This window comes from Sceloporus occidentalis, unplaced genomic scaffold (assembly GCF_023333645.1).
Source record: "Sceloporus occidentalis isolate IW3139 unplaced genomic scaffold, rSceOcc1.0.p SCAF_29, whole genome shotgun sequence".
NCBI lineage: Eukaryota > Metazoa > Chordata > Lepidosauria > Squamata > Phrynosomatidae > Sceloporus > Sceloporus occidentalis.
In genome coordinates this window covers 10,215,313-10,286,786 of record NW_028317009.1, presented here as the reverse complement: position 1 = coordinate 10,286,786, position 71,474 = coordinate 10,215,313, and the positions used below count along the sequence as shown (strand labels likewise).

Sequence of the window (71,474 nt, the reverse complement as noted above, 5' to 3'; positions counted from 1 at the left end):
CTCTCCATCTTCTCTACTAAAGCTTGGTATCCCCATCTTCTCTACTAGAGCGTGGCCTCCCCATCTTCTCTACTAGAGCGTGGCCTCTCCATCTTCTCTACTAGAGCGTGGCCTCCCTATCTTCTCTACTAGAGCGTGGGCTCTCCATCTTCTCTACTACAGCTTGGGCTCTTCATCTTCTCTACTAGAGCGTGGGCACACCTGTTTGCATCAATACATCCCTCCATTCCCCGGTCAAGTCACGGCCGTCAAAACATGGAGAAGAGTAGAATATACAGGGTACAGTGACATTAATGTCAATATAATGTATTTTTTCCCCCATCATAGATTGCATTCAAGACTAAAACACACACACACATATATAATATTTTGATAATAAATCTTTTGTATGAATACAGAATGTTAAGTATTGTATGTTTGGTGGTGTTTGTTCCTCCTCAGACTGGTATATGTGTCGTATGGCTGCTATAAACAGTTAATGTATATGCATAATGCCCGCTGTACGTAACTCCTTCCGCAGTCTAATTAAAATAGACTTATTGTAAGGCGAGCATCCCTGCTAACACAATAAGCGTATCTTTGCCGATAACTCATAGCAGGCTTTAAAACTCAAAGAATTGCGCGAAAAGCTTATTGTGTTGATAATGTCTCTGTGATCGGATTAAATATGTCACCAAATACTCTGACCTCTAGCTAAGCAGTATCTCAGCACAACATAGGCTTGAGAAATGATATCTCCGCAAGAGAGAAAAATGAATCAGTCGTCCGCCGAGCCTTCCTGTGAGCTAAATTATACACTAGTGCCGAGCAGCACAGACAGCCAGACGGTGCACACGCGTGCAGCGTTTCCCAGCGGTGACCGTCCGCGCTGTCTGGCAGAGGACCGGAGATACCAGAGATTTAAAGACAAGACCCAAAACACCTTGAGTTTCGCATCTGGAGACTGAGTGCATAGATTTTGTTCAGTAATAAAACAGGACTGCGGGAAATCTGTGTGTAGAGATATCTTTAGAGGTCCTAGAGGGGAAAAGTTACGGGCCTGACTGGTAATGGTAGTCAACCCCAGCACCTTGATAACCCCATCGTTATGGGGTTGCTGATTGAACTTCTTACTGAAAACTGAGTGCCCAGCAACCCCTGTAAAGCGTATCAGTCACAGCACTGCCTTGACATTCAATTATTTGTAAAGCAGGATTATTCATTATTGGTAGTAGCGTTATTCGTTAACGCATATTGAGGAGAAACTGCATTTTAACATTGGATTATGTCAGATACATTCCCCTTTATCTGAAAGCCTGGAACGTCACCTCATACCCTGCCCCCGTAGGGGTTATTATCGTAGACTCTGGCCTTTGCCATGTCCGCATCTTGCCCCAGCCAGCATGAATGTGAATGTATCGTTCAGTGGCTACTAGAATAGTAAAACGCAGAGCAAAAATAGCTGCAATGGAAGGCAGTCGCGGCACGCAGATTGAGGAGTCACTGAGCTCACGACTCTGATTATCCGAACCTTTCAAGATCCCAGAACCGATGAGAAATCAAACTCCAGACGGAAAACTTAAGTAGCTTAAAACTTATTTAATTAACATAGACACAATCAATTTGGTCTTAGCAATGTACACAACAAAATGAGTTGATTAAGTGCATGTTAATTAGATCATAAATCGCTGTCAGGCACAGGAGCTCTCCGAGGAGATGTTGGACAGAGAAGTCTTACAAGGCTGGGGATTCTAGCAGGTTGTACCGAGGCTTTATCTTATAGTCAAACATATAAGCGCAAAGTTACAGGCTCCTCAGCCAATCAGAATCCACGCAGCAGCTCCCTGCGACGCTCTCCATGGTCCTGAAGCTGGGCCTGCATTAAATGCTTTGGTCCTTCGCACTCGTAATACCGATTCCTTTATAAGACTGAACAAGACACTCCCAGCTCTTTAAACCAATAATACAATTTATTTTATAGAAAATATACATTTTCCATTTTTAACAGAAGAGCTATTGCTATCTGGTTACAGAACACACAAGGAGTAAGGAAAAGGGCCATAAAGTCATATGAGGCGGCAGCAAGAACGATAATTACATATAAAGTGACACCCGCCGTTATTTATTCATGACAGGCAAATAATCAATTTATTGGGTTACATATTTGTCTAATTAGATGCAGATGCAGCTTGGTACATACCGAGTGCAGCGAGGCTTAGAGATTTTTTGCACCGGCATGAACAAGTCAGTATTATCACTACAGATAATAGGTAATTAAGTCTTTATTTCTGGTATGCATAATCATGTTCGTCATGTCCTACACCTACGTTCACACGCTATGGCATTAGTATCACACGGTTACTTTTACATTAGGACACGTCTACTATACCCTCAGCCTTACTGTATAGACAGTTCTCAGTGCGACAGCTCCATCAGGTGCGTTTGCCTCCCTTAAACTCAATCAATAATACTTTTTACAGTCTCTTAAATGACATTGCCGTGGCCAACCCTCTCCCTGACTAAATATCTTTAACTCCTGGTGTCTATGATATTTATTTTTTCTTCTTTTTTTTGTCAGTCGTATCTTGCGGGAAGTTAAAAAATTGGTACACGGGTTTTTTTTATTCGATTTTTTTCTCGGTAAAGTCTAAATCTTACTAACTTTATCACGCTGGTATTAATATCTAAATTAAAAATCATAAACCCGGCGAAACACGTTTGTGCCCTTAACCTGAATCACATTAAAAACTGGTTTACATAGCGGAGTATGAGAATGTTATTAGGTGGGATTCACTCTGCGGCAGCTGATCCAGGGTCTCTACGCTCACGATACAGATATAATCTCTCTCTCGCTGAGTTGCCTGTCACTCCAGAGATGGCTGTTTTTCACTCCATCTCAGGCGACGCTTAAAAATCAGTATATCTCAATGGACCACCTATCACATATCTAATCAATCCTGATGCGACAACACGCATCGATAACGCGCAGCTCCGGTTGGATTCGCTAATGGCCTGGCATTGTTACTCCGAGTGGCATTGTGTTGATTTCATCTGAAATGCGGTTGTCTCCCGCATAATGCTCAGCAGCGCTGATATATCTGTTGATAAAGCACTTTGATGATAGAATGACTGGTTATACCTTTCACTGAATTGTGTTTTAGATCTTTCAAGTGATCACGCTGCATTCTTCTATCTTTTTGCAGCTGAATACAGTTAACAAGCGTTTCTCTGTATCAGGGTTTCCAAGGGCCGCTCTCTTAGTACGCACAAGGGCCCGAGTTCCTATCACAGACGGATCGAGCCCTGTTTCGTCCTGCCGGTCCAGTACCTTGTCTATTTTCTTGTTATTCTAATCGGTGTTAATCTGCTCAGAGCCTAATGTGCTGCGTACCCTCGAGGGAGAGAAAGGGGGTTAAACTGTGCTCATCAGCTTGAGCAGAACATCAAAATGAAAACGCTTTGCTGATTTTTGTTTTAAAACCTATGCTGCTCAGCTGAATCACATTCCAAACTATGTCCCCTGCTGGAATACTTTACATAGAGCTTCGACGTCTTGCAAAAAGACCGCAGAGTGCAAAAACACACTGAAAATGTAGACGTGATTTCCTTCCCACTGTTAAAAGTGTATCTAGCTACTGTACAAAATTACAGACCCCCATGACTAATCTGATGTAAGTTGGATTCCCGCGCAATTTGTTTATGATCCCATCTGGCAGTTGACGTGGCGTGTGCCGTTACTGGAAAGCTCCAGCTATTTGCAACCACTTTCAGTGACTACACTTAGGTGCAAACTGCTCCGTCCGACACTATCAAGCATCATTTATATGATTATTTCCTCTCCCGGTCCCAGAGACGTAATACAACAGCCGCTGTTCCCAAGCATCCTCGTGTGTTTCTTCTAAGTGACCTTAGTGGTAGTTTTCTCCACTTAGTGCAGCAGTGATGGCCGTCGGTAACAGACATGTAGGCTGGAATAAGAATACACTCAGACTCCCATGTCATAAAGCGTGAGAGATTCCAGAAGGATTTAGGACCCCAGTGAGTTTCACTCTATTTCATTCAGGTGTCCCAAGTTGTTTCGCTTGGTTCAACACAGTTCTCTGTGTGTAGTCTTTTATATTCTGAGGTTTCACCACCTTGGTGAAATCCTTGTCCAGAAACTCCTGGCGTGCAATGATTTTTTTCTTATGCTGAATTAACGAAACTGGCTTCTGGATTTGCTTTACTCGGGATCAAAACCTCTGTTTACCATATTTTAAGCTAGAAGGCTCATCTTCTTCACTCCATCATCCACCCTGCGCAGAAACCTCCATTGGATTAAACTTCTTTCAAGAATCAACTTCAAATACTGACTAGAGCCACAGGCACTTATCACGAAGTATTACAATACACAGTGCTGTACTTTCCCTATAACTCTAACCTTACACTGTTTCTGTCTCCCTCTCTCCTTGGGCGATGCTCAATAAAATATTCTTTCAAACTTTCTTGTATGCAACTATGAAAGCTACCTCGCTTATGTGATGTTTGGGGTTTTTTTTTTTCTAGTAACGTGTTCTAAACATTACATCACCAAAAAAATCTAGTTCTACAAAAACCAGTTTGTCACATTTACTTTGTGGATCAAATGTCTCCCAAATAATTGGTGCAGAATTGCATTCCGCGTCTAGATTTAATATAAGCAGGTGTAATGTGATGGTTACTCTGATAAAAGAATAATAAAATTGCATGTTTTGAAAGGGCAAGCATCTACATTTTGTTTGAAGGATATATATTTTTTTATTTTCAGGTGAAAGTTTGACTTCCAGGTTGTCTAATGGACCCTTTGTCTATGCGTTACTATGTTACGTGTTCACTGGGAGGGTGTGAGGTGTAAGGCTAATAAGTCATTGTTCATGTTCCACCGCGTATGAAGTGACAGTCCAAAAAAAATAAATGAAAAAGTAACTCCTAAATTAAAAAAATCATTTATCACACAAAGGCAGAGCATGCGTGCCCCGCACTGTTCCATTCCTCACCGTAATTATCATTTATACTAACAGGTCTAAACGGCTACAGTCTTTCTGATTACAATGAGCTGACACAGACGGCTATTATTTCAGCTACATCAGTAACTTAATTAGAAATGGCTTCCATAATCTTCACTTTAGCGCTTCGTTCTGACCTTTAATGGTAGAACTTTAGACAGGTATTAAAATTCATAAAATAGAAAAAAATATTGGAGATGTTACTGTTTAAGAAGGTAGAGTCCTTCCAGAGTGCTTAAAGCCACAAAGGCACCAGACCCATATCTGATTGCACTTAGTAGGTGACGTAGCAATTGATCTTTTAGATGTTCCTGTTGGGAGGAATGTAACAATATCCGAGGTAAATCCAATTGACCTTTAGACTTCTTCTTATTGTACATTCTGTCATCTTGAATTCACAGACCCAAAGTCGTTGCATTACTTCCCTTTTTGGCCAACAAACCATTCCTTTACAAACGCAATAGCGATGGCTGAGCCTGCCGCACGTTGGACCTCTGTCATACCTAATAGCTCTTAAACATGTTTTCTGTTTAGTGATGGATAATCGTTGGATCTCCGGACGCTCGCTACATTTTTTATTTTGCTGTGATTGTGGCTGAAGAGGAGAGGTCACAAGCGGAAATTGTATTCATATCACCGCCGTTGTAATAACCGTATGAATAAACCCAGCAAGCCGTGATGACTCCATTCACCAGCACTGCTATTAAGTCCATACTGCGTTAATATTTTCAAGTTCACTGCATTCCATGCAAAATATTTCAGGCTCGATGTCTTCGGTGAAACTGAAATCTAAACGTCCTATTGTTGTAACTCTCCATGGACCTTTGAACTGCATGCTGTTTAAGGTCTCTATCCCTGCAGATTATAGACACAAGCAGTTTATAGAGCATACTAAATGAACAATAGACCCATTTCTACACCTTAAATGAAGCGCGTATAGTAAATGGATGTTATTCTCCGGGTGAATGTATGTATCTGTGTGTGTATATGATATATATATATATATATATAGATAGATATAGATATGGTGTACACATACAAGTAACTGTATTATGCCTTTCTTGTTTTCAAGGAGCTGGAGTTATGTTTATTTTACTTATTTCTGTTTTATAGACCAAAGTGACTGGGGGTTCTTGGAGACAAAGGGCTGGCTTTTGTATGCGTATAACTAAGTAGGTAAATGAAAGGAATGAAGCTCTGGTGAGCCCATGTGTGTGGTTTGTTTTTTTTAGTTTAAGACGGCTTTTTCTCGAAGTCGCAGTACCCATTGAGATGATTTTCAATCTCATTATGCCAAAACCATCACCAATCAACAGCTCCAGGCGGTGTTTACTCCTCTCCTGCCTGAAATTGCTTTGAGACCGTCCTCTCGAAAACAGGAAATAGGAAAGTAATTCTGTATATTGAAAGCAGTGCTGGCCCTTTGAACTCATTGCATTCACGACCTCTGCTTCTTCTGAGAAACAAATATTCTACGGCACTGCCGCCCTGTTTGTTTGATCGGAGAAGGGTTCTCATCACAAGAATAGAAAAATAAGATAAAGCCAGCCGAAGCGATGTTAAATCACTGACATTTTGAATGAAACCAAGCTCTCTGCCGCCTGGCTGATGTTATTTGCTGTATTACGGGGTGATATTTGCTGTATTGAAGATACGCGGTGATACCCTGCGGGAGCCTCTCCTTCCAGTGACTGGCTGGATGTGACCTCTCTGGACTCCGCGGCGGGGGCATCTATTAGCTCCATAATTACCTGCAAGGAGCTGTTAGCGAGAGGTTGTAAACGAGCGATTTAACTTTCATTTACTTCATTTGCAGTCTGACAAAAGCAAACTAGCTATGAATGGGTTTGCACAAACTTTTGCCATATTCATCCCAAGCCGATGCACGCTAAGTGGCAGATGGCAAAATGGATTACTAAAATGTGAAAAGGCTGCCAGCTTGCACCTGTGACCATTAAATAGAAGAGGGCTTGGGGACTGTCGAAAAGGAAACGTGTCACTAAGTCAGTGTATGTAAGGCCTTTTTTTGGTGGAAATGATATTTGCCGCCATTGTTGTCTTTGGATGTTTTGGTGCGCTGGCTGTACCTAGCGTGTCTGGATTCCCAAGACCTGCCCAGGCTAGGGGATCAGTTTTGCAGACGTTCCATTAAAAGGGTTGTCAAGATCAAGAAACAGTATTCACCCCATTGCTATTTTCCTCCACAGAAGATAGACACATCCCAAGACATAGTCATGTCCTTTATTTGGATGAAGATGTTATTTCAGGATTAGAAAACATAGCATTCCATAAAGCCATGGCATTTAAAAAGCATTGTCTTCTTTAAAACAAGATGCATCGATTTACAAGAAGCATGGAAATAAAAACTCAGGCTGACATTTGGATTCCCTGCCTCACATTTTAGAGTATTTTTCCCTAAGCAATCAGCCTCTAGACCCGAGACATAGAACCGCACACAGAAATATAGGTTTCGCATCGTGACAATAACAGACACTGCTCACTTCTGTCAGAGAGGCCTAGCGCACTGGAGACATGACAAAAGAAACAAAATCAGTAATATTAATGCAAAAAGCCAGAAGCAGTGAGGCTGTTCTGAATCAAAACACTGGAAAAGCACCTTTTTTCTCCTTTTAAAGAAGAAATATTAGGCTTTCTGAAGACAGCGTCACGTCAAGTCCAAAAGTAGGCAAGTCCATGACCTCAAACTTGTACTAGATCATTATTATATGTCTTAGGAGATATGGCTATGCGTTCCAACATGCCAAGTACCCGAAATAAGCAGAATATTAGCTTTATTGGGTGAACTAACAATACACACATACATGTGAAGACGAAAAGACACCCAGGCACGTAACCGGACGCCAGTCCCCCCAAGAACCATGTTATTCAGCCTTTATTATATTGTTCCAGGCAAGTCAGTGTCTAGAAAACAGGGTGAACAGATTCTTAGGAGATATAATATTTCCGACGGAGTTGTCCACGAGTTTCCGCAGTGTAATTTAAAGAGTCCATCTCCACGCTTCACATGAAGATTGATATTGGAATTATTATGCATCAAATATTCAATGAAATCCAGAAATAGCCGCTGTCGTTTCCCATAGACTGCAAGTTACCCATCAGTATACCTCCTTCTCCACCTAACGGGGAGAAACGGAGGCAATAAGGAGCAGGGGTAACTCTAGGCATCTGCTTCATAACATCTCTTGCTGTGTGTGTTATATTAATTTGTGTAACTGCTCCCGATCTCTCTGGGGCAGCTATCCGGTTGTCTGCTGTCGATTATTTCATTTTTCTTTTGTACCCCAGGACAGCTTTGTGAATCTCTGGACATCCAATTTGTCTTGCCCCACCTGGAGTCTCTGTTCATTTTGAAGCCCCGAGGCTTCCTCTTTGGCAGGCGGCTTTCCTTTCCGCAGAATCACTCCGCAGGTAATGCGTTTACCAGATAATCACGGCTCCTAGGACGGGGCTTTGCGTTTGCTCCAGAATATGTGTGATGCAGAATCCGCCTGCCTTCTGATAGACATCGAAACGTTTCTATTCCTTGTGTGCCTTTATTGCATTAGTGTTCACCTCAAGGGTTATTAACGTATCACGAATAAAGTAAGGCCATAGTCTTCGGTGGTCTTATGATTTGCTTTGCAAAGAACATGACAGTTATGACTACCTTGTGGTGGTTCCCTGTGCCACCCTCCTCTAAACAGCTCTACAGTTATACTTGAGTTTGCAGTAAAGGTGAAATGTTGACGGTGCCCCAACTGAATTTATAACGCCACGGAAACATTATCAGGTGTGCAAACAGAAGCGGAGTCAGTATGGAACCTGCCGCGCGTGTGCATTCAGCTTGTGAGTTAAATCCATCTTTCTCATTAGACTGACCAGAATCTCCATTAGTATCTGCATCATGCACTCTCGGTGTTTAAGGAATTAGAGTATAACTCTGCTGGAAGTCGTTCTGTGTTGTCTTTCCTCTCTCTAATGTGATTAATTCAATTACACCCTTACCAGTTTTATGAATGTTAGTGCACTTACCTATTGCATTAACCTGCCACCCTCTGGCTCACACTCATCCATCTTAATGTCAGCTCCGTTCCGGAAACAGTTTTCTTTTGGAATTAATAAAATTATTTATCTTCTTGGTAACGTTATTGTGAACATACCTTCTCGCATAAGGAGAATGTTTCCCTCGTTAGCCGGTTTATTTCATGCCCTCTCCTCAAGACGATTCTACACCGTGGATGACATCACTTGGTGACCTCACCATTGTTACTGACAGCTCTTCATTGGTATCACGGATCTAATATGCTTGCCCCTTTTATGGTTGAGCCTTGGTTAGTACTGGTGATTTAAGTCTTGCTTTATATTTGCCCAAGGAAGGATGCATTAACTCATACCAGTTGCATTCTATGTCGTTAATACATAATAGGAAATGAAATCTAGAATGCTTAAGAATCTTTGGATTTACCCTTTCGGAAAAAATGTTAATCACAAATTAACTTTTTGAATGCATTGGATGGAGATCTGGACATTTTTGTTTTAATGTGTTACTGGCTAATGACAATATCTGATTGGTTATTGATTCCATAAGAACGGTGAGCAGATACCATGATTTTCTTATGTTTAATGCATGTGGCGTATAAATCACTGTAACTCCCTATGGAAAATTTTGAAAAGGGCAACAATTATATATAAAGACATCTTCAAGGTTTGGGAACCAAGCCGTGGTGCAGGATGCTGCCCTTAACATGATCTTCTGAAAGAAACAGTTTACAGTAATTGTCCAAAAAAACAAATGTCTTACTCAATTTAGGTGCATAACTGTTCCATTCAGAATGGAGCTTGCATTCTTCTCTCAGTTCATACAGAACTGAGGACAAACTAAAACAAATAATTGAAACTGGAAGCTGGAAAATCTTTTATTCCATTCCAGCAGAAGCCAGGACCATCATCCCATTTCTGAAGCCATAACTGCAGAGATTATCAAGAAACATAACGGTTATCCTGGAATGCAGCGCAGATCTGTGCTCATGTACAGGTTTGCTATTTGTTCTGTGAGTACTGCTTTGATAAACATGGCTTGAAGTAAAATATAATAGGAATAATTTAACATGATGTCTCCTTAATGGAGACTGGTTCTCTTAAGCTGCTGAGCGTCTGAGAGCTGGCTATTGAATTGCAAATCTGTGTTCTCCACCCATCTATAGCTCAGTGCTTCAAACCTGTATATCATTTCATTTGACCCGCAGTTATTGTCTCGTATTGCAGCAATTATGTTAAAAGGGCCAAGTGCAGGCTGCGTTGGGTAAACTATACATTTTGTGTAAGGTCGGCTGCCGTGTTGTTTGCCGGCCCCCCGCTGTAAGGTGCTCACTATGGTCAGGGACTTGTGATTCCCTGGAGCAGGCATGGTTCATCTTCTGTTTTGCGGTGAGAAATGTCACCAGCACATGCCATCCCTGTACCGGGATGAGTCTTGTTTGCTTGAAACATGGCACGTGACTATAAATGTTTATTTTTGGAGTCTGTCCAAGTTCTTAATGTCAGTTGTGCAGGTTTCATGAGCCCATTGCCTCTGTTTTTTTAGGAAACAGATTATGACATAGTACCGTTTCCACAATAATTTTTTTCCCACAATAATTGCATTACTCACAACGCTGTTAAAAATCTCATGCGGTGGAAGGAGATGAAACTATTTCTTCTCATTACAATATTTCATCTCCAGCCATCTTTGAGACAAGAAGCAATCTTCCCTAAAACTTCTTGGGAGTACTGCCTCTCCACCGGTCTGCAAAACAGGAAACTGTCTAACCAACACCTCTCTGGGGGTACTTCCTCTCCAGCTGTCTGCAAACAGGAAACAGTCTAGCCAACACCTCTGTGGGGGTACTTCCTCTCCAGCTGTCTGCAAACGGGAAACTGTCTACCCAACACCTCTCTGGGGGTACTTCCTCTCCAGCTGTCTGCAAAAAGTCTACCCTACACTTCTCCGAGTGTACTTTGTTTTAAGCTGTATCTGAGAGAGAAAACAATCTACACAACACTTCCTGGGAGTACTTCCTCTTCAGCAGTCTTTCAAACAGGAAACAACCTACCCAACACCTCTCTGGGTGTACTTAATTTCCATATATATTCAAGAGACGAAACAGTCTACCCAACACGTTCCACAAGTTCTTCTACTAGAGCAGTCTTTGAAACAGGAAACAATCTAGCCAACACTTCTCTGTGTGTACTTTCCTTTCGGCTGTCTCTGAAACAGGAAACAATCTACCCAACACCTCTCTCTGGGCTAAAACTGTCTACGCAACACCTCTCTGTGTGTACTTTATTTCCAGCTGTATCTGAGAGAGGAAACGGTCTACCCAACACTTCTCCGTTGGTACTTCCTCTCTGTCTGTGCCAGGAAGCAGCCTAATCCATCACTTCTGCTACGGATCCTTCCTCTCCAGCTGTCTTTGGTACTAGAAAAAAACCTCTCTCCAAGTACTTCCCAGTGAATACTTCCTCTCCAGCTGTGTGCAGGATTGGCCGTTGTGTCCCTCTCATCACCCTGTTATGTCCCTGCCAGTACCTCTCATCGTGTCTCATCAGCGTGTCTCCTAACACGGTTTCTTTCAGAAGGGGAAGGCAGCGAGGGTACTGTAAAGTTGGAGGCAGCACGCCCTCTCCCTGCGAGAGGCAGACTGAATTCTCTCGCTCGCAGGTCGCTGCGTGGACGGCAGAGCCCCCATCCCTGACTGCTCTGCGCTGTACTCTTGGCCCCCATGCAAAAACTGAATGTCAGGGGGGGGGGGTCATATGTGATCGAAACTGCCCTGTGTAGTAAAATCCCACATCACTGAGAGAGGGCAACTACGCGAACCAGTTAAAATGTGGCACTCACACTGGTAGCTACAGCAAGCCTGTTCCATCTCACTGGATAGACGGGGGGAATCACTGTTTATAGCCCTGCATATTAACTTTGCAGTAAGGAAAAGATCAATGTGTTAGTAATGTGTTATTCTTAGAAGAGAGGATACATTTGCAGTGTTTGTATCTGCATGCATCGGGGATGATGTTGTTTCCTGCCCCTGCCTTCCCCTGCATCTCTTGGATCCTCTCGCTTTCAGACACCAATGCTCTCCTGCCTTGTTCTCAGTCTGCGCGGCAGGACTGCGAGGTGAGCTCTGTGCTTGCTAGCCAGCAGTTTGGGAAGCCCCAATCGACTCTACGTCTCTAAATCCAAGCCCAAGAGATTCCGCTCCCCGACAGCTCCGAGCAGGATGTCAGCCCGGCTCATCCTCGCTTCACATTTAGCTGCTGAGGGACATGGACCCGAGAACAGTCTGTATTAATCTTACAGGTAGGTTCACATCTGCTTTATCCCAGAAAAATACCTAGAGAGAAACACGAGATGCAGCATAGGGCAGAGGTTTATTGGGTCTCTTACATACGGGTATTTACTGTTCGCAGGAGATTAAACACTGGAAAGAGAAATGATTTATTGTTTGTTTTTGGAGAGACACGTCCATTAAATGTCTTTGCAGTAGTGACATGTCGTGGAAAGATCTGGCTCTGTAAACCGAAAGACCCTCGTCCCTCAAAAAACTGCAGCGTTTATTTCCAACATGCAAAATATATGATACAGCTAAGGAGTCCTCCGTCACCGACGTTTCATTTTCTCTAACATCTAAGACGCAAAATCCCAAAAGTGCCGGAAATGTTTCTATAAAGCAATGCTTTTGCTCACGTCTCCAGTGCTGAAAGTGTTAAAGCCGGGATTTCTAAAGGTTGTCTTAAGGAATTGTAAATAGTTAAATGCACGGTCTCCGGTGGGGAAAGCTGCTAATTTTAATTGCGTCTTATTTCTTAAGGTACAATAACCTGTTTGAAAGATGCCGTTGATTTGAGCTGATTAGCAGACGGGATCTTGTAATGCTCTTTGTTTTCCCCATACAAACCCATTAGCAGGGTTCACTTAGCTTCAATAAGGCATTTTAATGCCCCTTTTGTTGAGACAAGTGCATTCTCCCCTTACATTGATTTATTACCCCCTGAAGCCTTCCCCTTCCTGCAAACACTACATTCTTTCCACTTCCCCCCCAAAAAAGGGGAGACGAGGGCTGTTCACCTAGCCCCTAACCCCTGCAGCCCCGGGGGTGGGAGATAATAGAGCGCTGCTGAGCTGTGCGTGCCAGCAGGACTATGCCTCTCCCAGCATCATAGGGGTTAAACCAACGTGTCCTGTTACCAGCCCCCTCTGCTTTTAGTGGAGAGAGCAGGGGACATGAATGCTGCATTGATGAGATTTTTGGCTAAAGCGGTTGCTGCTTTGAACTTCCTCTGTGTTTGGTGATGGTACGCCGTCCGAGCGGTTCCAGGTTTTGGATTTTTTGTTGTTGTTGAGGGGGCTACCTTTAGCACATCGTTCTAACGTGCTATTTTTTATTTTTTTTAATCGAATCATTGAGCAGGGGCAGCAGATGGGGGCATTTTCTCTTCTAGGCTGGTCACTGTTGTGGATTTAGGATCGGAAAAAAAAATCCTTGGTTTATTTCCAGATCTGATCTGCTCAGAGAGATTCCTGACAGGAGAAGGGAGAAAAGGGGTGATTTGGATAAGATTAAAAAAAAATCCACTCCTAGACTAGACACGAAGGAAAAAAACAGGTCACAAACTGCAAGCAATCGATTGCTTCAGTGATCTGGAGTGACAGGAAGACTCCTCTTGACTCAGTAGATCTTCTGTATCATCAGGCTTAATATTGGGATGGGTCTTGGAAGGAACACCTCAGCCTCCTTGCTTCTGGACACCAACAAATCCTACCCTGCCAGAGGAAGTTGAATACCGCTGTTATCTTATCTGGAGACAGATTTGGGTCAAATAAGATCAGATTCAGTATCGGGTCATATCCGATCCAAGAGGAAACCCGATCAGCCTCCATGTGGATGTTATAACTGGTCTGAAAGTGGGTTCAATTGTGTGGTGTGATTTTAACATTTGAGGGAGGGTGATAATACCTTTTAACTTTGGACCTTTTATTGAAGAAACTTCTATCTGTTCTACAGATCTGCCATGGGATTGGAAATCTCTTAGTTCCGTGCTGGAGATCTAGAGATTTTGTTTTATTGAGTTTGATCTTTTCCCAAAATCTGACATGCATGAGATGGAAAAACAAGGATTATTTAGCGCTCTCTGTTACCTGATGTTGAATTCTCCTCTGTTATTTACCGTAAATGGTGAGTAAAGACGGTTCTTTGTGTCCTAACACTGCATGCACAATAACGCAGCCCCTCGGTATATTTAGATATCTAAATTATGTCCCTCAGCCGGTGGGTTTCCTGACGCACATCTGCACCATTTGTGGGTCACTAACGCTGTGCAGGTGCAGAACTAAGCGTATCTTGGATTGAAGGGCAGGCATTTGCATTACAAACTACGCTTTGGAATAATAAGCATCCCTATTAAACAGACAAAACATCAGCCCAGCCCTTTTTATACAAGACCTAATTGATGTTTTTGTTTAGGCATGAAACTGCTATAGCTCGTAAATGAATACTCCAGGAAAGCTATGAGCGAGAGGAAGTATATTGTGTGCTTATCCGTTCCCTTTCTTAACTATATCTATTTAAATATGTCTATATTCAGCATGGCACACACATCATTAGTGGTGTGTGTGTGTGCCTATACTGGTGCGGTGCACGAATGTTCTTTCATCTCGCTGATCGCCTGCCCCAGTCTTTGCGAAGGGTACAGGGCTTGTAGGGGATGCTGTCATCATCTGTTAACATAGGCAGCAATTGCTTTCTGTGGCGAGATGGAGACAGGGATGCTGAGATATAGTTTATTGCTTCACTTTCTGAACCACTGGAGTCTAATTTAACAAACTGCTGTAAACCCACGAGTAAAAAGAAGATCAGATTACACCCGTCTGATCCTGTCTATTAATCTCTCCTCCTAACCATCCCCTGTAATTCTGTCTTTTTTGCTCCCAGCCACTTTCACTGAAGTCCCCAAGGATGTGACAATAAGGGAGGGAGATGACATAGAAATGCCTTGTGCTTTTCGGGCCAGCGGATTCACCTCTTTCTCATTGGAGATCCAGTGGTGGTACCTAAAAGAGGCAACTAGGGAGATGGCACATGAATTAGCTATCAGTGCCCCTGGGGGCAGGAGCAAGGTAATGACTACACTACGTTTACCCAACCTATGTTGTGTGCAGTAAAAGATTATTGAAACGGCCTCCGCATTCTCAAAAGCGCGTGCTGGCGGTAATAATACACAAAGACTTATCATTAGGACAATAGGGGTAATTCTTTCTGAAAGAGGGGGGGACTCGTTCTGCAGAGTCTAAAATTACCCCGGCAAGCTATCAAGAGTTATGTGCTCATCCCTCTGTCCTAGGAACAATATGTACGAATGATATATATGTTTAGACTGCCTCCCAACTCTGCAAATAGTTATGTAAGTAAGTGAAAGCACATATTGACAGGAAGAATTAGCAAGATGAATGCGCGCATCGGAGAGGCACGGCCAAGAAACGCTGCACCGAATGCAAAGCTCAGCTCATCTCCTCGGCTGCAAATGGATTATTTGCTATTTTGCAAATAGAAGTCCGTTGACCCCTTGTTAATGCGTAGGCTTTACTTCCAACAATTTTAGTCCATATAATTTGATCCGTGATCTGATTAGCATCATCCCTCCAAATAAATTTGGAAATCAGGTTACAGATTCCTACATCTCTGTATTTTAAAGGATGGCAACCTCAGATTAGGAAAGCAGTCCTCAGGATCCGCCAGCTCCCGATAAACACAGACAAAAAAAAAAACATTCAACACACAACACTTTCCCTTCTTAACATAACAAATACAATGTATCAATCAAAATGACAGAAACCACACCTCGTCATTGTTATTACCGATATATACTTTGGGTTAAGTGTCATCCAATACAATGCGAGAATATTTGCAAATATTATATTTAATTATGTGCAACGTGGTACTGGCGATTTAAATCTGATATTGTTTTGGTCTTTTTGCACACATACACCCCAGCCTATACTATGTGGTTGGTATGCTGGAGCGACGCAATGTGCCATATGTTCCAAATTTATGCTTATATCACAGACTACCACCGTTCCAGCACGCAATGTACAGATTCCACCACGCAGCGATGAGGGTTTATACACACGGCCGAGGCTTTTCCGGAATGTTTACATTAAAAGCTGACTTTTAAGTAATTACTAGTAATTAGTACGGTGATAATTGTCTTGTGTTGCTTTTCAGGTCACATCGAATAAGGATGGAACCAAAATCAGTGTAAGTTTACTGCAAAAATAGTGCTTTGTACCAAATAATAAGATTTCACGGAATTATTAAAGCCTTCAGCGGCTTGGAAACAGAATGTGGTTATTGTCACCTCCTGGCTGTATCTGTGGAATCTGACAGCGGGGATATTGTGTTTAATTATGCAATCATCTGCAGATTTCTTATCTCCCTTACAATTTACAGGCTGAAAATCAATCACTTCATTTAATCAAAGCGTACCACTGTGCTTAACCTCTTCACTGCCACAGTCCGGCCACTCAATGACTCCGGCCCCTATTGGTACCGCACAAAAAGAGGGTTATTTGTCTTATAACAGAATTGCTTTTTTTTTGTATTATTTTGTATTCGCCAAAGATAATATTTGAGGAGTTATATCCTTTTTGGATAATTGTAACCAAACCAGTTGATTTTAATGTACAATTTGGCAATCTGAATTGATGCTAGTCCTGGACTGCAGAAATAAGGAGTAATTATTTTTATAAAAGACCATTTTCTTATTCGTGAAATAAGAATACCCTGTATGTGTGTTGGAGTTTAACTCATCGTCTCCCTGGCAGATCAGTATGTAGCCTCCCTACACATACAGAAGCCTAATGGCACTCGCTGTACGGTGATCACAAAGCTTTGGGAAGCAGATTTAAAGTTTGACAGTAATGAAGCTATGGAAGCAGGTTAACAAAAAGTAATAAGGACACGCAGAGATCCTGCCCGGTGTCCTTTGAGACTTGCATCTGTGGTGAATGATCGGTCAGGGGCTATTTGTAGAAAAGGGGTTTCTGTGAATAAGACTTAACGAAACCCAGAGTCCATTAGCCCGTGAGAATTTTGGGGAAGCTGACCCTGAAAGAGCCATGGCTGGCACACCAGTCCTTTGCATGCCCCTCCATCATGTTGTGGTTGAAGTCATTGATATTCAGCATGCATAGTCTGTGTTTTTCTCGGTATCTCTCTGGAATTCTCCCCATTTCGGCCTTTCCGTCATAACCAGACAGGCTGTGGGATCAGATCTAGGAAGCCTTCCAAACACTCACTGAGAGCAGGAAAGCTACAGCAATAATAGATATATGTGTAATATACCAGGGCTCCGCCACGCCGGTCTACAGGGGCTGCAAAGAGGTCAGGAATTGAGTAGCCCTGTCTGATAACAAGCAGTTTAATGAATTTTTAATTGCCATGCCCATGCTCAAGCTGGGATATCCAAGAATTGTGACCTGTTTGTGGCCCTCATGGACTGGATTTGCGACACCCAGTGATATGCCAACCATTTGACCATTTTAAAAAAATGTACACAGCCCTATAAGAAGTAATGTACCGAACGCCATGCTGAAGGAGGAGGAAATAAACAAAGCAATTTAGCATTCATTTCACCACAAGGCCCCCAGCAAGTCCATCCATCCATATAATCAACATACCAATCATCCCAGTAGTATATAAATTATAAAAGCCCCTTGCCTTTATTAACCAAGAGAGCATGAAAGACAGACAGCAATTCAACAGAAGGTCATGATTAGAATACAGCGCAGACTCAAACTGCACTTCAAAAGCATCTCGGAGAAAGGAGAGACCCTCGCTGCCTGTAACCCCCCCCATTCCTGCGTTAGCCGACATGCGATCACTATCATTAGCACATTGTCCAAGGGCTGCTAATAAGCCCGCCGAGAGGCCAGATCTTATCACAGGCCGTGTTCCTGTCGCTAAAATGACGTATTGATGCAATCCATCTGGAATTAGGATCTTTATACTAGCCCCTGAGACAGATAACTGGGGTTATTATCTGTTGACAAAAGGGAATGGTTTGTAGGAGTGCCCTGTGACGATATTGGCAATACCCCATCCTGCCGTGACGTGTAGGTATCCTTATTGACATATAGGTTTATTAATGTCTAAGTACTAACAAATATGTATCAGGCTTTCCTTAGACCAACGCCAAGGATAGGTGTTTCATTCCAAGCCTTATGTGTTTAAGAAGCTTGGACAGGGTTTGGTCGAAACGCTAATCATTTGTGTAAGGGAACTATAACCCGATGGGAACATAGCTAAAAATGTTTTATATAGAGCTAGATTGAGATTTCATATACAATGTGTTGTTGTCAGTGTGTGTGTGTGTGTGTGTTTATATCAAGCCCTTGGGTGCCAATGGTAATCCCACCTTTACCAAGTAAATTGTACAATAACAGTTCATACAATACGTCTGACAAAGGGATGGTGGTCTTTTTATTAGACTTATTTCTTTTCAAAGTGCCAGTTTTGACATAAACTATCATATTATTATATTTATTTTACTGGATATTATTTTCATACTTATCATTATCATTATTTTGTCTTTTGTTAAAAAAAAAAGTTAGTAACTAAAAGTTTGAAACTCAAACTTAAGGTCGAAAAAGCATGAAAACTTTAATTAAGGGTTTTTGTATTTGGCTTCTTACATAGCTGTGTTGCCGTTTCAGACTGTTCGAGTCCAAGGTAATGACATTTCCCACCGGCTGAGGCTCTCCAACGTCAGAAAGCAGGATGAGGGCATATATGAGTGCCGTGTGTCAGATTATGGAGACGACGAGACTCAGGAACACAAAGCCCAAGCCATGCTCCGGGTCACTTCTCGCTTCAATCCACCTGACATGCAGGCGGCGGAGGCTGTGTCCCATATCCAGAGCAGCGGGCCCCGTAGGAACAGCCCCAGCAACAGGGCCACCCCAGAACCTGGGAACAAGCGCCCCGTCCCCGCAGGAGACAGCCTGGCTCCATCACCAGCCACTGCAGCATCCTCCTCCGCTTCCCCCGCTCCTGGAAAAGCAGCCATTCTGCGGCAGCAGCATGGATCGGGTCAGTAACATGTTGTTTCACAGTGCCATCTGGTGCATCCACAACGGTATTGTATAATGCAAGAAAAAGCATACAAAACATGGGGAAACATGGGCTTAGAATTACCGGTATAAAAGAAAATCATTCAAAACAATAAGAATTTTAGAACACTTAAAAAAGAAAATGTTCTAAAATGATGCACTTTATGTGCCGTTAGAAATGTGGACAGGGCCAATATTGTCATTATTATTTTTTATATGTTGAATATTGTAATTCACCACTGTTGATATGCAAAGGATTTTTCTGCACGAAACACAAGAATATCTCAAGAAACAGCTGCTTCTGGAACAGTACAGTTGATAAGTCTTGAGACGAGAGGCAATGGCAGTAGCAGGGATGACCACGAACAAGCCTCCTGGATGGAGGAAAGTTTCCCCCCCCAAGTCGGTCCCAGCTGTGGTCCCTTTTTGTCTGATTTCAGTACGTTTGCAGCTGCAATGGGTCAGCTCCAAAATGCAGTATATACAGACATCAGATAAGCAGGACCCATGAAAAACAGCAGCTCGCCAATGCCATAAACTAGAGGTGGGACAGACACACTCCTATCTGCTATCCTCATGGAAGGAATCCTTCCCGCTTGCAGTAAGATTAAGTAAGAATAGATTATTTCGTTGGGATCTGCTGCTTCAGCATGAATGATTTCTAAAAGCATATGAAATGGAATAAGTAGAGAAACTGCATATTGCCTTTTATTTGCATACGCTTAGTAGGAGGGTTCACGGGGGACACATAACACATCTCCGCATTCATAGTAAGAACGGTGTATAAACACACATGAAGGAAGAGGTTCAGTCCAGAGGGAGGGGAGCTCCATGGATGCAAAGTTACAGTTCTGACAGGAGTCACGTGCGGAAAGCCACTGCTTTGTTGGTTATTATTGAAATCCTGAGCCCCCTGGGCCATCCTCTTAGTACAAAGTGCGACCAGATGCTACTTAAAATGAAAAATTAATGACACAGAGCAGTCTGCCTCTCATCTCTCAGTGGGAGTCACAGCAGCTAGATCCTCTGCCGTGTGTCACGTATCATCCACGCTAGCATCCAATACTACCCCTTTGGAGTGGAGGGAGCAAAATCTCCACTGCCTGGGAAGAACGATACAGTGTCAGATATGCCTAGGTGTAAGAACTTACACTATGTGGTTAATAGCCAAAGTATATGTCCCCACATGGCAGACGGTACGCTGCTAGCAGGAACAGGATAGGCGCATCCCTACCCGTCAGACTCATTTACAACTTTATACAGACAGCATAGATTCCTGAACAGCGGGATGGGTCTTTCAGGTTACAGAACCACAACTAATGTCTGCATAAATAAGCCAGAAATGAAATGAATTTAGAGCATTAGTTACATTGGAGAGACGGAGAGATGCTTGTGGTCGATTCCAGGTCTGTGTAAAGAGTCCTAATGCATTGTGTAGTGGTGGCCAAGAAGGTTGTGCCTTTCACTTACTGCAACAGTCTTACGAGCAGTTTTAAAAGAGTCAATGAAAAGTTTTTCTGTGATTTCTGTCTGTCTGTACTTTTTTTTTCTCGATGCTGCATAATTTGAGCCGGACAATCATATAATTCATTTATACCATCTCCAACAAAGAATGATTGAGGTTCTTTGGTATCCTAATAGACCCGTGTCCATACCAAGGGAGCTGGAGACCTCTCTCTCCCTGGGGGTCTTGGTTTTAAAAAAAAAAAAATCCATATTTTTACTAAATGTAACTTTTTATCGCTGACCAAGAGCTACACATTTGTCAGAAAAATCCATGAAACCTATTAATATGTTTAGCATTTTCTTTAACAAGTCATGGGGTAAAGATTGAATTTTACTGCATTTTTAACATTGATTAATGTAATGGATATATTCTCATCTCCTTCTTTCTAAAAAGACCTGATAATGGAATATTCCAAATATGGAATCTTTTGCCTTTCTATATGTCTTATTTTATTGCAGAAATATTATTGTTGATGTGTTTTGAAAGATGATCCACTATGGAAAAGTTTTTAGTTTTTTTTTTATATAATCAACACAAAACATAAACAATTTACACCCCAAATAATGTCCCCATCATTATCTATATTAAGCTATGGTTGGATTTATATATTCATAATATAGTGAACATAATATGTACGGCACCAGAGCTTGATGACTTTTAATGTTTGTTTTAGTAAAATACTATCACAAGGCAAATAGTAGATGTGAAAGTGGCCACCTCTGCCTTGTGATAAAGTTCCCTCTTTTCTGTACATTAAAGAGAAGTCTTTTGGAAGCTTTTACCGCCAAAATGAAAATTTCTTAATAGGAGAAAACATTCCATTATTTTTTTAGCGCCAGCAGATGCTGTAGCGCTGTTACAATAGGGGACAGTGAAAATTAATTAACACTAATGCTGACAAGATACATTAAGATTAAAACATATTTAATACCAACTGGCATAGAAGGAGAAGGGGCCCCTGCTTTTACCAGCTTACAACAAGCTAATAATTTAATTTAAAATATTCAGTATTGGTCGCTATCTTGTATATAATATAAAATTATCTGTGTCTCAGTCATGTCAGAATATCTCATGGTTGATCTACCAACATGTAGCAGATAAGCCTGTTTTCTTACATTTAAACCTTGTGTTACATGAAGAGGGCTTGTTCCATCATATGTGTTACTATAATTGGCTATAAACGGGTTCTTCGGGGCTCTTCAGAATGGGAAATGTTAGGAAATTACTCATTTCTGGTACTTCATTCACTTTTCTTGGGTTGGATGTAGGATTTCATGCCTTTAGATGTATAATGTGCCTGTGTGGACATTATAAGACTTTATTTTAGAGCAGGGATTGGAAACCTGGACAGGTCTGATGTATCATTTGGGAAAAGGGTTGACCGAAACAGTGGATGCAGGATGGATGGACCATGTATAATACAGAGACCACCTTCGATATATGTGTCACGCAAGGCTGGCCTTCAGTCTCTCCTTGCAAGAAGAAGATCTTTCTATAAGCGATCCAAACTAGCGATTCAGCATTTGGTTGAGCCGACCTCGCAAGCATTGTAATCATACCCCTCCTTTTTGGGGAATCCTAACAATTCCTTAATGCCTTCAGCCACTTGAAACCGCGTAGTAATAGGACTTTATAACGGCAACCAGCCCTGCTCGCTTGGCCACTAATGACCGGTAAGAGAGCGGGTTTGAAATAGTGGTTTATAAACATGTGGCTCTAATATATCACAGGAGCTTTATGAAAAACCAATAAGCAGACGTGGCGTTCGGGATACTTTGTGCCCCGTAGCGATATTAATGCACTAACCATTAGTTCAAATGGTATTAATAAACACCGGGAAGAGTGTGGGATTTCTGCGACTCTGGATGATGGATTTGGTGCCATTTCAGCCTTTCCAGGAGCTAAAAACAATGTGATGACGCATTTAATATATTATATGGCGCCTATACATAAATTATAACCAAGACAGCTCACAGCGCCAGAGACTATCAAGGAGATTCTGTATAACTGATGCCCGGTGTACAGAGTTCATGGACATTCTAATTGATCATTGTGTCCAAAGTCCCGGCATTAGAGGCCGATAGGGTGCAGAATTCCCCCTGGCTTTTTGGGGGGGGGGGGGGTGGTTATACCCAAAAACATATTTTCTGAATTTCTTCTGTGTCATAAATGTGGATCATCAAAGAAATGTTCAATACACAGTTTAATTAACTACTCCACTTGATTAATAGTGACTGGCAAGTCAGCACTATGAGACTCTAGACAAATGTAATATCTGGACATTAAATGCATAGTAAGAAGAGATGCCAAGATGACTGACCCCTGAGACTACACACTGGCTGAAACCACAGCTCCCCTGATACGTGTGTACCTGATAGAGCCGGATCCCAAAAGATCTACAGTGGATAGGCGATCGGCGATGAATAAATACATCTAGAAAGCTACTTAGTAAAATAAGAAAGCCGGTATATGTCCAAAACACGTTACGGAGCCTCCATTGCAAAGCAGAAGCGATGGCTCTGGGTCAGCGCTGAATGAATTGGCGATGGTGAGTGTACGTAGCATTTTTTCTCTCATAAATAATTTATAATAAGAAGTAATATTTGTGCAGCCTTCTGAATTGAGGTGTGAGGTCTGGTTTAAAGACACGGCACCAGTGTTTGGATAATTCCCTGCATATATCTTTGCCATTATTACCGGTATTTCAAGAGGTATTTGTTGACTGTGGAACGTTCACACGAGTCCATCTATATTCCTTGAATAGCAGGAGCTCTGTGGGCGTCAGAAACCTGTTTGTGCATATGAAATAGAGCTGCGGGGCTATGGCTGCATTATCTGCTTCACATACATATATATAATTTGGATAACATGTTTCAACGTGTTCACCGAACCGGGTGGAAAACCATGTATTCGAGGGAAACGACTGCAGACGACGAAACAAAAAGACAGCGTTTACAGAGAGCAATTCCGAGAATCTGCCAGAGATCTCTCAACTCGCATTTTGCTTCTCCTTGTTTTATTTGCAAACACACGGTAGATTTATGTACATATAGAAGTGATGGATATTCTCGTCGGCCTTTCTCCTCTATTGCCATGGAGATGATAATGGAAAGTTGTACCCATTCGTTTCTTTCTTTTCCTTTATTCCGGACAAATCCCCGTGTTATCTGACCCTGCCGCGGTCTCAGACTGCGTGTCACTTTTTATGATCGCTCTCTCATATGGGCCATTACCAGTGAAGCATCTGCTTTTCCCTTTTTTGTATCTCTACTTCATTCGCTGGAACTGCTCATTTTTTTTTTAACCCTTGTCAATAAGACGTCGGCATTGGTTAATAAAAGAATCTTATTGATGGCACGGGGTTCTAGAAGCATTGTAACAGCAGCGATTGTCTTTAATGTTCGTCTTATTGCTGTGAGATTTTGTAGCAGAAAAGGAAAGCCTAATATTTTGGATTCCAGAACATTGATATTGTGCACTTTGAAGCTCAGGCGTTCTTCTTTCAGAATACAGATCAGCCTTTAATAGATTCGCAGGCGACAATAACGTATCGACTGCTCTTGTTATAAACACTTTAGGTGCTTTGGGAGAAATGAATCAAGGCACTGGTGTCAACGGCATTTAAAACTTTAACCAAACATACTGGGCATTATAATGGGGGTTTCCCCCCCGCTCTCACTTTTTTGTGTCACTGAAGGTGGTACCTGAAACATCTTGCGCTAGCCCTTAGGTTGATACAAGGAGCCAACCAGAGAGGCCAAATGCCACAAGGTAATTACAATGTCCTTGGTGTTGAGTGCCTTTTATAAGGCTCCCTGGACACAAAACTTTGGAGGTCTGTTCATCATGGCCCCTGTTGTGTAGCAACTCTTCATCCTCGGGGGATGATAACTTGTCATGCTGGGTGCTTTTAGCTTCTGACTTCTGTACCCTGAGATTATTATGAAGAAATAAAACAGTGAACATGTCTGAGAAAAGCCCATGCTTTTGTACCTTTCACTATAAAGAGGTAAAGCATCTTGTGGGGTTTATTGCTGGTAATAAAACTAAACACTTTCTATGTTCTGGCTCTGTAGTAAGCGGAAAGGTAGCCATCGCCGCGTGGCGCATGTGGCCCTGCAGGAGGGTCTAATTCGCTCATGGTTAGACACCTCGCATCATGACAGATGGGGATAAAAACAGGCGGCCAAGAGATCATGCACTGATTGTTTATCAAAGCTGTTTGTTCAGGCAGGATTCCCTGTTCGCACCATGATCTCTTACCGTCCAGAACACAATTGCCCACAATTTGTATATATTTATAATCCTAGGAGATCTGGAGCCATGGCTTCTAATTGTGTTTCTTTAATGAGGATGTTAAGCTGTGTATTTGCTGTTACAATTGATATGTGTGCGTTCTAAAACCATCCATGGCTTCCCAGCAGGGAACTTAGTCTTATGCATTTGGAAATAGGCAGCAAGCTCCGTATGTTGGTCCATTTGGCTGGTTCATTTCAAGCCATGGTCCGACATGACAGCTGAGGGGTTCAGTAAAGTCGGTGCTCAGCAATTACTAATACAGCTCCACCGATCACACCAACTGAGAATGTCTATCACCTCTGCCCCGGAGCTTTCCTCCTATACTAATGGGTCTTTGACAGCCGCCAAGAGGAAATAAAAGACAGGTAAAGTATAGCGTATTATGTGTACGTACAAACCTGTCACCTACGTTACTGTGTCTGTGGAGGTGCTGATCTATATGGGATTTGGCGAGGAGGCAGCACATTATATGTCTATAAATCAGCGTGCACGGTGTTTACTCTGTATCCGCAAATAATTGTATAATTAGAATAAAGCTGAACATTATGTTAAGACTGGATATTTACCTCGTCTCATTTACCTTATAAATGTCACTTGGTTCTTCTGAGCCGAACAGTAATAAAAACGTAATGGCGTGCGTGGAATCAGGTGGAAGGGAGTATCGCTGCGCGATGATTTGGGAGCACGAAGCGTCCTGGATTCCGTCTGATGTTTGGAAAGTCCTGGTTATTAGGGGAACTAAAGGAAATCACATTGCTTGGATTTAAAAGGATAAACAGCAAGGGGAAATTAAACAATGGAAAGTGGAGAAATGGTCGTGGATGAAATGATAGAGAGGGTGTAATAACTTACGTTTTTATTATCGTTTTTGACCACAAAATGCCTCTTGCCAAAAGGAGCAGCAGAAGTCTAGGGGCATGGACCAGTCAGTCTTCAAACCCAATGACTATGAATATCGAGAGGTTTTCCTGTAGAATACAAGAAAGAATGACGGAGAGCTACGAGGGAATGCCTTCACAGTCACTTGTTTGCACCCTATCTGATGGAAAGGGCCCTTCGGTTATGTTGGTATCACCACCAGGGGAACTGCGCAAATAAGTAGACCCATGTGGTAAACAGTGGAATGCCTTTGTCTTAATCAACAGGGAGATGTATGGACTCATGAAAGTCTATAGATCTTTTTGTATAAGCAGGACTTCATTGGCATCGCCATAAAAAGTCAGCTCAGCGGGGGGCTTGAGATTGGAATGTAACCCAAATAATTCTCCTGCCTACAACGATGAGGACTTCAGGTGAATTGGAACCCATTTCTCTCCATTACTCCATATAACAATGTATTTAAACCTCACAGGAAAAAGAGACTACCCTTTTATCAAAATTCTGCAAGAACAAAAAGAAATATTATTGGAGGGCACTTTCACATGTTATAAGCATCCTGGGGGCTTGCATAGATACAACGCATAACATGTATGACGAAGAAAGTCATGGGTTTGCCGGCCGGCGCTTAGAAAATGCAGATCTGTAGCTGTGATATCATTTTCCAGCTGCACGGTGAATATTCATGCAGCCCGCTCGCTGCCCGTTCTGGAAACAAACGCCTGATTAAAGCCGAGCCATACAGGAACATGTTTCCAGATCCTCTCAATCAGCATTCCACATTAAATTAGTCATTAGTCTGGGGGGAGAATGACAAAATTACGTGTTGCATGTTTCTGAAGCAGCTGCATTGTTTTACATCGGATTTAACCTTGAAATCCCGCTCTGACTCACCATTGGACGTGTGAATGTATTTTTAAAGCACTTAAAATGAGAAGAATGAAACAAATGCAAACGACGATTTTCTGCAAGATTTGTTAACGCAGCGCAATGTCGCCTATCACATTCTGATTGATTTACAATATCCCAAAGCATATTCTTCTTTGATGGCTCCGAGCCCAAACCAAGATGAATAATGTTCCGGGGGACTAAACCATCAATATACATTCAGCATTTGTAATTACTGCTCTTTATCGACCCTGAAATATTGTATTTTTTTTCTCTTCTCTTTAAGGAAGACTTACTTTTTATACATGTATTAAGATCGTCTTTGCAGTGAACACATCTTTGATTCATATTAAATATACAATAGGAGTTTTACATAAGAAGCCCTAGATATTTAGAGATGGGTGCTGTCCAGGTGAGGCCCTCAAGGCGCCATTAAAATTGGAACCCAGTTCATTGATAACCCAAAGTTAAGAGCTTTTGGTCATGTAGGGGGTAATACCCGGCTATTGCTGTTTAGTGGCAATAGTTACTAACGGTTAGGTGTTGAGTTGATGTTAGGTGCCTAATATTTCCTTTAATTTCATATTTAGAAAGAGGAATTAGAGACCCAAGCAAATCACCTCACCTGGGTCAAAGGACAAGTTCTTTGTCATATATACATTGTTAGAAAACCTCTTTCCATGTAGAGGGTGGTAGATAAATGGAACAGCGAGCAGTGGTAGACACTAATACAGCCTAAAGGGATAGAGCTATCCTGAATCTAATACAAGATGAAGGACTGATTAAGACCCGAGTGTCTCATCTGGAAAAATGGGCAGACTAGACCAAAGGGCCAAATGGGTCTGATCTGCCGTCACATTCTGTGTGTCATGCGAATGAATCGGGTCCCTTATATCTGCTATAGTAACATGTTTGAGCTCCCATGGCTTACAGCGATAAACCATTCATTGATGGTGTCTGTAAAGCAATGATTTTACCCCCTTCATGACGGCTGGGCGATTTCTACTCTTCCGACCAATAGAAAAACATTAGATTGTTCTTTAACCGTGAAATTAATTTGTAATGAGCACGCATTTAATGAAAGCATCAATAACATGTAAAATAGACCGGTTACCATAGGCTTGGCTGCTCCCAGTTACCGTTGGAATTATCGGCACATACAGGTGGCACAAGAGGATTTTTTGTTCTCCGTGCCGGAGCTTCGGAGGGCACATGCTTTGTGATTTATTAATTTTGCCCACGGAGTGCACAAAAAGCAGAGATTATGCTGATTTCCAAGGACAAACATTTTCCGTGCTGTCAGAGTTATTTAGGCTTTACTGAGGGCATCTAGAGACATCCAGCCACAAGCTCCGGGCTGATTTAAACAATTCCTCTTGTCTTTCCGCTTTAGCATTAGGAAACAAATGCAAAACCTTGTTTTACTGATTGGCCATTTAAGAGCAAGTGCGGTGAATCATGTTTATTAGGACGCAGCAAATCGCGTGGCCTTAAAGCACAAAAGCAACATGTTGTTTATAGTCAAGAGCTTGGCTGTCCAGATTAAGCAAATTTCACATTGGGAACTCATTTCCCGCCCCATTACAAGGTTTATGTGTTCTGAACAACTGAAGATCAGATTAAGTGCGGTCAGAAGAGGTTTGTTCCATTTTTTTCTCTGTTCTCTGGCTTTTTTTGGAACGTTTTTTTTTTTTTCTTTTTTTATGCAAGAAATGTCAGCAAAATGTTTTTTTTATTACTATTATTTTTAACTGATCATTCTCATCTAATCCTAAAAGCACTTCAGCCAGGAGGACTGATACAGGATGGGAAAGAAAATCGGTAATTTTACATCTCCATTATATCAGACATTAAAGAATGTTGGTAATCAAAGTCCAAATTCAGAGGAGACTTCGGTATTGATTTCAAAGACTGCTAACGGTCTCTGTGGGAAGACGGAATTGATTTGTTGGAGGTATTTATAGAAAACCATAGATATCTATGACCCCCCTATGAGAAGATGGGCGCGGTGTGCATATATATATATATATTTTTTCTTAAGGAAATATACCAAGTTATAAGTGTTTGCGTGCAATTTGCATCAATACACGACTGTCATAGTCGGTAGCGATATAAAGTAAGTCACCATTTGCTATATGAACATACCACCCTGGTGCAGGTGGAGAGGGGCATTGGTGGTTATTTCATAGCGCCAAGTTGAGTTGTGCCTCATGCCAGGGCAGAGTGAATGATTTTACAGGGTTTATCCAAAAATATATATACGTGACGGAATAATAATCCCTAAAACGAGCAAGTGCGTCAAACCATTAAAGCCCCCTTTGCATCGGGCAAACAGCTCGGATCGTTCTTTTGGTGGGACAAATTTCAGTGTTCACATCTGCCACCGGCAGAAATATCAGATGAGTAGGAGTCTGCCTGTGTCATAAGAAGCTACTCGCTGCCTGAATGAGTTTGTTTGTCAGCAAAACTGGGCTATTTGTCACAAGAACAGTCCGCAAGCAAGCGTTTTGTAATGCCAGGTTATCAGCTGGAAGTGGGGGAGCCAGTGAATCGGCTGGTAATTACATCAACTTGGCACAAAACAGACACTAAACAGAGCAGAGGCTGGCACGTCTTCCGCACACACAACAATTGTTCCATTCTTTGCGAAAAAAATGATCTTATCTGAAAAAAACAACTAAAAATACAAATGAGAAACACAATAGAAAGGAGCTTCGCCCCGGAGCGGATTGGTACAGGTTTCATGGAATACGCGCAACAAAATAGATACATCGTAACATCTAATATCCTTTAAATATGTACAGTCTGTGACATCAGACTTTGTAGATTCAACTCTTCCCATAACCCTTGAATGACTCTCATTGCCAATCTGTAATGGAAAACGTTATCTTTCAGGGGCCGAGGGAAGGACTTTCCACGATGAGCGGCCTGGCGCACATTAGCGTTAGCTCTGGCATGGATCGGCGCTCCGTCATTTCCACCCGTCGGACTTTCCGCGTATGACGCCCTTTGATTAGATCTTGCTTTCCTCGGCTGTAATTACCGTCGTCGTTGCAGCTGGCCGGTTTGTATAAATGATTTGGTTTGATTGTGCTGAGGATACCCAACACGGTAATTTGCATCTAGCATGCATTCACACAGCAAGTCCTGATTTTATAAAAATATACATCGTGCGCGCCGCGAATGGAACAGACTAAGGCCAATCAACCAATCACTGATTGGATATTATAAGTGGATTGCGTCTTTTCGGATACAGCAGACCTTTGGTGTTTACACGTCTCATAAAAAAGGAAGAAGTTAGGGGGTTTGGGCGATTTTAAGGCGTCATTGTTTCTCCTGAATACTGATCTGGGAGAAGCTCGAATTCCATCGTCAGAAAGATCTCGGAATTTGGAACACTTCTTCTGCTCACAGAAGTTTGACAGTCACTTCCTGCGAGCATAGTGCTAATAAAGTGTTTGTGCCAGCGGGTGAAGGAAAAAAAACAACACAGGAGCCCCGAAATTAGCAATGTATTCATCATTGTCAAGATTGCCCTTATGCCGTGGAGTCTTGGCTGCTCCTGACGCATTAACGTTTTGGGTTTTGAAGGATTGATGGTATTTATAGTCAAACAATGGATGGTGCGCCCGTGACAGTCACATTCAATCCTGCCACAGCCGATAAGCAATATTTTAGCCGCTCTAATGCAATAAAAGTTACTTTTTTTTTCTTCTCCAGACAGTCATTGTGTCTGCAAATAATAATTGTATAAACGTCTCTTCTGAATGTCATACATTTTAATAACCTCGCTGTGTTCCATAAAATGGAAATCTTACTTTTGGATTAGTAAGAAAGCGAAGAATTTAATTAGTTAAAAAATAAGATTAAAAAAAAACTGCCAGGCTTTAAAAAGCAGAGGATCATTGACTCGGCTTGCAAGCCCACCGGCATCTTCCACCGGCAGTTTATTGCGTTAGATCTCAGCCGTTACCATATTCATGATGGCTGTGCATAGGGTATCCCTACATAAACATATAGGCGGTTCTGATAAGTAATGCTAATAGCACATGGCCGAGTGGCCCCAGTCCTGGGGGAATGAGACGAGGTACTGATTCCATGTGCAAAGCATGCACGTATACATGCAGCATTGCAGAAATAGAGCCGCAGCATATGTGTGTGATGGGTCTACTACATAGTATGATGGGCAATGTCGCTATGTGACAGCATATCATCCCAACATCTCTCCGGGCCGCTCCGAAGACCCCCCCTCTATAAAGCCATGGAATGTACCAAACCATAACATTCTTTAATACTATTTACTGCGTATTCCAAACATAGCACGAAAGTTCTAACAAAACCATGAAGTTAGTTTGTTCTCAGTCTACGTTTACAAGCGGTTGACAAAATATTGTTCTCATACCTGTATGCAGGGCGGTCACGATAATAATCCTTCTTAAAATATTGATCGACAAAACTCAATGTTATTTGATTGATTCTGTTTATCAGCAACTGGGATATAATTCCCAATCAGCCAGTCTTAGAAACGTAGAATTCTGGAAGGACGTCCTCGCTATTTAACGCCACTTTATTTAATGGTTACATTGGGAAACTTAGTATCCTTTTTTATTGCAGTCATTTATTTTATGGGAAACACGGATGTTTTCCGCTTCTGTATCGGTGGTCTTTACTTCACATCCAGGACGTACAGCGTATAAAGTGGACATTTGGCCAACGTCTTACTTCTCTCCTCCCCCCAAAAAGGGTATAAGGTATAAAGTAACCTCTTGACATTGATTAGTACATCCTGATCATCACAAAGCTGGTTAATATTAATGAAATCCTTCTGGTGCCTCGGTTTGTAATATGATGAGATATTACTGCACTAAAATGGGTCGTTCTGCAGCTCGTGGACAAAAGGCTAATTATTATATTATCCCATTAGAAGCTTTACGGCTCCTTACAAATCATGTTCTATTCAAGAGCAAGAAACTCCAAATGGATTTAACTTTTATTAAGGCAGGAGTTGGCATTACTATCTACATCATAAAATTCCATCGTTTATATCTATAGGCATCCTATACATCTAGTCCTATGTATGTGTGTGTATATGGATATGTTTGTGTATATTATATATATATATATATATATATATATATATATATATATAATGAGAGATATCGGGTCCTTTTACATACTTTGACCCAATGCCATGTTCGTGCTTTTGTAGCCGACTACGGCCGACGTCTCTTGAATGCTAATATAGCCAGTTAGAGATGAAAGAGGAATTATTTTTCTTGGTTGCATGACCAGGCATCTGTTTATAGTAATAAGTCACGGAACGAATGCTAATAAGCACATATCTTACCATCCTCAAGCAGGTGATAAATCTTTGCTAATGATCGCCTGGAGGTGTTCACCGCTTCGCACCAGAGGCCGGTACACACCAGCTGCCGCTATAACGCGCCGGCCTCGCCTGCGCACATTTATCACGGAACCCGGGTGAAAGTAATTATTACACATATGTGTTTGTATGTGTAATATACGCACTATTATTGCTGACGTTCTTAGTTCTCTGTTGAATGTGCATCTTGTACGTTGTGTTGTTAAGATATATTTTGACCTACAGGAAAGCTGATATGTTTTTCTTTGACTTTTAAATGCAGTCCTCAGCAATATAGGGGACGTTTTGTATTTAGAAGCCATTCTGCATGCTGTTGTTTATACCAATAGCAAGATGAGCGAGAGGATAGCCGCTTAGGGTCCTCAAGTCCCGTAGAGGTAAGTAAAATGTAAAGCAAAACAGACTTGGGATCCTCCAGACACATTAGGTCCAGCCAACCACCTTCATGTTATTGGGTTAGATGGTTACTAGCATCATGTTTACCAGGACTAGGGTCTGACCGTTAAACGATAGACAGGAGTTTGTCACTTCTTGGACACCCCGGCTATGGCGCCGATGGTAACCCTTCTTGTTACAGTCACATGAGATTATGTTACCGCCGACCAGTACAGACAGACACGTCGGGGACACGGCGCGTGGTCAGAATAGGGATTGTTTCTATTTTCTTTTATTGCAGATGGGAATCTCCGGTGCTTGAATGTCACCGACTGGCAGGAATGTAAAAGGCATCCTATTCTGAGTACAGGCCAGATGGTTCAATTAATAGGCTTGTTACCTTGACTGATCTCTTTGTACTCAATTCAGGAGATCCATGAAGCCCAGCGTGTAAATTTAAGTGAAGCTCCTCTGCAACGCAGAAGGGCGCCGCTGGGTCTTCCATTCATTAATAATGCAAACTCCTACTTTCTAATTATCTCACAAATATTGTCAGACGTTTTCAGGTTAGCCCCACCGTGTAAAGGAAATAAAACACAATCTGCCCTCTTCGTTATATATTAGACTTCACAAGTATTTTTGAACTTTGGATAAATAAATGCATTGGATGTTTTTTGTTTTTTTAAATTATTGACAGAGCGTGGTTGAGATGGACCAGAGCTGCACATTCTGGACCAACACATCACTAAGATATAAGGAGTGCGCTTTAGTACATCCAGGTTTCAGGGTTAATTTTCATACGACAGCTAGGAGCTACTAGACAAGTTTTTTTTCTTTTGTCTGGACCATGAAGGGTGTAAAGTCATTGGATAAATCATTAAGCCCCAGAGGTGAAAAGTGTGAGAGCTTCGTATTTTGTCTTTAAATGATGGAATATTATATATTTTTGTACAAACTGGCACTGGATGAAGGCTGTGTTTACGAAGTCTGTCTGTCCCAACGGCGGGGTGCTTAAGTGACCCTGTGAAATGATGGGGTCTGGTCCTTACAGACAAATCTTTCACATCATAACAACAATTTATTGTTCTTTTGTTTCATTTTGCAGGCACCGGACCCACTCTCGCCAGCGATCCCATGCTATACATGTTCCTGTTGATATTTCATCAGCTCGTATATTTACTACTGAAACACTGATGGACCATTTTCTCAATCATTCCTGAATTCAACCAAACAATCGTAGGATCCTATCCGACACCCCAGCTGCAAAATGTAAAGAAGGACAGGAAAAGACTGAAAGTAGCATGGCAAAACACTACAAAGGAGGGAAAAAATACAAAAAAGAATATTTTTTGGAGAACTTACACAACAATTAAATCACCCCAAATCATGCATCTAGTTTCCAAAAAGTGTCTGGTTGGAGCCTTGCCAATGCGCGCAATGCGTCTGTAATTCCCAATAAGTATAGGTACCGTATCAGGCATTTCTTTCCAAAAGCCCCCTATTATTCTTTTTGCACGAACTGTTGAACAGTTATTTTTATGAGAAAATGTAAATTTATTAAGTTTAAAGACCTTCCCTGGACGGGGAATATTTTTAAGTAGGATGTGTCTAAGTGTTTTTTGGATTTACTTTGTTTTTCCTTTGCACCTTTTTTTTTTGCCCTCCTGTTATTTTTCTATTAAATTATTTCTTTTAAATACCATTTTCTTTTCCTTGAGTCGAAGGCACATGTTACCATGGTTATTAATCACCGTCAATAATATTTATTTTTAAATAAAGATTGGAAACAAGGTAAGACAATTTGTTTATAAAACTGTATTGTATAATGCTAATTAAACAGTTGAAATAAAAGAGTTTTGAAATAAGTCCTCGAAGCTTTTATATTTTTGTTTTGCGCAGGTTTCCCAGAGAGGAGAACTAGGCAAGCTGTAGTCCCTTATTGTGAACCATTGTACCAGGTGTGTTCTTTTGTGTTTTAGTAATTGTTAAGAAGATCTGCGTCCTATATACACTAAGATTACACTATTATTATTATTTATTCTTTTATATGGTGCCACCATATTCACAGTGCAGTACAATGGGACCATCTGTTATAATATTCTGGAAATTGTTTTCTAGTTGATACTAAAAGCAAATTGCAAGGCAGGTGTATTGTCCACCTAGATATATATATATATATATATATATATATATATGTGTTTCCAGTTGTTGCTCACTATATATTTCTAAATAACATACACTTTTTTTAGGGGTGAAATACAAACTATTATGTTGATGGTAAGCCTTACTTTCTATTCTGTAGAATGTAATATTTGATAATTGTGATCATATATACATGAATGGGCGGCGATGGGGAAGATGCCTCTTATATTCAGCGCATATCAACATGGCTTCCCTTACATTTGCAGATTCTAGGTTTGGAGAGCAGGGCTATTGGTATCCGTTGCATAGTTTTGCTTCCGATAGACACAGTGCTCTTAAAATCCTAATACAGTGAACAGGCTCACTTAATGATACGTACGGCTTGGAAGGTTCCCACAAGAGGCTCCAATGCGCTGTTGGGTCTAAAGGTTCAGCCTTTGGTCTGGGCAGATCTTCTAGTCTCACCTCTGTCCTCTCTGATACCTTTGTGTTATAACACATACTGTGCATTCGCTGGAATGCTATGTGGGGTAATTTTACAATCATTTATATAATATATAACCGATCCCCCATGACAATAGGGTATTGACATTTCACCAGTCACCTGTTTATTCAGAAGTTTACAACAACATTTTCTTCTATGCCGACAGAGATAGACGTTCGGCTCATCTCACCTGTCTTTATACCTGAATTCAAGGCTCGCAGCATAGGTAGCATTGCATGTTAGGGTAAGTCACCAGCCTGGACTTATGTGCTGCATCTATTATGGTCACTAAGTGTGTTATATAGCATATTCTGCATCGTTGTATGATGGGTCAACAAGTACTGCATCGCATAACACAATGAACTAAAGTAACAGCTCTGTGCCATTGTTTAGAGGTTATGTCTGACTGGAAAGCCGTGTGTCTGTGTGAATCCAGAGAACTGAATCCTCTTATTAAAAAGGAACGGACATTTTTGGCTCCTCGAACGCCCTTCGTGAAAGCTAAAACCCATAGGCGTATTCTTCATACTGTGATCCAGCAGGAACTCGCGCTCTAAAGGTCCCACTGACTTCGGGGATGAGGCTGGCATCTCTTAGTACGTTCTTTTTTTCCCCTTCTTTTAAATGGCAATTTTTATATATATTTATCTGCTCAATATTCCCTGATCAGTTATTACATTAATGCACACAGACGGTGGCTGTTCTCTCGTTCAGGGTCAGGGCTTGACCCAAAAGGTCCAGAAACCACAGCAGCTCCAGGAGAAAAGGTAATCATGTCAGCCCATAGCCTGTACCCGCTACACTATACCACTCATACCCCGCACACGTCATGGCAAACATGCCTCCCTAGCTTAATGGGATTATCTTTTATTTCTGGCCTCATTGAGCGAAGGCTTTTCTCTTCGAGCCCCCTTAACCTCCGCGTATCCGTCTTTTGTAAATGAACGGTTGAATCCACCGCCATGTCCTGTTTTGCATCGCCTCTAATTGCAAGGAGCTTTTACCGCGCTCCACAGACTAACCATGGATCTCCATCGCTTGTTGCTAAGGTGGCATCTGGCATTTTAACCAAAGAGACGGCGCACGTTGGGAGATAAAATTACAAATGCAATTCTTACTTTACAGAGCATTTAAAATGTGTCTGCTTTCCAAGGCAGATCGCTGAAACAGTCGCAGCTGTCTCAGACACACAACAGCCCCGCTGCCATCAAAACGTAAGGCTTTTCAAACATTTGTTCTTCTTTTTTTTTAATTATGAAAATACTCGGAGATGGGTTTTACCCCCCACCCTGCTGGTCGGGCAATTTGAAATCTCCTTAACTATCGGGGTATGTGAACATTTGCAGATGTAGACAGGTAACTATTTCATTTTTCTTTAATGGTTTGGTTTCACGTTACGTAGCGTCCTTTCTGTAACACAGGTGCCCCTAGGCCCAGGCGCCCACTTTCTAGGGGTTCCCCACCAACGCTAAGAGTTCTTTTTTGGAGAATTTGGGTGATAAAACTCAAATATGCAAGTTATAACATTTATTTGTTGTGAAGCTTTATTGTTCTTTGATTCCCAGGGAGGAGAGAGCTTCGTGCTTTCAGATTGTTTTTTTTTCCCTCTTTATAGCTCTTTGGCCTCGTTGTACAATCTGACGACGTTCGACTTCCTCAAATTCCTGGCTTTTTTATGATAGAGCCGGTTACATTAATGGCTCTTTTATTGGTTAATCTTGCAGTTGTGGCATGATTCTCAAATGTTGCGTTCCATTTAAATTGATAGAGAACATTCCGCACTCGATACCTCCTGGCCCTCCTCTCTTCATCGAAGAGGAATTTCTGTGCGTTGTGATGTACGGCCTTTCTCTTCGCTGCTACGAAACCAGTTATTCTATCAAGAACGCCATAATGGCTTGCAGACTGCGCATTAATCTCTACCGCGGGGACTCCCGGCTAACCGCAGGTTCAGCCCGGGGAGCGTTTACCTGGGTAGCAACAAAAAAAAAAGGGACCCAACTGTTGCAGAAAAACCAAACAACAGTATTTAATTTATACAAATGTAAACTCGCCGCCGCATACCGTGATGCCAGACACGGAAAGAAGGACTTTCGCTCTTAATCTCAAAGACTGGAGCGATACCAAATGGAGGTATGCGAAGGAAACAGTTTTCATCCTCGTGATACATACAGAGCAGCAACAAAGATTGCTCCATGAGCGTCGGAACAATCGGCCAAACTGTACGATGAGAGCATATCGAACGCTGGTTCCATATCGGTGGTTACAAGATATACCCCAAAAATGATCTTAGCTGGTGAAATATAGCATCAGGGGTTTTTCTGAACTTTTTTTGTGCCAGGTACCCCTGGGTTAAAGTCGGAATGTTTTGAGGGTTGCTCTATGAAACAGTATGGACACCTTGCAGCGCAGTGAGCGTGTGTTCTTGGCGTGACACAATAACACGCTAAAAACATCCTAAACTCCATCTGCGTGGCAGCAGAGCAGCGAAATCGAAAGGCTCACCGATTAAAGCCAAACCCTTTTTCTTTTTTTTCATTGTGAGCCGCGAGGCCAAGAAGCAGGTGAGCGAAAGTTCAGATAAAGTTGCCAAAACAGCCTGTGATTTGTCGCGAGCAGCGGTAACCTGCTGAGACGGCGCCGAGCGAGAGCTGTGCCTCGTAAGGCTAGGTGTCGAGGGACCCTGCGGAGCAGATCACAGCGGGTAAAACTGGCAGGTATTTTTAGACAAGTTTACCTGTTAACCTCTAAACAAAGAAGGTTCTTTCAACATAAGTGAATTTCAATGAGCTTGCGGAGAAACACAGCAGGACATTAAATTAGAGGAAGCAGAGACGGTAAAAATATGCAGATGCAAATTGCGAGACATTTAAAGGTATTATCAGCGGAGTAATTGGCAGGAGAGACTGTTTCCTTTGATGAGAAGAACAGGAAGGTGCAGAGGTCACAAATTTTACTTTATTTTTTATTTATTTTTTTGTAGACTTGAAAAATCATAATCGTCAAAAACACGGCCGGTAGCAAAGAGGCGGCCAAAATCAACGCTCAAACGGTAGAGTGGGAGCGGAGAAGAGGCAGGAAGGTGATAGAAGTAGCCACAGAAGAACAGGTTATTACCCGGTAGGAACAAGGACTCGCGTCTAACGCCAACTGGATATTTTTAGACGTAGCTTATCCTCTTTGATTGAATGCATATTTATGTCTTCGTTTTTCATTCAAACCAGCAATCCCTTTCATCAAGCACCAGGGGAAACGCTGGGAGGAAGGCAACCTTTCCTGACAAGCACGGTTTATTTGCTTGAGCCGGTGGTAACAGCAAGAGCTGAGGACGCCTGCATTTAAATAATCATTTATTCTTTACATGTTCAGCGGGCATTCAAAAATGCACATGCCAAAATCGAGGCTGTACGGCATGTGAAAGAAATGTGCACCCATCCTGGCTGCGAAGGTACGCAGTGTATTCCACAGCTTCACTGCCCTCACTGTAAACACGTCCCTTGTGCCTGTTAAGCTTAGACATGTTTAGACTTCACAGCCACAGAAATTAGAGTTTTAAACTCAGGCGTTAATGTCCTTAAAGTCCTGAAACAGACCAACTTCTGCTCGACGCTCCATCTTCAATGTTCACGTTCGGTGTCATTTGACAAAGTAAAGTCGATTCCATCTTAAACGCTCTATCAAATTAAGTTTTTACTAAGTGCCGGGGTTAAGTGGAAAACTCCTGACACCCCCTATTAAAGTTAAAGAGGAATGGGCGACACGAGCACAAGAAGAAGCGTTATTTAATTGCACGTAATAGAGCTCAAGGACACATTTGTATTCCGTCTGAAGGCAAAACGAAAACGGAGAGAGCAGATTGCGAAAACAAATTGCTAAACAACCAGCCACCTACGGTTCAAACGCCATTGCTTTTCAGAACCGAGTCTGGTCTTTGGCTCTCGTAGAACTGCGTATTATCTGTTAAATGGGCCATTAGCTAAAACATTTACTTTTATTGCATGGCATCAAGTGACATTCATTTATTTCCTTGGCCTTGAGCTACGCAACCTCCCATTGTGCGGCCAATCCCCCCACTGTAGGACACAGGAATCCGTCGGAAAGACACGCGGGTTGTGAGATAAATTATGTATAATCGGGAAAAAGGGATGCGTATCTTTTTAGTAGCAGTCAAATCTTGCCACGGGGTTTGTAGAAAACTTTCACGCAATGGTGCAATGCAGCAGAATCTCTAACAAATCTGTGGATAGGTCCAGCCGGTGACCTTCAGATGGTCAAACTGTATCGAAGACCCCACATCTAGAAGGATGGTCCTACTGATCAGATTCTACAGATTCTTTTACAGATTCTACTAAGAACTCTTGCTCTGCAGATAAACCTGGAATGAAATACCGTTGAGACGAGTCCTAAATACCTGTGTGTTCTACTCTGAGAATTATCTCCAAAGTCACTTTTAATACATATTTCAGTTGTCAACAATGCCAATTACTCTCTGCAAAGTTATGCCAATGACTGTACATGAAATTGGTCCTTCGTCGCTCGCCGTAGGATAAACAGCATAGGATACTTCCGTACGATGTCGCGCTCTATTTAGACAGCATTCGAACGTCATGCGGCTTGGCTCGCTGGAGACTCGATAGTTTACTGGAACCGAGAAGGACTTGTTTGTAGGGATTACTCTTTTTAGAGTATTTCAGAAGGACTTGGAAAACCCGAGTACATTCATTCATGTCATGGAAATGTATTGTTACATATTCTCTCACAATATTCCTTAGATATTATATGGATTAAATAACAGCTCAACAAATTTCCGTATAAGTTATAAATAATGGGCTTTTTTCTCCAGCCTTATCTTTTATGCCACTGTACCCTCGGTGCACCATGAATAAAAATGTATTCTCATATATCTGCCTTTTTACGGCGTGGATGCATAGAAGTAAAAGCCATGCGCCCGGACTCTCAACTTAAACCGAACAGGGTCTATCGCTTTAAATCAGTCTGAATAGCAAAAAAAATAAAAGCGACTTCCCGGGACACAGGTGGATGGTAATGATTTAAATGAAAATGGAACAAGCAGAGTCACTGGCTGTGCCTAAAACGTAGGATTTCATACGCCTTTCGGAGAAGCTCACTGACTCAATCTATTGTGAAAAATTGCTCATTCTTGACAACATAATTATATTACGTTCAAAGAAGTGGATAATAAGATCTCACAGGGCAACAGTGCTTTCGAAACCCGGGCCTCGCTTATAAGGAATAATTAAAATCCCTCGCTGGTTTACGGCCGCATAGAAGACGCAACGTAGAGCGCAATAACAACGTATCAGGGCGGCTTTTCTTACCCTATACAATAGCTATAAGTTTCTTTACGGCCAGAAGCAGTGTATTTGGGACGTTGTACGTACTATGTATGGGGAGAATGATACATATTGTGCAAACAGTCTCTCATATGTTCCGTTATCAACAGAGATTCCAAATAAAGGACTGAAGTGGGATCTTTTTGAGCGTTTTGGGTGAATATGTGCTGATATTTGCAGGTGCATCAGACAGTGGCTGTCAGGGCTCCAAATATTATGTGAGTTAAAAACATGAGATTTACAAACGCCCTCCCGGCACCCAGCGAGGTTATTTCTCATAAGCATAGAAGAATATAAGCTTCACGCCATGTGTGTCCCCCCCCATTAAATCCATTTCTTTGCCAAGCAGCCGGTGATGGCTCTGGTGGGGAAGAGACATCCAAGGAGTAGCAGTAAGTGTAGTAGCAGTGGAATTTAAGCCGTATAAAGTAGATTTTTGGAAATAAACATGGCACGATTGCTGGAAGTACAGGAACGTCTTACTGTAATGATTGTGCTTCAGCACTAATTGAAAATACCGAGCGTGTGTTTTCATTGGCAAACGATCGTTATGCCCCTTCGAACATGATTTTATTTATTTTTTTAAAGGCAATTAACGGTACTTATCTTTTATAAGCTCGGGGAGCCTATTCCATTGTGGAACTGTCAAATATTTTGGAGAAACTAATATTTGTGGCTGTAATTAAAGATGATTAGCCTAATGTATATATTTCACTCCTGGCAGGAAGAAAGCGTTGCAGGTTGTAATGACGGTGATTAGAAAGTAACGTCTCGGTAACACGGACGAGATTGGAGAGCTTGGACTATCCGCCACCCGACGCTCTGTACTGCTGACCCGGCCTTATTTGATCTGTTTTCCATCTGTGTGGATAAACTGTAAACACAGGAGGTAGAACAAATAATTGCAAGATTTTTTTTATATATAAAACTGAATATAATTGTTGCAGTTTCTACCGGGACGTACGGAGATTTTCTAGGCTTGTCTAGAACAAAATAAGCCAATTAAAACTGAGGCAGCTTTGTAAAAAGTGTCATTGAATCCCGCAATCCCAGTATAAGCCGTGTTCTCTCCTACCATTAGATATGGGTATTTATAGCGGATTGCGGGGAGTGCTCTTCAGTGTCACTCACATTACAATATCAGCGTTCACTGAATAACACCGTTAAATTAGCCCGTCACCAGCAACCATGCAAAGGACCCGGGGATTCGTATTCATCAAGGGAGGGGGCCCTTCGCTCTTGTTTTTTCTATAGGATTTCAAATATTTATTTAAAGTTCCACGATAGTCACAACAATGCCGAGATGCTCATTAATAATGGCAGGGAAACCCGTTGCCGATCGCTTGCATCCCGATGCCGTCTCCTACGCACAGTGATTGCCAGGATTGCTCCGTGTACGGGGTGCTAGTGATCCCCAGTGATTATTCCCAGCGTGTCTCGAGTCTCACGCTCATGGACCACGGGACAGTAAAGCCATCAAACTTCCCATTATCAGACTAGTGGTTAGTTTTCCAATAAACAATAAATGTTTAGCATCGGTTCTTAATCCGAAGCATTAAAGTGCATTGATAGTGGGAATTTAATGGGTACAGATGAAAACGAATGCCTTAACTGGGAAACCTGACGTATTCTGACATCTAAGAAAAAGTGCGGCCAAGAGATTCTCATCAATCTCCACCAGATCCAACATCGGGATCCTGTCTGCCTTGTTGATCCTGTTGAGGTTGAATTGGGGTCCCCGATGTGGCATGTCTGTAGGATTGTCATGAAGGGCACAGTAATGGAAGATCCGTGGAGACTCCTGTCAGCGGAGGGTCAAGTATTTGGTCTATTTACTAAAGGAAGAGTCTGCAGAAGTGCTTTCACCTCATTCACCTCAATATATATAATGAAGGAACAGCCCCAGTGAGCTTCTGCTGCATGGCCGGCCCCGTATAATGCATAGACACATATCGGTGAAAGTGTCACAGTATCTTCAACCATTGCATTATCCATCAGCCCTTCATGTTGGAGTTAAAAGCACAACAGTCCCGCATGTTCCCCCAAATAAATCCCCTCCCCATCCACTTTGAGCAACGGGTCCCCACATCCTCCTACGTCATGCCAGCCGCCAGTCACTGACAGTCTGCTAACAGTAATTCCGTCCCAGCGCTGTGGTTACCATATTCATCCTTACCTCTGGAAACCCGAGGGCCTGATTCCGGCACCGGTCGGACTCGCTCTCCGACGTGTTTGCATGGTTTGTAACGGATGACTATACGTCGACTTTGCTTCCTAAATACCCTTGAAAATTCTCTCTCCCCTGTCTCTGTCTCTGAATATTCAACCAAATGAAAACAAATTCATCAAATTGTCTCCATGCGGGTCCCTGCCTTATTTATTATGGCCTCCTGGTACCATGCGTGAGCTGTAAATAATTCTCTCTCCGCTAGATGCTGCCGGGATGTGAGTCACAGAATACCTATGTACCAAATGTATAAATCAGGGGGAAATTGTTCTGCGTGGGAGTGATACGGAGCCGTGGCTTGGGGTTTTTTTTTGGTTGCATGTCTTAAACGTTGCAGCATTAAACAATGTGTAAGCGCTCTAAATGAACCTTACAGAACGAGGCTTTCTTTAATCAATAGTTAATGAATAGATATGTTTGAGGTGTTAATAAAGATTAATATAGATGTCCCAAAGTTACCAGGAGGTTCTGTAGAACAGTGGACCTTATCAATTCACTCCAGGTGGTGTTTATAATGGGTTAATCTCCAGTATCTTTACCGAAAGGAGAATTCTCTTTGATGATGGATGGGTAGAGAGATCATTGTATTGTTGCAAAGGAAATATTGGCAGAGCTTCCTTGTGGCTCAATATTTACCTCTCGAGACAATAAATCTTGCTGTCCTCTTTTACTGTAACCAATAAGTGAAACCAAGCTATATACAGATCCCTGTTACCCGTTCCTGAAATCGATCCAAAGCAAATAAAGAATAATTGTTAACAAATGTAGCAGTCATTGCAGAGCTGCAGGCAGAGAGGCCGCGACTCCCTTATCGGGGAAATCGCACCAAATCCATTCCATCATAACGCCGAGTCCTCCGCTCTCATTTCTTTTTAATGTCCAGATACTTTCTTACAGTTAGGTAACTTTCCGAGAAGCAAGCAGACTCTGCGGTACGTCGATCCTGGAAGCGCAGACAGTGGCTTTATGGAATCACTAGAGTTCAAGCAGGGATCTTACTTAGCAAGGGGTCGTTGGAGAGATTTCAGAGAATAGGGCTCAGTGCTCTGTGCAAGGAGATCTCTCTTGCCCCTAGGACTAAACCCCTCGGGTTAGTGGCCGTGTGAACCCATTCCAAAGTTAAAGATAGGAACAAAAGAGTCCGGACAGAAGTTCAAGGACCGTCCAAACCAGCAACATGAGGTCAAACAAAAGAGGACATTGTGCAGGTCAGGGCTGGCAGAGGACAGTCTTCACTGAGGTCAGGGATGTAAGAAGAATTGGTCTTCACTAATTTTTTTAAATGGTCCAATTTAAAATAAGCTTTTTACATATCTTCCAAAATATGAATGGGTATTGAGAATTAAAGAAACCGCCAACTGTACAGTCAGCCTTGTAGAAGTGTATAGTATTACAACAAAGCGTTTTCTGCGTCTGAAAATCTGTAGCTTCATGTCCTCCGATGCCAGGGAGACGAGACCTCCGACGGAAGGAGGATTTTCATCCATGTTTGTTTGTATCAAGCCAGATCGGAGATACATAGGATAACAGACAGAGCAGAAGGATATAATTACTGCACGACATGCGTTTGTGGCAGGAGATGCCAAGCCGGTTCTGTATGTACTAAACAACGGGGCCATTAGGAAGAGGCTGCGTCGTGGTTGGCGTCCCTCATCCTCTGGAGGTGTTCTTAATGAGTCATGAGAATTCCGGATTGTGTCATTACAGAAGGCGATTCTTGCATGTAGATCCGCTAGAACAATACGTGTTGCTTCTTTTATTACAATGCTGATGTTATTTCAGCCACAAGCCTTCATACTGTGATCGGAAAACCCGGCTTTTCACACCGAATGTGTCGCTGTACGTCGTTCCAGCAGGAAATTAAATAAACATATAGATGAAGAATATAGATGAGCTTCTCGAAGGCTTCTCAAACCCTGCAGGCGGTTGTTAGCGCTAGCTACACCCATCCTGGGCTATGTATCCACTACTCTGAGTGTCAGCCATTGAGTTATGTACTTAAAGCTCACTCAAACCCTATCGAGCCTGGTGGAAGCAAGAGGAAGAAATACAGTATTAATGTATCCCTTCTCCCTTTTGTTGTTGAAAGTATGTATGATTTATCTGCTCCACCAGAGTTCAATCGACCTGCTAAGTTCTGCCATGAAAAGTCTTGGGTTCTGTCTCGATTAGATCTGAGTGCAAGGTGAAATCATTTTGAATCTTTTAACTGTACATGTGTAAGCTACATGCCCCAGAGTTACCCAGCATTATCCATACCCACGCTAGATGTGATGTTTGAGAACCTAAAACACAGATAATCATTTAGAACGGGGGAAGCGGCGTCTTCCTAACCTCGCGTGTTCAACTTGTGTATGTCTGATGTTAAACACGCTGTCAAATGCGCCATGCCACTGATCTGTCATTATCTTCAGCAGACAGACAAGTAATAACCTTTTGAAGACACTGTAAGAACACGCTGGGCCTTTCTTGTGATACATTCAGATTACACATAAGCAAAAGATGTCAAGTTGGACTCTCGGGAGACAGAGCTGAGAAGATGTAAAGGATGTTGCAGGTCATCATAGCAAGAAAAGCATGGCGAGGAACCTTCTTCAGAAACGCATTAACAGCAAGTGCCCGAGGGAAGACGAGAGATCGTCTGAGAACCTGTGAATGGTAATGGGGTCAGCAGTAAAAAATAAAAACACGCTCTTAGCATTACGTGCCGGGTGTTGGAGTTAATTTGCTGTTCAAGCTAATGTCAACGGATTTTTTCCCTTTAATACACAGTAAACAGGGAAAGACATTTTATCAGAGTCCTTCTAAAGAGTCCTAAAACCACCTGGTCCTTACTGGTGCGAGGGTGCCCTCTAGTGGAACGATGGCTGTATGACACTTTGGTTTTTGTGTGTTTTCTTTTACAGGTTGCTTTTGGATTTATTTTCTTAGGCGTTTCCTTAAATGAGCTCATGGCAAGACTATGTCTGCAGAGACTTAGCTGAGGGTCATGGGAGTCGTAGTTGTGCCGCAGGTGGAAGGCTACAGGTTAGTTAAATCCTCGTCTCAGGCTAGGGCCGAAGTTGCCAGACTGGAGCGTTTTCACATAATGTTATCCCTTATTGAAAAAGAAAATCGTAAGTCTCTCGTTTGACCTCTTCTCGCCATCCACAAATTAGGTTTCCCTTGAAAAGCTCTCATGCGGCTGGCTTGATAAACAACGCTTCCTTTTAATTGTTCTCCGAAAAATCCAAAGATAACAAAATTAATTCCGCAGCAATTCAATCACGACATTATTTCCTGCGGAAAAAAAAAAAAAGCAAAAAGATGACAGATTTATCACACTTATTTTCCCGCGTCACTTGCTTTCAAGACTTAATGAAATTCAGCGCAGGTTAACGAAATGATCCCTCCAGTATCGGTGCTAGAGAGGGAGCGTACTAATTCCGGCATATTTCATGTCATTGCCCAATATAAATACGTATTACTCATCCTTTTTTCCTCCCCTATTACAATAACGTGACTGTGCGCATCTTAAATCACTTCCAAGTAATTAGCTCCACGGCGCTGGATCAGATCTATCTTTTTTGCCATCTTTAATTGGATTTCGTGTTTGTGAAAACAAGCCTCCTTATTCCCACTCAGCCACTGATTAAGTTAAGTAATACATAAATGCGCTCGCGTATACCGGGGGAGCAGCCACCTTAACTTCATGCACTCGCGATCCGCAAGGTTATTCCTCCCCTTTTTGATGGAAGCTGATTCACGTAAATGATATCTGTTCTAGACTTAGATTCCCGACCGCTGGTTAAATCCACCGACGACCCGCCCGTCGCACGCGGAGATCGAGTAACGAAAGATTGATCTCTGAACACTGAATGACGTCTTCTGTCCAACGCTACCGAGTCAGACAAAGCGGAAAAGATGGCTCAAAGATTGCTTGTTTTACTTTGTCTGCAACCAAAACCGTTTGGAAACATTGTCGTTAAATGTATCGCAGTAGAGGAGACGGGTCTGGGGATGGGAGATGCGGACTGCGGACTTTTTTATTTGTCTCCAACCTGGGATTTATTTTAATCTGAAAAGTCAGAATCCCTTTCCCGACAGAGTTACAGTTTTCCTGAGATATATATATATATTTTGGAATATGTATATGCCACTAGGCTCTAAACAATGAGTTTCCAATTAAGAAATAAAATATTAATTGTCTTTATCCCTTCTCCGTTTTAATTATTGAAGGGATATAGGATTTATCTGCCCCACTTGATTTAATATTTATAACCTACGTCCTTATGTATCGAAGCTTCTTCGAGGCTTGGAGGGAATGAATTGAGTTGACGAGGGCTCGGAAAATATTTACATGTAGGAACATGTAACAATCGGGTGACCTTCACCATTGGATCCAAAGCTAATGATAACATCTATTATTCAGCTGCCGATTCGCTTAATGCCGTGCACTTTTTAAAATCGCTTTGAGTCCCGCCGGGGAAAAGGCGTGATATAAATACTAGTTACTATTGTTATAAACAACCGAGCGGTGTGGTTATCCTGCGCGGTGAGCGTTAGCGTGATTGTTGGTATAACGCTATTGTCTTCTAGATTCCCAGTCGTAATTCTCAGTACCCCGGAAAGGACGTCGGTAAAAACCTGCTGCCTTTTGATGTCGATGGACAAGTTATAGAAGTAACTGGAACTGTAAGACCTTCATTCAGTTATGTGTTAGGGGCCCGAGTGGTCCGACTCCAGCTCGAGGGAAGGCAGCGGGGGCCCGCATTGCTAGGTCCCTCACCCAGAACCTCGAGGGCCACAGCAGTGAACAGGGACTTTTTAAAGAAAAAGAAATACAGGCTATATCTTTAAAACACGACCTCCATAAAACATGTAGTCCAGAAACATTACAAACTATTATTGGATTCATTTTTAATAAACTATAAACAATCTCTTCCTATACTGTATGTAAAATAAAAGCGCAGGTTGTATTCTCTACCAGCGTAACGTGATATATATTCTTATTTTCATTGTTTTATATAGCGCCATCGTATTCCGTGGCGCTGTACAATATTGTGCCATATTTTTTCCCCCCTTTTTATTATTTTCTATTTGGTGATTTGACGGCCCATGGTGTCACAAGCAATCTGTGTAAGTAAATATAGTTCAGGTTTAATACCATTAAAATAACACATAGCATTATATTAATAGAGACTCCCAACCCTCGTGCTGTCTGCCCCTAACAGTTCAGGGAAATTAGGGGTTAATGGCATTATTTACCCACAGTACAGCGCTGCAGAATATGATGGCGCTATATGGATCAATAATTAATACATCATTGGCTATGCTGGCACAGGGTAGTCATGTTTAATTATTAATAATTTAGTTAACCCCCCCCCCCCCATGTCAATGTATGTGTGGCATTTAATAGACCCGCATTGACTACACGCTTTGGACTACGACTCCCGTGATGCCCTGCGAAGCTGCTGGGCTCTCTGAGCATCATGGGAGTCGTAGTCCGCAGCCTGCCAATCCTCGTGGAGAAGAGTTAAGCGTCCTCAACTAATTCTGGTCTCCATGGACACGGTGGGTGATGCCTTTAGAAAGGCGACACCGCGGTGACGTCATCCGCCTGAGCCGTAGCATAGGATTTGTCTCCGTTCGTAGCAGACATGGCCCGTGAGTTTTAGTTGAATTTGTGAGCTTTTGGGGTAGATGAAAATGAATATATTTTGTCGGATTCAAGCCCAGAGGGGCCCCCATCTTTTCGGGCAGTTGAAGAGGTTTTCATTGCATTTTACCCTCTCCAAGGTTTATGTACTGATTCTACCCCAAGTATCTAATTATTGCCCCCTCTGGGGTACTAAAGATATAATTTGTCCCTGATTTGCTGTTGATGGTCATTGGCCGCAGCTTCTGCGGAACCTCTTGTGGCATAAAGCCTGATTAATCTCGTGCAGGTCCAGTTATTTTGCAGCGCAATGAAGAACAGGCGTTTGTCACAAGAGGTGCTGCAGCAGCTGCAGTTTGCATGAGCCATTGTTTTCCATTCCTTTCACTATCTGCAAAAACTGAGATTAATTTGCTGCTTTATTCTTTGTTTATGAGGTCATACTAAGGATCAAGGAATAGTATTGACTCACCTCTAGGACTTCACAGTTTATAGGGGGCTTCTCGTTTATAGGAGTCTATAGAATGTTTCCGGTTGGTTTCTGCGTGTTTTAGTTCTGCAGATGCTGCTTGCGGGTGATTGGCGCGTATCTGTCATAAAATGCAAGTTTAATGTACTATTTATGTTGGGTGATTGGAACAGTCCCCTAGAGAATATATACTGTGTGTGTGTGTGTATATATATATATATATATATATATATATATATAAAATGTGTGTATATATATATATTTAATGTGTGTGTATATACTTCTCTGCCGGTAGCCATCCTTTTTGTTAGCAGGTTTTTATATTGAGCTTCATGGGTTAGTAACGACCTACAGGCTCTCAAACTACATATATTTGAGAAACAAAACCCCCCAAAAACATCAAAACTATTCTTCAAGCAGGAAAAAAACCCCAGATGAGTAACAGAAAATAAAATGCAGCTGCGTTTATTGCTACTTACGTCGTAAACAATTGTACCGATTGCCCAGGGAACTGGATCGGAAAATCAAATAAATGCAAATTCAGAACAGCAGAAAATACAGAAGAAAACGTTCAGCGTCACTCGCTGCACAATAAAAAAAATCTGCGCGTTTTATTGGTGATCGCGAGTAATGAAAAAGCCTAATGCCTTCTATAAATTCGGAAAGTCACCGTAAAAAAATAAACTGCCATAAACAGCTATTTGCCGCTATAAATACTCGGCGTACGTTACTGAAACGCACCGTAAATGCAGATTGATACGTTGTAGCCGCAACTTCATCGGATCTGATTTATAAAGTGCCGGAAAAGTGAATTTCTTCTTTACTCCGAACCAAAAAATAAATAAATATTGTTATTGTAAAGAAATCATTGGGAAGCTACGGCATTCGTTTGCAATAGACTACGATCCCCATTATCCTGCGTCGGTGCTGTGCAGCGCTTGTGTCGGTTTATAGAGAGGATAAGCCTCAGCGGTTTTCATTGTTTTGGGTCATTTCTCCCCAGATCTTGTATACCAGACGTTACCCCCAGAAATGGCGAGACCGCTTGGACTGGAGGTGAGTGTGAAGTGTAAAGACATGCGCAGCGCCTCTCGATAAATGAGGAGGGTTATTTATTTTTATGGTTATTTTCTCTTGCAGGTTTCAAGCTCCGAGAAGGCAGAGGCTTTTGTAAATGCGTTTCTCAAGCACAGCATGCCGAAACTGAACAAGAAGTCTCTGCAGGAGAACTTGGAGCGGAAGGCTGTGGTTCTGGAGCATTTCCAAAAAAAGAAAACGAGGAAGAGGTGCAAATCCAAAGGCTTCACCGCCAAAGAGAGACGGGAGAAGAGACTTTTCGAGATCAAGCCGGAGCAGCAGAGGTGAGCCGGTCCTCGTGCCGTGTGTATGCCCCCCCCCCTGCGTGCCGTGTGTGTGTGTGTGTGCGCCGAGCCCCGGCGTGCCGTGTGTGTGCGCCGAGCCCCGGCGTGCCGTGTGTGTGCGCCGAGCCCCGGCGTGCCGTGTGTGTGCGCCGAGCCCCGGCGTGCCGTGTGTGTGCGCCGAGCCCCGGCGTGCCGTGTGTGTGCGCCGAGCCCCGGCGTGCCGTGTGTGTGCGCCGAGCCCCGGCGTGCCGTGTGTGTGTGTGTGCGCCGAGCCCCGGCGTGCCGTGTGTGTGTGTGTGCGCCGAGCCCCGGCGTGCCGTGTGTGCGTGTGCGTGTGCGCGTGCGCGGAGCCCCGGCGTGCCGTGTGTGTGTGTGCGACGAGCCCCGGCGTGCCGTGTGTGTGTGTATGCGCCGAGCCCCGGCGTGCCGTGTGTGTGTGTGCGCGCCGAGCCCCGGCGTGCCGTGTGTGTGTGTGCGCGCCGAGCCCCGGCGTGCCGTGTGTGTGTGTGTGCGCGCCGAGCCCCGGCGTGCCGTGTGTGTGTGTGCGCGCCGAGCCCCGGCGTGCCGTGTTGACGGTGACCGTGTTTGTGACCCGCAGGTACGAGCTGTTCCTGCCTCTGCACCAGCTGTGGAAGCAGTACATGCGCTCGCTGTGTAACGGGCTGAAGCCGGACGCGTGAGTTACTCGCTGCTTGTTTTTGGGTGGTGGGGACTTTGAATCGGGGACGTTCCGGGTACTCACTGTACCTATTTACTTAGAACCATCCTGCTGCTGAGCTTACAACCAAAAGCAGTCGCCTTGGCAGATCGATGCACCGGTTCACTCGCTCGGCTCAGGGAAGGAACCGGTGCGCTCGTTTTAACGTCCATAACCAATAAACATTCGCTCGTCTATCAAACAGATTATTATTTATTTTATTTAATGGAATCTTAGCTTTGTGGCCACATCAGGAACGCCGACGTCTCCCTGAAACACCCTTTTGCTTTTGCTCTGACCTTGGTATAGTTTTTTAGGTCTCTTTCCGAGAGCAAATATTTATATTTTTCAATCTATTTGAACCGCAGACAACCCCAGATGATCCAGAATAAACTGCTGAAGGCGGATCTGCATGGAGCGTTGGTAATGGGTGAGTACGGACACGTATGTGCATGCATCACTAGCCTTACACGCTTACTTTATTTCTGTCATTTGATCTATACACTGTCTCTATTCGCAGTGGCCAAGTCCAGATGCCCGTCGTATGTAGGCATAACCGGAATAATCTTACAAGAAACAAAATACGTGTTCAAAATCATCACCAAGCAAGATGAATTAAAAGGTACCTCATTGCTTTTTCTCTTTTACGTTACGTCTACGGGGTCTAAATTTAAGGGACCTCAGAGCTTCCAGTCTTTTGGGCGTTCTATTAGCTCAGCCCCTGTAATGCTTGTTTAACCCTTTAAATAAAGGGTTCGGGCTCTTTTGTATTTCTCGATTGCCCGAGCTGATCGTAATTAAACCCATTAATAACAATGCATTGCGAGCCCGTGTATGTGCGGATTTTGTCGTGAAGGGGTTAAACGCTACACATTATCTTGAATGGTTTCTGCTTTATCTCTTCTACTAGATTCATTGCAGTTTTGTCCAAGGAACATATTTTCCATCTAATTAAAATGGCACTTTTTTTTTCTTTTTTATTTCCTCCCCTCCCGCACCAGTCGTTCCCAAATTGAACTGCGTGTTTAGCTTGGAAATTGGCGGATTTATCTCTTACATCTACGGAAGCAAGCTGCAGATGAGAGCGAGCGAGCGCTCCGCAAAGAAGTTTAAAAGCAAAGGGAGCATAGACCTGTAGCCGCGTTACAAAGCGGAGCGGCGGCTCGGACGCGATGCCGGGTCTCTTTATGGAGATAGGTGGGGAGCTCGGAGGAAAAGCAGTAAGTCGCGGGAGGGTAATATCGTATATTCCGGCGCTTGGAGGAGTTTCAAGGGCTGCTGGAATTGAGTGATGATAAAGCTCTCTCTCAACGAATAACTCGCGCGGAAGTAAAGCATTTTTATTCCCTTTTAGATGACACATAATATCCTGTACCATTAAAGCGGCTGCCATGCTTTACGACGTCCTAAAATGTTTGGAATGTAAGAATTTTCAGGGTTGTAATAAGATTGCAGAGCGTTTAGAATTTAAAGGGCTGAAACAGAGAAGACCTTTGCTTACACAAATGTGGCAATTAATGGCCGCTCTCCGGCTCGCTGTCGCGTTTCTGGCGCTGCGATCGGCCTTTGGGGGAAGTCAATGTGCGACGGAGCTGAATCTTCCATTTTAACCTCTTAACAGCCAGTGGTTTCTACTCGTCTTGTAGCGCAGCTCTCCGGCTGTCTGTGCCCAGGGCATCCCGTCGCTGCTTTATACGTTCCTTTGGGTGAATTTGGGGGACTTGTGACATCATCGGCATGTGAACAGCAATATCCTTCTGGCCGCCTGTACGATGGGGTCGGGTAAATGCGAGGCTTTTGGTTTCTGTGATCTCAAATCTTTGTCGAGTCTGACTGAGAAGTGTTTTTTCTTTTCTCCCACATGGAGTTATCATTTTATGCAAAATGCCTTAAACTTTGTTTATTACGATTTTTTTTTTTTGTCTCCATCAACCAATAAATGTTAGTTTGGCTTCCTGCTATGATTTTTTTTCTCTCTCCATATAGTGCAGGAATGGCTAATCTTGAAGAATAATATTTTAGCAATTATGTCGGCAGCATTGTCCTCAATCATCGTAAGGTAAGCGTCATTTATCATACAGATTTAGTAAAGCATGGAGTTTACCAGGGGGTAGGAACACCTCTGTCTGTCTGTCCTGTGCTTGGCCCCCGGTGGGCCGACCGCTGCTCGGTTTGCTGCTGGAATGGACAGAGCAGTGTTTCAGCCGACAATTGTTTCAAACCTGGAGAAGAACACACATCGCATTATGTGCTAACCAAATACACTTTATTATTTTATTGTTATATTCACACAATAGACGGGAGAAAAGATCCAGTAACACATGTCACGTGTTATATGTTACGTGTTTCGCGCTGGTAACCGTAGTAAAGGTGAGTATTCCATTCACGCGGTGCTTTAGTAGGTTACATGGTAGTTCTATGTTTCTGTTACAATTACTCCTGTGTAATCGCTGTTCACTTGGCGTCTGGTGTATAAAACAAGCGTGAGTCTTCGCGCATCCATCCCGCGGCTCATCCCTTCTAGTGCGGCTAATTTAGACATCTGTTTAGGGTCCGTAACGTTACTTTAACGGCCAAAATCTAATCAGGCTTCTTCGGAACGTTCCAGACCTTTTAATGGAGGCCGATCGCAGACACGTTTAACTGGAGCTTCATTTGGTTTAAGCCCACAGCTTGTTTGTGCTGCTGCCACTTTAAATTACCCCAGGGGTGGCATTAGTTTTGTGGGTTGGTTTGCCTCCTGGAGCGCACCGTGTATTGCCGGATCAGATTTTCTGCAGGTTGCTTCCTTTTTTTTTGTGCCGGCTATATTTCCTTTAAATGACATCTTGTCATCGGTTTAGAGGAACTAGATTGGAGTACCTGGGTAAAATGCCAAGGATATTTACAGATATAATCAATTTATACTACCCAGGGCATCTCTGCTGCCTTCTTCCCTCCGCCTATACCTCTAGGCGCCGCTGGAGGAAAGGATCCTGACAGCCGAGCTTATATCTTGTTATGTGCGATGAATACAGATTCCTCCCCAACTGCAGGGCTGCTCGTTCCTGCGGCAGGAAACAAAATCTCACTCAGGAGGATATCAACTAAGTCATCGGCCTGAGAAAGGAAAGGAATAGGAAGCCGGGGATTCTGTAAGACGGGGGGGGGTTGTGTGCGTTGGTTTGGCCTTTAATCCTCTGAGATGGTGGGACAGAGGGACAGAACCCCATCTCCCAGACTGGTTTGTGACATTAAACGGGTAAGAATCGATTTCCCTCGCAGTCACTCGTTTGTTATTCCCTCTTTTCCTGATAGAACGTACGTGTTTTATGCAGCGGCGAGACAAAGCGGGTGAACTCTCTGGAATGAGCTGGTTTTCTGCGTCCGTGATCACAGAATGTGATGTCAGAAGCATAGACAAACACAACATGTGTAAGCTGATAACACGCAAGCCATCATACTCTATCATGTCTTTATTGAACCCATTAAACGTTCTCGGTGCCGGTGGAAAAAGTGAACCTTTGGATTTAATAACTTTCGGCAGCGATGACCTCACCGTTCTTTCTTACAGAACTGATTAACTTCAGCCATGTTCCTGGGCCGTCCGGCGTGAACGGCTCTCTGGGTCATCTCTCACGCGTTAAGGTCAGGGCTCGCACCGGGCCGCTCCAAAAGGCCCATTTTCTCCTCTCTGTTAAGCCGTTCTGTAGATTGACTGGTGTTTCAGGTCATTGTCCTGCTGCATGATTCAATTACCGAGCTTCAGCCCACGGACAGCCCCCCTGACCTTACCCTGTATGATCATAAACGGGAATTCATTACCCCGCCGATGATGGGAAGCTGTCCAGACCCCAAGGCAGCAGAGCAGCCCTAAATCACGCTGCTCGCTCCACCGTACGTAACCGTTGGCACGATGTTTCATGTAGGCATGCTGCCCTTTTTACGCCATATATTTAGTGCTGCGAGATCTTCACAATAATAAGCTTTAGTCTCATTAGCCCCCAAAACTTCTCCCCAGAAGCGCTGCGGAGTGTCTTTGGCCAACTTAAGTTGAACAGCGATTATTAGATAGGAGCGTCTCCCTCCGCGGTGTCCGGCCAAAGGGTTCGCTGTAATTATAGTGAGTGACCAATAGTTTAAAGTCCGTTAGGGATGATGTCATTCAGTGTAATATATCATACTACATTTCACTTCAGTAACATCCTTATTGTCCCGTATTCATTAACTATGTTATAGATAAGCTTATGTGAAAGTGACGTTGAGCGTTCGTAGTCCACCGGAATGAAAGCCGATGTTTATTGATCTTCCTGCCGGTTGCACAGATCTCGCGGTCACGCTAACGTTTGGATGTCTTGAGAAAGCAGAGGCAGAGTGGTTTATTCACTAACAGAAGAGTTGGCTGCCCCGGTTAATTATATAACTCAATGTGTGACGAGAGTTTGAAGAAACATCTCCGATTAGAACCATCCGGCCCCCGCCTAGTCGCCCGTTTCTCCTGCTGTAAAGACTCAAACCTTGAGTCGTTGGTCTCGTCTTAGATTCAGGAGCCGGATGTCTATCCCATGCATGTTTAATACCCTCACTGTATTACCCTCTACCACTTCTGCTGGGAGGCTGTTCCACTTATCTACCACCCTCTCAGTAAAGTAAAACTTCCTTACATTCCATCTCAGCCTCCGGCCCTCTACTTTTTGATCATGGACTCCTTTCGAAATAAACTTCCCTTCTACACTTTGTATTTAAGTATTTACATGTTTCTATTACATCTCCTCTCTCTTCTCTGTCCCAAGATCCCTCAGTCTTTCCTGATCATTTTTATCTTGCATATTATTTACCGTTTTAGTCGCCCTCTTCTGAACTCTCTCCACTGTGTGGATATCCTTCAGGAGTCGGGGTCTCCAGAAAGGTCCCCAATACTCTAGGGGGGGTCTGACCAGAGATCTGTAACGTAGCAGAACCCCATCTAATGCCCCTCGCTATACGACCCAGCACCCTGCTTTTTATATTGCACTCCCAAGTGCGTCTCTTGTCGTCACTGAACAATGTCCCCAGTGTTATAATAATGTATGGTTACATTCTATTTAAATATTAGGCAATTTTTCATGAATTGATTGGGGCTATTAAAATATGCCTTTCCGCCGGATAGTCAAAACAATATCAAATAAGGTCTACAATTTTCTTATAAGGAATTATAGCATGAAACACTAAAGCAAATGTTCCAGGAAATGGACAAACCAATCTAACCATACTTCTAACTCCAAATAGTTCAGTATTGAGCAGCAGACGTGGCGGTGGGGGTGCAGTTAGCGTTTTTGGCCACCGGAGGGCAGTGGCGTCCCAACACACTGATTAGTTAATAAGTGATCTGCAATAGTGAAAAAAGAGTGCCACGAACTAGATTATACCAAAAACCACATGAACTTCCCCAGATTACTAATTAGCATAAAGGCAGATGCGTTCTAATGAATCAGTGGAAGTCTTTGTGTGTTTTCGTGTAGTGCTGGCACATAAGCTTTATTTCATGCTGTTCACTCGTGTTTCAGTGAACTCGGCTGTATGTTCGGACTGGGAGAACTGTTAAAGTTCAGTCTGTCACTGGGGTGTAACCAGTAACTAGTGTCCATCTGCCAGATCATGCGCTATCCTCCCCAGTACAGAGGAGGAGTCTATACTGGGCAAGAACTTTGCTTTGCAGAGTTTGTATCATTGTCCCGACACAGAGGAGTCAGTCGGTGACATTGTATCCACACATTCCTGCCATTCCTATACCAGCCTCACCGGACTGGGAGTGGAGGCTCACACTCCCTTTCTCACTCCAAACCTGTCTCGGTTCTGAAGATCCAGCTGTGACCCGAACAAAAACTAGGAGGAGATTGGAATCTACAGAGGAGCAACTGCTAGGTGAGCCCCCTAACTGCTTATATGTATGTATCATATACTGTATAATATACATTATATACGCAGTATATATATTGGATTTGTCAGACCTGCCCCTACTTCTTGCCACGTTGTCCTTGCCTGGCATTTGTTATGATTACAAAACCCAAATCTGCTTCCCAGCATAGGAAGGTGTTTGGTTTTGTATTTTAAGGACATTTACATTGTTCCCAACACACAGGGCTCTTCCCTTACATAGAAGAATATGGCTGAATTACTAACTGCCTTTGGTTTCCCTCTTCATGGCATTCAGCCTGCAGCAATGTATGTAGCTTCTGAAAAAGCCTCCAGTTTATGGTGTGAGTAGGACCACTGTGTGCAGAGATCACAGATGCTTTTCCAGATGAAGTTGTTGCTGTTACTCCTCTGTCTCAAGAAGCTCACTGAGATTTAGGATTAAGAAGTTTGAACTGGATCCCACTCCCCCCATTACATTTTACTTTGTCACTTTGTTCTGCAGGCTATGTCATTCAGTATCAAAATCTTAAATGTTAAACAGTGATCAGAAAACTTTGCACTGGAGCCCCACCGTTTAGAAACCACCAACCACCCATTTTTGTACTTTTTACACGGTCCTGCAGGAACATGTCATTTTTTGACTGACAGCTTGTTTTAGGCATTTTAGTGGTTGGGGGCTGCACATCCCAACAAGCCCGAGGTAAAGAGAGCAAGTCTGGATGTGCTGCGCCATGTGATCATTGTAGAGAGAATTATTTGTGCGTCTCACTATACAGATAAGAGCAGTTATTATAAACACTCACTCCTGTTCACCATCACTTTTCACGGGGGGTCAGGCAGCTCTCCCCTCCGTAAACTCAGCTCTTCTTCCATCATAATATTGTTAATGGGACAGATATTTGGGGGTCATTTCTTTTAATTTATCTGGATAAACCCAAAATATTTACATTTTAGGTTGATATAGACACGTTTCTCTTATACACAATAATGTTTGGGAACAAAGTATCAAATCATCAGGAGGCTCTCGAAGCCCCCGGAGACCCCCTGCGGTCCTCAGGGTATACTACCGGTCTATCATGATGGAGGGGCAGCCGCTAAATATTATATTTTTAATTAATGAATATATATATATACAGAAACACGCAGAGATATACTTTGCATGGGCCGTATAGTTGGTTATTTTGGGATTATCGCTGCTATTGCTTCTAGTGTTAATATAAAGATAGCCTCAAACTACTGGAATGCTCCAGGCTAACAGTTTTCAGCTGGGCTCCCGCTAGGCCTCATCATTCATCGCATACGCATCATTCCAATAGTCCCGATAAGGTGGCATTTAAATGGCATGAGGCGGGGTTACTCATAAATGGGAGGAGTTATCATTAGATTCCAGATAATAACTCGTCCCAGCATTCCCTCGCCAAATCCACCGGCGGACTATGTGTTTATAAACATGGGATAGGCATACGGCTCCTGAATGTAAGACGAGACCTACAACTTATTGAGGTTTGAGTCTTTAGAGGAGGAAGAATGGGCAGACTAGGCGGGGGCCGAATGGGGCCGATTCCCCGAGCAATGATACGCTGACCCCTAAGCTGTGCCTGAGAATTCCTAGACCAAAGAAGCATTGTGATGTATAAGCAGAGGGACGCGTGAAAGTTTCCGTTACAGTATCACACACGCTTACATGGTTAAGTAACAATTATTAACCCATTGCTAACTCTTCTGCCACCGAAAGGTTAATAAAAACCTTCCGTCAGACAGAAATGACAGCGCAAAAGAGTTCCCAGCACTCCTAACCAACCCAGGCCCCCGTCAGATGGCCAGTAATTTTCCCAAGCACCGCGGTGTATCGGAGCCAAGCACAATATTTATTTAAGATCCTTCTCTCCCCCGAGACGCCGCATGAGACCTCTGTCCACATATTATAAACCGCAGAAGGCTTGAGACTTTGGGAATGTGCACCAAGTCTCTTTATGGACTTCAATCTTCATATCTAAGATGGATTTTAACCAGAATACGTCCAATTATCTTCTTCTTGCGTGTCCTAAACGTACTCTAAATTCCCATTATTTTTATCACTTTGATTTGTTTAGAATTGCTACTTACTAATATCTACGGATCATTAAAACTTTGCTCTGCAATTTAAATAACGATATTTTATTTGTTTGTGTGTTTTTTACAGAAAATGGTGGACAACCTGATTAACACGGAGATCAACGCTCAGAGGATCGCCACGGTTGAGAGTTGCTTCGGGACGTCGGGTCAACCCCTCGCTATGCCGGGGCGAGTTCTTGTGGGAGAAGGAGTATTGACCAAAGAATGTCGGAAGAAGCCAAAGCCAAGGATTGTCTTCCTCTTCAGTGACATCCTTGTGTACGGGAATATCGTGATCAGCAAGATCCGCTACAACTCCCAACACATCATCCCTCTTGAAGACGTCACCATAGAGGTCCTCCCTGACACCGAGAACATGAAGAACCGATGGATGATTAAGACCTCCAAGAAGTCGTTTGTGGTCTCTGCGGCCTCCCACACCGAACGGAACGAATGGATCGGTCACATCAATGAATGCATCGGTCAGATTCTGGAGAAGACTGGGCGAAAGCCTCCAAACGCTCACGCCCCGGCCTGGATACCGGACACCGCCACAGATATATGCATGCGCTGTACGCAGACTAAATTTACAGCGTTAACCCGTAGGCATCATTGCCGTAAATGTGGCTTTGTGGTGTGCCAGGAGTGCTCTAAGTACAAATTCTTGTTACCCGACATAGCCTCCAAGCCGCAGAGAGTCTGTCTCCTGTGCTACAAAAAACTTACATCTAAGAATTTCTCCCACGGCGACGAAGACAGAAAATCCTTTTCTCACCAGTTTCACTCTCAGGTGCCTCAGTATGACCCATCCAGCGAAGATGAGAGCGAAGAGGAAGAAAAGACTCAGGGGTGGCCTTCGAGTAAAGACTTCTATGGGGAATCGTGGTATGATTTTCACGCCTGATAGGTGCCCTTTTATTTTCTCCGTCAACGCACCGGCATCACCTTCTGTTTGCTTCTCGCCACCTTCAATTAGTTCATTACATCATTCATTCGCCCGTGAGGAAGCATGCGGTGGCGCCACAGTCTCTTTTTGACTTCAGAATGAAAGACGGTGCATTGGGAATTTATCCGATGGACGATCAGAAGGGTCTCTGCTGTGGTGGTCCGCGCCACCTTTCCATATGCAACGTTTAAGTGTTAAGGAGCGTAAGCCATCTGCCATCTCTCCTGAAGACGCAGAATGGTTTCTGAAGAGCCGCCGGATTACTTGGGTCTGGTGTGTTCTTGCCGTGAAAGCAGAGAGAGGTAAATGTATCAATGTGCCTTCAGAGACCCCTTCTACTTCATTCGCCATCACAGCCTTCCTCGGGGGTCCAAACCCACCCCGACATTGCCGAATCTCAGGCACCTATTTGTCTACGGACAGCCCATTTCATGACGTGGCTCCTGAGAACGCGTCTCGTGTCCTTTAAACACTTTTTGTATTTTCCTGAACTGAGTATATTGAGCAATAAAAGAACAATATTCTACCCGCACTTTGGGTTTGGTTTACTTTGCGCTTCTCTAATTATTTTCTTTTTCAAGTGTTTTACGCGCAGAATGCGTTCTATTATAAATGTTACTAAACGCTGCTGGAATGTCCCCTAAAGAATCGGCGCGCACCCAGCAGATACACATCGCGAATAAAAAGCCGCTGCCACGTAGCATCTGCACCGTGTTAGCCGCAAACCTGCGGTGATAATGGAAGAAATGTCGGTTATTGTTGATAAAACACATTTTTGAAGACAATAGAGCCAAACAAACTCGAAATACAAGTCTTGCTCGTTCCGCATTTTTTCCTGGTAGAGATAAATATATATTTTTTAAACATCGGTCAGTAAAAAAATAAATAACAACCTTTTACTTCTTAAGGGAACTTTCCAAACAGGAATTGTATTGTATTTGTGGACTCGTCTTGTTATTAGAGAGGTCCTTTCATGCAGCTCTCTCCATCTCACTTTTTGTCAGCATTCACAATAGTTTTTTCGTGTTTTGATGTCTAAATGAATTGCTTTGCTAGCCGGACGTTTAATGGTTGTTAATTCTGGACATTTTCCGAGGGGGTGATGGAAATTTCCCTATAATTCTGTGTCTGGGTCGTTCCCATGGCTGTGTTACTAATTCTGAGTTCTGGGTGTTCTTCCGTCTCAGGCCGAGGGGAGAATGTTACGTTTTTAGAATGCGGCCGTTACGAGGTTTGTCACAAAACCTATTTATTGCAGTTTGGCTTCTCTCCAGAGCACAGAGGCTGCGCGTGCTCAGAATCGCCAGCCATTCCAGATCCCTCCAGCTGTGGCTCCCATTCAGATCATCTGCGTGTTGTTTGCCATTCCCATAAACTGTACAGGGCACCCGTGGGTGAGTTTCTGCAGGGTACCTGGCGCCCTTTGTTTATTCTTTGGACTCTTTGCCGGGTAATGGATATCTTGTGCCGTTCTGTTAGATTGCTTTGGAGCATCGTGTAACCTCGGTTCTCAGATTATAATCACTTTATAGCATATACAGATCTTTGATAAAAAAAACAAAGCAGTGTAACTGACTCGCAGCTACCCCGGGAGAGGTTATTAAATTTCCTTTCTGCCTTATTCTGCAGGCCGTGTGTGTGTGTGTGTGTGTGTGTGTATATGTGTCTGTGTGTATGAGTGTGTATATATGCGTATGTGTATATGTGTGTGTGTGTGTGTGTGTGTGTGTGTATATGTATGAGTGTGCGTGTATATATGCGTATGTGTGTGTATATGTATGCGTCTGTGTGCGTGTATGAGTGTGTGTATATATGCGTATGTATGTGTACATGTATGCGTCTGTGTGTGTATATGTATGCGTCTGTGTGTACGTGTATGAGTGTGTGTGTATATATGCGTCTGTGTGTGCGTGTATGCGTCTGTGTGTGTGTATGTATGCGTGTATGCGTCTGTGTGTGTGTGTATGAGTGCGTGTGTATATGTATGCGTCTGTGTGTGCGTGTATGAGTGTGTGTGTATATGTATGCGTCTGTGTGTGTATATATGCATGCGTCTGTGTGTATGTATGCGTATGTGTGTGCGTGTATGAGTGTGTGTATGTATGCGTGTGCGTGTATGAGTGTGTGTATGTATGCATTTGTGTGTGCGTGTATGTGTGTGCGTGTATGAGTGTGTGTATGTATGTGTGTGCGTGTATGAGTGTGTGTATGTATGTGTGTGCGTGTATGAGTGTGTGTATGTATGTGTGTGCGTGTATGAGTGTGTGTATGTATGCGTATGAGTGTGTGTATGTATGCGTATGTGGTTTTGTTTCCAGAGCATTCCAGGCAAAATCTGAAAACAGGAAAACATCTGTCTCTATTTAAATGTGGTTAAAGGGAGGGCTCCTTAAACTAAACGGCGTGCGCGGATGATAGACGACACAGAAGACGCTGAGCTGTTGTTTCTTGTAACTGGAATGATCTGCAGGGCTTGGAAATGTTTAAGTTAATGAAATCCACATATGGTCTTGTGATGCCGGAAAACCTTTTATTAACTATTTTATTGCCAGTGTGTGGCCAAAACCGGATTGTTTCCTGTGTTCTGCATCTGTTGGAAATCCCGAGGCTACACCGTACAAAAAACTGCTAGATCTACCTTCTTAGGAAGTACATATTAATAAACATACAACACTCTGCCCTACAAACACAAAGGTCACAGATCACCACGACCCGTCCTGCCCACGGGGGCCACGACTTCTGCGTGGGGTTAACGTCCGTTACTCCAGTAAGCATCTGTGCCAAAGTCTCAGCCCCTGCTCATTGCGTAATAACTGCACGGGAACAAAACAAGTGATTCTGGGGTAATAAGTGAAAGGTGGTTCTATCACCATAGCAACCGGTGAAACAGAAGCAGGAGCATTCCATCGGTTGCTACGGTCACAGCACCACTTTTCCAACTCTGCAGCTGTTAGTGTAGGGACTTTACGTTCCGAGGTTGCAACTAGATCGATGTTTACTTTGCTCTGATTTATGTATAAGGAACATCATTTTCGGCATCGGTTATGTCAGTTGAGCGGTTATTTTCGGAGCCTGTAGCGAGAATCAACGTGTTAGTTTATCGACATGTAATTCACGGCGGGCGAGATTTATAAATAATGGGGCTGTTTGGGTCGTTGCATGTTCCTATATGGAAAGTATAAATCTGTCTCACTGAGTTTTAGACTTGAGAGACACAAATGGGAATTTTGACTGGGGACACATAACAAGGACAGAGGGGCACAAAACAGACTGTGATTTATACATATATATATTATATCTTACTTCATATATTATATATTTATATTATATCATATATATTTTACATATTTCTTATATCATATATATATATTATATAATATCTTATAAATATATGTGTATTAAGTATACTTAAATGTACTTCTTTACATGCAGTGGCTACTGATACCAGGGAAGGATGTACTGAGCTGCGCCGTATTATTCCTTGCAAAGTCTTGTATTTACATTTTATGACTTTTTTTCCCCCATATCTCCTGTAGCAAAAAGGGTTAAATAAAAAAAAAATTCTAATTTCAGATAAAAATATCCTCATCTGCTTCTGAAAACGCTCTTGGACTTACGAAGGGGAGCTCGTAAACGACAAAGAGACAGATGGCTGCTTTCTGTAAACAGCGAGCATGCTTTCCTCGGGGCGGAAATTCTGCTGCGCTCGCCGATTTCTGACGGTTTCAAAGGCAGTGACTGCACCCGCCAATCAGTTCCAGCGCTAAACGGGTGGAATGGCGAGTTAGGAGGCGTCCGTTCCCCGCACAGAACTTCACAGCCAGCAAAGAAGGAGTCTTAAGGCAGGTGGGAGTTGGGCAGCCAGCGCGGCAGATGATAAATCGTTACATCCAGCATGTTGATCTCCTTAACCTGCATTCTCACTACTCACCACAAGAGGGCACACTTAGCCAGTGCAGACTAAATGGAAAGGGTAGGAGGGGTTTTAACACAAAACGGTAACAGTCCGGGACCACCGCAAATATTTTTATTTCGAAACACAACATTTGTTTCCGTTCTAATTACATTTCTATTACAGTAAATAAATAGCACGTTGTGCCTCGCTACATGTATGTACGAGATTAGCGTCACAGCATTAGTAGCAGAAATGGAGGATGCAAAGTGCGGCGTTACCGACCACGGTGACGATCTGCTCGCTCGGCAGCGAATCCCGGCCGCTAAAGGCACGTAAGCCTCCATGCCTGCCTCGCCGCACTCCTGTGAGGATCATAGGAAACGCAGTCCGTCCCTCTGCTGGTGTTTTGTTTTTCTACTAGGTCTGTGGGAAGTTTCAAAGGCCACCAGAACAAAGTTTGGGGGGAAAAACCAAGCATTCAAAGCAGAATCAGACTTAAAACCGACGGTCAGCGAATGATCTCACACGCCTGCATCCGTTGGCAGAAACCGTAGCAGTCTACAGCCGTGTCCAACCATTCCCATAGGAATCCGCAGCAACCGGGATGCAGTGTACCCACGCAGGAGGCCGCTGTGGCAGTGAATGGGTTACGAAATGATTTAAGGCTCAGGACAGTCATATTTACCCTTTTTTGTTCCATTGGTGATTCCGAGAGTCTCTGCAGAGTGAAGAAACTTTTTTCATGTGCTTTTAAAGCAGTACTTAAAGTATTAATATCTAATCATCATCCTTTCAGTGCCTCCGGAGAGAGCGCGAGGTGCACGAGACGTGTGATAGCGGACTCATCGCTGCACGTATAAGGAAATCTCTACGGAAAGCGCAGCCGACTTACGCCGTGTATAATGGAGTTCCATCCGTTTATAACGGGTATACCGCCTCTGCAGCGACCAGGACCGAGCGGCTTTCACACATCGTGTACACGATTAAGGCCACAAAGTATTCACGGTAAGCAATTTTATATGATTTGGGCTGAAGTTAAATACCACCTCTGCAGGTTCTCCTGAGACTTCCCCACAGTCCCCGTCAGAGGCTGCCGAGTCCCGGGAACGGGTCTAATCTCCGTACTGGATCTCCGCTTGCAGCTCCTGGGTCACGAAGCTGATGAGCGCCGCGGCCACCTTCTGCTGCAGAGCGGCGTTGCCGCCGACCAGCATGATGAGGTGAGTGGCGTCCGTCCAGTCCAGATTCCGGATGATGGCGTAGACGCTGTCGCAGAGCGTCTTCTGCTGCACCGGAGGAAGCTCCATTATGATCTGGGGAATGGGCTTGAACTGCCCGCTGGTCATCCAGGCCCCGACTAATCCTCCGACCGCACCGCCTGCGACACACAAGTCAGCGTTACTGTATCACGTGTCGGTTAAATACAACTTTACATCAACGTAACAATGTAGCGCGACTCGTATACCCGGCAGCTATATACTATACTATACTATACTATACTATATATATATATACACTCCTTTATATCTGATAAAGTACAGAAAGCGCCGTCATATGGTGTAGCACAGTACAGTTCCTCTGGAATCCTTATTTATTGCGGCTGAATGCAGACTCCGCACCGAAAACTAACAAGAAGCTTCCCAGCTGCCGTGGAACCGAAAGTCGTGATTCTCAAGCAGCTGAGGATACTGGGAGTCGTCACATTACCCATCGGCTTCCGGCTGAGGAAGTAAGCAGGGTAGTTAAACGACTAGAACTCCCATCATCCCTCACGAAAGGAGTTGTAGTTAGAAAAGTTTGCTGTAATTATTACCTACGGCAAGTCCAGGAGGGCCGCCCATCAATCCACCCAGGAAGGCGCCAGCGCCGGCGACCAGAGCTCCTCTGGCCGAATGCTTCACAGCGGCTCTCATCTTTTGCTGGTCGGACACATGGCACAGCAGGCGCAATATATCCTCCACGTTAAACGGCATTTTGCCAGCTGGGGAGGAAAAAAGACCACAACCGAATAATTTCAGCAAGTGAAAGAGCGAGGGTTTCGTCTACACAAGGCTGATGAGATCACAGAGAGACCTTTGAACACGGATCAGATAACCGGCTGCAATGTAATCTTTCCTGTGATTGGCAAACAGTCCCAGGAAGAAATAGTTAGTGGCCAATAAACTCTCTTCGTGGTCCGATCACTAAATCCGCAGCGGAGCGGCTGAAGATAAGATTTAGCGGAATTTGTGGTAATTAGGGGGCTGCTGGCTGTCGGGGACACGAGGTCCAGGGGTAATTCACTGCTTTGGGGCTATAAGTCACACGGCTTGTCCGGTGCCTCACAGGCGTGCAGTCGGTCACGTGAAGTAGGTCACACGGGGTTAATGTGATCTGTACCTCTGTATTCATCTCTATTAAAGGTTTTATCTTGAATAAGAGAAACTTTTTGGCTGAATGATCGTCTATGACCAGAGTGCTGCTAACCCCAGGAGGAGGTGTAAAGGACCTGCCTGCACACAGGTGGGACAGAAGAACACCTGCTTAGCCAGAACTTCACTAAACTACACCCCCCGATGCGCAGACTCCCAGTACTCACAGCGTGACGCCGGCTCCCAGCTGTCACCTCCACAAGACTGACAGTGACTTCATCCGGGCGTCTTCCTACTGGCTGCTGAGACAAGGAGGTGTGGCCGGCTGCTATTGGTACAGAAATTATGACGCCATTTCCTCCAGAAGAAGCCCAAGTTACCATTTAACTTTACCCGATGATGGCGGGGAGTCTCCGTGTGACAGTGAGCTCGTTACCCCCCCAATCAGACAGCGAAGGATCTCCCGTTAGCTTACATGTATCCACCAATCAGCTGCAACCCTTACTTCACGTGACCGGGTCACGCCGATCGTTTAGAAACACAGCCGGTCACTCCAGTGATACTCGGTACTCACACTCAACCCCCCCCCCTCCTGTATAATAAATACACAAACGAGCAGTGATACCCCATACCCATTATCACCCCCACCCTGTATAATAAACAAACGAGCAGTGATACCCCATACCCATTATCACCCCTCCTGTATAATAAAGAAAGGAGCAGTGATACACCATACCCATTATCACCCCCACCCTGTATAATAAATAAGAGAGCAGTGATACCCCATACCCATTATCACCCCTCCTGTATAATAAAGAAAGGAGCAGTGATACCCCATACCCATTATCACCCCCACCCTGTATAATAAATAAGAGAGCAGTGATACACCATACCCATTATCACCCCTCCCCCCCATATAATAAATAAAGATGTTATTTCCCAATAATCACTGGGAAGCAGACCCCTGCCCTGAAGACATGGCACTCTTTGTTAAACCCCCTTGCAGCCACAGTCATGTCAATCATCTGATACCCTTGCCAGGCGGTCCCCAAGAGGTTAGACATGCGCACACCATCTTACGCATAGTTTAAAGGGCCTGCAGTTTGATGCGCGATAAGGAGAACCTGCTGAGCTATTGTACAGTGAAACAAAACCTTTGGAAGTGAAAATCCGCTTTCCGTTTGCTTTTGCTGTTGAGTGAAAACCAGCTAGACAGACCTCGGGTCACATGTGCCAAACCCCGGTATGTTCCAGTGACGCCGTGTCAGCATGTGTTACCTGTGGCCCTCACACCCTGGATCTGGACAGCCATTTTTCCCCCAATAGCAAACAACTGAATCTAAACCCACCCGACATGTAACGAAATTCTAGCAGAAAGCTACCCACTTCCCCCCCACTGCGGGGATACAGGACCCCATCCATATGTATCTATACGTTACCTTTTAAGAGTTAAAACGCACCTCCGTCACGGGCAGCAGGTGAAGCAGATTTTGGGTTGAATTTAGAGATTTAGGTCTCACCAACTCCCCTTAAAATCTTCAAAACCCACCGGAGACACAAGAGCTGCACAGCAGAGCGTTTACTGACTAAATACAGTAACTGGTGGGCTAGCGGCCGGCTCGACAAGCGACCTGAATATCCCCGACGGCAAAATCCGGCAATTTTCAACTCAAATAAACTCAACAGAAGCTGCTATGCCACCTAGTGACAGAGTACGGCATTACACCCGCCGCTTCGTTATATCCAGCCACCATTATTATTATTATTATCCTTTATTTATGTAGCACCAACAGTTTACGCAGCGCTTAATACAATCCATAAATTCAAATGGGTCCGACAAGACGAGAACGGACAGACTAAGACAAACCGATACATTAGGTGGAGAGAGCCCGGCTCGCAAGCTTACAATCATTCTTCAAATTGCAAAAAAGCTGGAACAGCACTCCAACTTAGCTGCAACTCGAACATAAGGCCCATGATCATTTGTGTGTCATATAATCCGGTGTGTCAGTACCTCCCCAAAATCAAAATTCATTGTCTGTTATGAATGAGAGGCAGGTACCTGGGGTGTCACTGGGGAACGGGGTGACATGTCCCCCTGTGATTAGTCAGGTTGCACTCATTACATCCGCAGCTTACGGACTTTATCCATAAAGGATAGGATTTTGTCGGAAATGACATCATTCTTCCAATAACCGTCTTTTTTGAAATGGGAAGCAATTATTAAGGCGTTGGCGTCAATGTACTGCTCCACGTTGTCCAGGGTCACTCCAGATCCGACAAGGACGGGTATCTTCACAGAACGTCGAACCTCTAGGACAGGACAGAAAAAATGAATGGGATGAAGCGATTGCTCCACATACACTTTTTACATTATCCCCGACAATAACATGGCAGAGGTTTAGTGCAATTAGATCACAGCCTAGGTTTGCTTTGGTTTCCACGCACTGATAATGTTTAGAACTAAACGCGTCGGACCTAAAGAGTTTACCTTTGAGATCCGCTGGATCTGCCTCCTGTCCGGTAGCAACGCCGGTTAATATCACACCATCGGCAAGGAAGAATTCGGCAGCCTTTGCAGTTTCAGACACCGAGAGATCTGCTGTCAGAGAATGGGAACTGACGGAGGAAGCAAAATAATGAAAGTCACCTCTGGGCTACGTAACAGACAGCTACAGGAAGATTTCTATGGTAAACAACATGGCTTCGGTACTGGGGGGCAGACCCCCGGAATCACCACCTGCCTGTGCTTCTTCTTAATATCCGCAAAGATCTGAACGCGCTCAGCGCCGATGAACTTGCGGTAACGCAGCAGGTCTCCGGCACAGGCGTTTACAATGCCTTCATCAGCAACATGCGAGAACACGAAACCTTCCGCCCGGATGAAATCCAGCCCTGCAGAGCGAACCCAAAGCTTCAAATATCAAACCCACTCCAAACAGAATGAACACAAACAGCGTTCACGTAAACGCGTCGGTCAAATGGAAAGACGCAGCACAGAGACTGAAGCCCAAAGTTTAGTATTTTCTCTGGACTCTCCCAGTCTTTAAGGTGGGACAAAAGGAGCAGCTGCTCTGGAATCTGTCCTACCTTAGTGACCCATGGCAGCTGTCACTTGAGACCCTCACCTCCAGGCTGTGACGGCTGTAACCACCGGCACAGATCTCTCCAATAATACTTCCTCCCTTGTGCCAAATACATCACCCGCTGGGTTATCATAAAGTCTCAAACGCTCTTCTTCTGAACTACGGAAGAGGACTCCAGACAATAATGTTTCACAAAGGTGAGCGCACTCTTCTAGACTGCACTCTGCACATCTGGTCCGTGGAGACCCTAGCCGCCCCTGTCGAGACAGCACGAGTGGAAAGCACTCTAAGTCCTGGGGAGGTTCCATCCCGACGACCTCTGCAGGTCTCTAAAACCGCCAGCGTACCAACGTGCTTCCAAATTCCTGGGAAGAGCAAGTCCCTTCCAGCTCCAGCAAACAAGACAAACAGGTAAGACGAATGTCTCCGAGGAGCGGTTCTCTCCAGACAGATCTTGGGACGATTGTAGACGTCCAGACGGTGAAGCTGATGCTCTTTGTCATTCTTAGGTCTGGGGCAGAAAATCGACAGAACAATGTCCTGCTGAAGGTGGAAACACCTTGGAGAAGCACTCTGGAGGAGCACGCAGAACTACTCTGCCTTTAAAGAGCTTCAAAGATACGGCTGTAATGTAGTGAGTGTCTGGATCTCTGTACGAGCCACTAACAGAGCCATCTTCAAGGTTAGCATCAAATCATCCTCCTCAGGCTCAAAAGGAGATTCAGTTAGGCGGGATAGGACTAAGGTCAGGATCCAAGAAAAGACGAAGGGTTTATGAAACGCATGATCGAGGGGTGAAGAGCAATTTGTTCGTTCTGGACGGCGCTTAGCAATCCAACATGGACTTTCAAGGTAGCAGGAGAGAGACCCTTACTAATCATAGGGGGGGGGGCTACTGGGAATGACTTGGATCAATTCAGTAAAAATAAGTTTCCAAAACAGAAGCATAGAGAACATACCTGCTGCTTGGGCAACTGCAAGAGCTTCTTTGTTGGCGCACGAAAGGATCTGTACCCCGAGTGGCAGGCGAGGACACTCCTGTCTCACCGCACTACAAATGGTGGCCATTGCTGCGGTGATCTCTGGTCCGACGTGCAAGGTATACGGGATGTCATGCATGTTCTCCACTATGAGACCATCCTGGGAGCATCAATAAAACAATTATCATGATGACCTTAAGGGCTATTTTTTTATCACTTTATGAACTCTAGTACTGCCCAACATGGAAAATGGTCCCTTCTTGTCTCATAATACCTATATACATTATATATATATATATATATATATATATATATATATGATACGCTAAACAGGATAGAGGAAGAAAGCGACTTAAACCTTACAATCCCAGCTTTCTTATAAATCTCAGCTTCTCTGCAAGCTTCTTCCAGGATCTGCGCCAGCGGTAACCTGCAGCCCGGAGTGCCTACGTAAGCAAAAAGCGAGGTTACGTGAGGAACGGCCTTGCTTCGTAATCCGATCTAAATGAGAAACCCCTACCTGGTAGCGCTTTCACGTGCACCATCCCGATAACAACAGACCGCAGCCTCCCGAAGAGCTGCAGAAAACTCATGGTCTAAAAAAACACAAAAAAAAAACAAACAAAAGCAAATATGTTTTCATTATAAAGAACATAAATGCCGCTTCCTCGTGACTTGCAGGCGTGTAATAATGTAATCGACCCACCCGGTGAACTTCACCCTAAAACTATCATCAGCATCTCATCCAGGAGGCTTTGCTTAAGAGACGCATTTGCTGCTTTGCGGGCGCCCGAGAGCTCTAGGGGTACTATAAAGAGTCTATGAACAGAATATAAGGGTGTCTCCTCCTTACTGCACCGCGCAGGCATGGGCGCCACTGCTGCGTGCCAACGCAGAAGGGCCCCAGGGGACAGGTCACTCAGGGCCGGCACACGTTAAGCTGACGGCTGAGTTCAGCAATGAGCCAAATGCAGTATTGGTGTTGCGGGCGTGTGACGCAGGATGAGCCAGTGAATCGGGGGCATCGGTGTCACTGCCTCCTCTATATCATACCAGAGCACCGCGTATACTCATACATTCATATATATATATATAAAAATATATATATCGCTGAGGGGGCTCCCGATGGGGCGGCCGAGCAGTACTGGGGCCGCACTGATGTGTTACGGGTGCCGAGCTCGCGCACTGTGCTAAGAAACAGTTTTCCAGCCAAGGTTCCTGCTACCCCTGAGTAAATGAATGAATGAATAAGTGTTTAGGGGCAGAAACGGAACAAGCAAGTGGTTGGAAGGGCAAAGTTGGCACAGGCTGTTTGAGGGCACAGACAAGCTGCTTGGGGGCAAAGTGTGACATGTTGCTTTGTGAAGCTGGATGCCCTTTATAGTAACCCTCATAG

The 71,474-nt window shown here is 43.5% G+C and overlaps 4 protein-coding genes and 1 pseudogene across 4 annotated transcripts; 3 read left to right on the top strand and 2 right to left on the bottom strand.

Annotated features, from left to right (window-relative positions):
- Positions 1–14,145: 14,145 nt before the first annotated feature.
- Positions 14,146–33,671, top strand: LOC149299319 (V-set and transmembrane domain-containing protein 2B). The gene is made up of 5 exons (XM_089486549.1): positions 14,146–14,218; positions 14,975–15,159; positions 16,265–16,297; positions 18,754–19,129; positions 33,583–33,671. The coding sequence occupies exons 1-5, from the start codon at positions 14,146–14,148 to the stop codon at positions 33,669–33,671; spliced, it is 756 nt and encodes a 251-aa protein (XP_089342675.1).
- Positions 33,672–41,810: 8,139 nt separating this feature from the next.
- On the top strand, positions 41,811–51,987 carry LOC149299318 (ribonuclease P protein subunit p29-like). The gene is made up of 8 exons (XM_089486337.1): positions 41,811–41,924; positions 47,263–47,302; positions 49,795–49,847; positions 49,932–50,152; positions 50,751–50,828; positions 51,218–51,279; positions 51,370–51,471; positions 51,851–51,987. The coding sequence occupies exons 1-8, from the start codon at positions 41,811–41,813 to the stop codon at positions 51,985–51,987; spliced, it is 807 nt and encodes a 268-aa protein (XP_089342463.1).
- Positions 51,988–58,911: 6,924 nt separating this feature from the next.
- Positions 58,912–59,724, top strand: LOC149299317 (pleckstrin homology domain-containing family F member 1 pseudogene; annotated as a pseudogene).
- A 5,049-nt stretch (positions 59,725–64,773) lies between these two features.
- On the bottom strand, positions 64,774–65,634 carry LOC149299316 (protein C19orf12 homolog). Its single transcript, XM_089486499.1, has 2 exons — positions 65,475–65,634; positions 64,774–65,039 (listed from the first exon to the last, which is right to left on the bottom strand). Exons 1-2 carry the CDS (start codon positions 65,632–65,634, stop codon positions 64,774–64,776), a joined length of 426 nt encoding a protein of 141 aa, XP_089342625.1.
- A 2,500-nt stretch (positions 65,635–68,134) lies between these two features.
- On the bottom strand, positions 68,135–70,671 carry LOC149299315 (uncharacterized protein F13E9.13, mitochondrial-like). Its single transcript, XM_089486560.1, has 6 exons — positions 70,599–70,671; positions 70,442–70,524; positions 70,058–70,238; positions 68,757–68,907; positions 68,504–68,631; positions 68,135–68,325 (listed from the first exon to the last, which is right to left on the bottom strand). The coding sequence occupies exons 1-6, from the start codon at positions 70,669–70,671 to the stop codon at positions 68,135–68,137; spliced, it is 807 nt and encodes a 268-aa protein (XP_089342686.1).
- Between the last annotated feature and the right edge of the window lie 803 nt (positions 70,672–71,474).

What these genes read in the sequence shown, in the direction of transcription:
- LOC149299319 (XM_089486549.1), top strand. Translation starts at nt 14,146, where the DNA reads ATGGAAAAACAAGGATTATTTAGCGCTCTCTGTTACCTGATGTTGAAT. An exon ending in TCTGTTATTTACCGTAAATG is followed by an intron (nt 14,219 to 14,974) that starts GTGAGTAAAGAC and finishes TTTTGCTCCCAG; the next exon opens with CCACTTTCACTGAAGTCCCC. An exon ending in CCCCTGGGGGCAGGAGCAAG is followed by an intron (nt 15,160 to 16,264) that starts GTAATGACTACA and finishes GTTGCTTTTCAG; the next exon opens with GTCACATCGAATAAGGATGG.
- LOC149299318 (XM_089486337.1), top strand. Translation starts at nt 41,811, where the DNA reads ATGCCGTCTCCTACGCACAGTGATTGCCAGGATTGCTCCGTGTACGGG. An exon ending in GTACCCCGGAAAGGACGTCG is followed by an intron (nt 47,303 to 49,794) that starts GTAAAAACCTGC and finishes ATTTCTCCCCAG; the next exon opens with ATCTTGTATACCAGACGTTA. An exon ending in AACGGGCTGAAGCCGGACGC is followed by an intron (nt 50,829 to 51,217) that starts GTGAGTTACTCG and finishes TTTGAACCGCAG; the next exon opens with ACAACCCCAGATGATCCAGA.
- LOC149299316 (XM_089486499.1), bottom strand. Translation starts at nt 65,634, where the DNA reads ATGCCGTTTAACGTGGAGGATATATTGCGCCTGCTGTGCCATGTGTCC. An exon ending in CCCTCCTGGACTTGCCGTAG is followed by an intron (nt 65,040 to 65,474) that starts GTAATAATTACA and finishes TGTGTGTCGCAG; the next exon opens with GCGGTGCGGTCGGAGGATTA.
- LOC149299315 (XM_089486560.1), bottom strand. Translation starts at nt 70,671, where the DNA reads ATGAGTTTTCTGCAGCTCTTCGGGAGGCTGCGGTCTGTTGTTATCGGG. An exon ending in GCACGTGAAAGCGCTACCAG is followed by an intron (nt 70,525 to 70,598) that starts GTAGGGGTTTCT and finishes TTGCTTACGTAG; the next exon opens with GCACTCCGGGCTGCAGGTTA. An exon ending in TGCAGTTGCCCAAGCAGCAG is followed by an intron (nt 68,908 to 70,057) that starts GTATGTTCTCTA and finishes TTCGCTCTGCAG; the next exon opens with GGCTGGATTTCATCCGGGCG.